We start from the raw sequence: 72,089 nt of genomic DNA on the forward strand, positions 1-72,089 counted from the left end.
ATAGGAATTATTTTCTAGGACATTAATTTTTTCCTTCAGTGTAAATAAGAAGGATCTACTTGTTTTTAAGACAGTAGTTAGGTTTGCCGAATTAGGTAACATCTTAAACTGGAATTGTGTTGCCAGCCGAATCTGAGAGCCCTTCTTTTAACTCCTGAACGGATATTTCTGGGGGAACATTATAAACTACTATTTTTGTTGGTGATTGTTTTGGGTTCCATTTAGATGCATTAATTGGAGTTTTCAGAAGGGATTTTAGGTTAATTATTGTGTCTGCTGATTTCTGATCTTGGACAGATATTAGCAGATATCCATCACGGTTAATATTAAGAGAGAACATTGATTTTAGCAATTTGAAAAATGCAACTCTTATTGCAGCAATCTTTTTTATTTCAAAGGGGGTGGTAGGGGTAATTTTAAGGTAAATTCCTAAGTTTTTGGAGGGAGGATCTTGGGCAGGGAGAGGGGAAATGCTTTTGGTTGGGGATATTTTTTTCTTTTTTTAGAGCTTCTAGAAAGGACCTCTTGAAACCAATTATCATCATTTATGGTGACATTAGCCCCTACACTTATCATTGTCCTATTCTCGGAATTGGAGCTATCATTTGAACTTTGAGATAATGTGCTTGACCAGCCAAGATGGGTATCACATTCACTGGCATTTGAGGTGGGATTTGGGGGGACTTTTTGTTTTGGACGACTTCTAATCATTGCCTATTGGAAAGAGCTTTAAACAAAAACAAAACTAAAACAAGAAGGGATAATAGAATGATATCAAACCGTCTGCACTATACTATGGGGAGGAGAAACACCACAGTATAGCCCTAAGGATGAATTGAGCAGGATTGGTTCGGTACAACTTCATGCCGGTCTTAAGTGTTCATATTTTGATTTTGGCCCATCGCCACTGCTCTTTAAAAAAAAGTTTTAAAAAGACGGACATGAACGCTCTCTATAAAACAACTTATTAGGTGGCAATTTGTAGGGGCAATTTAAAAAGACTTAAGCAACCTGGTACTTTTAGCGTGGGTTTTGGAAACTTTTTCTTTTAAGCTTGAAAAAGAAGGATATTTAGAGGAAAGACTTGATGATAAAGGTTCTCCCGTTGGATAATATAAGAACTAGGATCATTATACATATTTTAAAGTAAGAATTGTTTTCTTAACATGTCTCCTTATCAGTTGACAGAAGGCTAAATAAATACCGTACATTGCTGAACTTCTATAAGTGACAAGAAGGAGTCTCTTACAGAAAAACTGTCTTCTCGATCAACACTATTAAGATGGCAAACATCTATAGCCAGGCTCTTTTTGTTACTCAATTCTGTGCTTTCATCAACAATTACCGAGAATGTCTGCTTCATGATGATTTCACACAGATCTTCGAAACTGAATTCCCCAATACCGTTGCTTAGGAGATATGAACGACATTAAAATTTGGATTGTACCAAACAATTTTAAAATATACCGCATTGTACCAGGACCTATAAATTGTACCAAAAACGTAACAATTGTACCGCGTTGGCAACGCTCCCGGTAGTAGTTTTTGCCATCAAAAGCAGGGTTGCCATCGTCAGCAGGATTTTACTAGATCTAGTAAAAAAAAAATCTAGTAAATTTAGAAGATCTAGTAAATTTCCCGAAATCTAGTAAAAAGTCATGATTTAGAGTAAACAAAACTTTATAAAGCAACTATCACCCCTTCCACTCCCACCATTTCCCTAAACACATCCAATAAAAATTTTAAGATAGCCTTTTTGTTAAACGTAGTTGAAAGTTCTGGGAATTAGGTCTTTGAGGATGATAAACCCCCTCAAAGCCCTCGAGGCAAGGGTTATAAGTTATACCCTGGGGGCATATAAGGTTTTTATTGAAAGCTTTGTCGTAGAAACTTGAAAAAGGGCTCATTCAATTGGAAATTTTCCCCAAACACATAGAATCAAAATTTTTAGATAGCCATTTTGTTCAACGTAGTTAAAAGTTTTAGAAATTAGGTCTTTAAGGATGATACCCCCTCCCACAGTCCTCAGGGCAAGGGTTTTAAGTTATGCCCTGGGGGCATATAAGGTTTTTATATAAAGTGTTGTCGCAGAAACTTCAAAAAGGGCTCCTTCCATTGGAAATTGAAATGGCTAGTGGTCTTTTTAATAGTCAAAAGTAATTGGAGGACAACTAACCCCCCTTTCACCATTTTCCCAGACACATACAAGCAAAATTTTTAGATAGCCATTTTTTTGAACGTAGTGGTAAGTTCTGGAAATTATGTCTTTGACGATAACAACCCCCCACAGCCCTTACGGCAAGGGTTTTATGTTAGCCCTGGGGGCATACGAGGTTTTCATAGAAAGTGTTGTCGTAAAACTTCAAAAAGGGCTCATTCGACTGAAAATTCAAAAGGCTAGTGACCTTTTTAATAGTTTAAAGTAATTGGAGGGCAACTAACCCCCTCTCACGCCCACCATTTCCCCAAACACATCCAATCAAAATTTGAGATAGTCATTTTGTTCAACGTTCACTGACGTTGCTAAATATGTCACTGAGTTATATATTTCTGTATTTAACTTATACAGGCCTAGTCAGTGAGTTACACATATTTATAAGTAGTAGGTTAAATATGTCACTCAGTTATATATTTCTGTATATAACTTAGATATGCCTAGGGTGAAGTTCTACTTTGGCTGCTTCTGGCTGTCTTGGGGGGGGGGGTTTGGTTGGGAGAGTGGAATTTTCGGGGATGGGTCTGCAAGATGGGGTGTGTCCCGGGGGGGAGGGTGTTTTGGGGGGCCTGCCTCCGCTCCTCCTCCCTCTAGAGGCTCCTGACCTTTGATGACCTTTAAAATCCGTGTGTTATAAAACTGAAACCTCGTAAAATAGATCTTCTGCTTAAAATGAAGTCCAACAAAATTGTTTTCAGTTTCACAACTTTGCTAAATCCTGATACATAAAGTTTTAAAGATATACAAATATATTTCCGAAATATTTACAATTAACATTGATATGGCTTAAACTACTTCTCAAAGAACAGGAATTGCATTTTCGGCACTAAAGCCATATAAAAAGAAACTTATAGCCTAAAAGAAAATTATTGTTAAATTTTTTTTTGTAAAAATTTAAATAGTTATAGACCTGTCATGTAGGCATTTTTCAGGTTCCGCGGGTGGGTGAGGGCGAGGGGGGGGGTGCTTCGGGGTGCCTTCCCGGGACATATTTTGGCCTGTGGACCCGTCCCTGAGGGTTTTGGTTTCCTAACCTCACCCCTTTCCGGTATGGGTGGAGGTGGCTAGAGTAGAATTTTACCAGGCCTAGTCAGTGAGTTACACATATTTATAAGTAGTAGGCTAAATATGTCACTGAGTTATATATTTCTGTATATAACTTATATAGGCCTAGTCAGTGAGTTACACATATTTTAAGTAGTAGGCTAAATATATCACTGAGTTATATATTTCTGTATATAACTTATATGCCTAGTCAGTCAGTTACACATATTTATAAGTGGTAGGCTAAATATGTCACTCAGTTATATATTTCTGTATATAACTTATATAGGCCTACTCAGTGAGTTACACATATTTATAAGTAGTAGGCTAAATATGTCACTGAGTTATATATTTCTGTATATAACTTATATAGGCCTAGTCAGTGAGTTATGTATATTTATAAGTAGTAGGTTAAATATGTCACTGAGTTATGGCCTTTGCAAAACAAAAGTGATCCGTTTATCTGCCCCCCCCCCAGGTCATTCAGCGTGTCCCCAGGTGGCGATAGGGGAACGCTCTACAGATATGTAGGGTACCTCCATAGGAGGCACGGACCAAGGGGGGACCTTGTCCATAGGGGTCCATAATAGAATCTGGGACACCCTTGCCCGGGGTCATAAATACAGGCGGAGGAGGAAGAAGGCCCCTCAAATGTTCACTCAAAAGGGCACACTGGTTTATCCACAAGTTCCTTGAGTTGCAAACCTTCTCCCAGCAATGGGTTAAATTGCATGGTGATGCAGAACACCATCGCGGGAGGATCCTCTATAGGAGGACAACTGTGACAGGGCGTAAGATCCAGATCTATGGACAACGGCCTCTGCAAAGGGCTGCCTCGACCGTTTCGGTTTGGCAACAAATTTGAAAATTGAAAAGACGTGGTTATCAGATCAGATCAGAATTTGAGGTTTTCTGGCATAACCAGCAACACTTTAAGCCTCCTGAAGTACTGGTTCTGCCTGCCTACCAGTGGGTAAAGGCAGGCACACATAGCAGCCCCCACCCCTGGGGTGTAAGAGGGGACTCATCAGGTGAGACCTATGCCAATTTTAACTTGTAATTTGACTACAGTAACCAATCCTTGGGTTTATGCCACTGCTACTGTTGATGCTTGATGTTTTGTGCTGATTGCTTTCTATTCTTCAAATTTCACAATCCCCTTCTTTGGTATTTGAAATTTGTTTCTTGATTGTGGAGTATATCCTGCCTTATACCCAAACTGTCTTATACCACTGCTTATTCTGTTCCTGTTTTGTTGTTTACTTCAGATAAGAAATGAAAAGTCAACTCAAGCCACCTCGTGAACTAAGGTCTGACAGCTCAATCCAATTCTCTGGATCAGAATCTGTTTCAGAGCAACTACTCATGCTCACTAACCACGTAAATAGCATAAAAATCAAACATAAAATGCTAGCAGATTCACTACAACCTGACAACCTTAAATCTTCAGTGAAAGGGTTACTTGATGACCTTGTATTGGCTAAGATCTCTTCCCAGGTAGATGAGGCAGTGGTTAAAATGAAAGAGGAACAGACATTCATGCAACATAATGTCACTATCTCTTCAGATAAGCTGAATGCAATCAAGCAGGAGGTGTATGCTGGCCTCAACCTAGATCTTAATAATCTAGTGGATAAAACTCTTGAAAGCTATAACAGACGCATATTTTCTGTTGAATCTACATTGGCTACTTATAGTCATCCTTGATAGACCTGAAAAACTCTTTCCAGCCTATCCAGTCCAACCTGGCAAGATTAAATGACCGTTTTGAACAGCAGGCTTTGAGCAACCAAATTATTGTCTTTGGGGTGAAAGAGGAGACCTCCATTGAAAACACTGAAAGTCAATTCCTGTCACTATGTGCTGGGAGGTTTCCTGGCATACCAATTATTTTAGTCTGATGTTGTATCAGCCAAAAGAATTGGTAAACCATCTGCAAAACCCAGACCCATAGTTGTTGAATTTTGCAACTTACGAGTTCGTCAACTGCTTCTCAGACAAAAGAAGGATTTGAAAGGATCAGGGATTCTATTTTCTGAGACACTTACAAAACCACGCTTACAACTTCTTTCATATGCCAAGTCAAAGCTTGGCTTACGTAATGTTTGAGCCAGTAAAGGTGATATCCTGTATAAAACCCAATCTGGAAGAGTGGTTAAGTTTAATAATCAGAGTGAAATTGATTTATGTGCTGCAAATGTAGAAAAACTAAAGTGATGGATTTAGATTTATTTTCTTATAATATATTGCATTGTTTCTGTAGGGATTTACTTGCTGTTCTTAAAATATTCCTCTATTATTCTTTACTGTCCTCACATAATTTAGACTGGTACCATATTACACTTTGTGCCAATAGTTTGGATGATATGTCCCTTCCCACTAATATTTCTTTATGTTTGCTTGTGATTCTGTCCCCTTCAAGTTGTCTGATTTACATTATATTCTTGTCGTGTCATTATACTTGTAACCTCCTTAATATCAACTGGTCACACATTATAGTTTGTGCTAATACTTATAATAAAATGTGCCTTCCCATTGATTTTTCTTTATGTTTGCTTATGATCCTTTCACCATCATGTAGCTTGGCTTCTATAATACTTTTGTCATGTCAGCACACTTGCAGCTCATATATTTTTCACTGGTCCAAAATTGCATTTTGGGTAAATAATATTAATCATATAGGTTATCCCACTGTTATTTTTTTTTTTTATGTTTGTTTGTGATCATATCACCTTTATGCAGGCTGATTTCTTTCATATTTTTTTCATTTAAGCATAATTGAAGCTCATATAATCTTGACTGGTTCCACATTATACTTGGGGCCAATATTTTGATGAATATGTGCCATGCCACTATTATTTCTTTATCTGGGTTGGTGATCCTATCGCCTTCCTGTAACCTGAATTCTATCATATTTTTCTCATGTCAGCACACATGCAACTTGCATAATTTTGACTGGTCCCATATTATATTTTTGGTCAATATTTTGAATAATATATGCCATCTCATTTATATTTCTTTATCTTATTATTGATGCTATCACCCTTGTGTACCCTGAATTCTATCATATTTTTGTCATGTAAGTATATATGCAGCTCTCATAATTTTTTACTACCCATAGTATACTTTGGGCTAATATTTGGAATAATATGTGTCATTCCATTGATATTCATTTATATTTGTCTGTAATCCTATCACCTTCAGGTAGGCTGACAACTATTATATATATATATATATTTTTTTTTTTTTTTTCATGTCAGTTACAGCTTACATAATTTTCTGGTCCCACATTATAAATTGGGCCAATACTTTGATTCTACTTTCATTCTACTGATATCTCTTTATGGTTTTTGTGATCCTCTCACCTTCATGTAGCCTAACTTCTATTATTTTTTTGTCAGTCCAGCACACTTGCAGCTTATGTAATAGTAACTGGTGTCACATTATACTTTGGTCCAATACTTTGGATAATTTGTGCCATCCCAATTATATTTCTATGTGTACATTTATTCTGTGTGATAATTATGGGTGAATTCTCATTTCTTTTGAATTCTTCTATTCTTAATTCAGTTATATTTGATCAACCAATTAGGGCTGGTAAACAAGAGACTCACACGCTTCACCCTCTCCTTGAATCTATGGTTAATTCTAGCTGTAATTATCACACTACCATTGATTATTGTGATAAAATTATACCCTCACTGTCTTTAAATAGTAGCTTTAATGTATTTTGTTTGAATGTGCGTGGGATAAGAGATAAGTGGGATAGTCTGAAATCGTATTTGTTGTCTGATAATTCTTGCCCTTTTGATGTATTGGGTTTAACAGAAACATGGTTATCTGAAGGTGAAAATTTTATAACCTATGATATGCATCGTTATGTTGCTGTCCATATCCCCAGAATGGTAACAAAGTGCTCAGGGGGTATTTCTTTATTTATAAAGTCTGATATTGAGTTTAGAAGGTCTGACCTTGAATCCTTGTTTACATCAGTAGTGTCAAATAGTAGGACAGTTTATTCTCTTGTTATTTATCTGGAAAGCCAGTTTGCATGTGACACTGTTTGTTTGTTTTATAAGCCCCCTCCTTTTCCAACACATTTGTTCTGTGATTTGCTTGATCAACTTTCTTGAGTGGGGTCTTACTCTAAAAAACGTATTTGTGTTTTGGGAGATTTTAATTGTAATATGTTAAATATTGGATCAAGTGATGATTGTGACCATCTCTTTGATGTGCTTTCTTCTGCTGGTCTACTTCCTTCAATTTTATAGACAATATTTTCATTTCTCATTCTTCTAATTTGAAGTTTACTTCTGGTCTTGTTTTCACTGATCTTTTTGATCATTTCTCCATTTATGTTTCACTTTTTGTGCCTCAAGCTGAGATTGCTGTGGATGAGCAGGGTGAGTCTTCTTTTAGAACTTCCACAGATAAAGAAATTTCTAATTTAATACATAGTCTTCAGAGTAATGATTGGTCTAGCGTTCTTGAAGCTAATGACGTTGATTGTGCAACAAATTTATTTTTGTGTCGTATGGGAGCTCTGTTGGATAAGCATTTTCCTCTTAGAAAGAGACCAAGGAATTCCATACATAAATGTCCATGGACGTCTAGAGGTCTGATCAATGCTACGCATATGAAGGCGTCTCTGTTCAAGGCTGCATGTAAAAGTAAGACACAGGATGATCTTTTGAAGTATAAACTTTATAAAAATGTGCTTACTTCTTCAGTACGTGCAGCCAAAAAGCTATATTTTTCGCTTTAAATTCATGAGTGTAAGGGGAATTTGCGAAAGGTTTGGACTGTAGTTAATGAAGCTCTTTCCCGCAAGAAACTCAAACAGTCCCCCCCCTTGTCGCTACAGGAAAGCTGATGGATCTTTCGTGGAAAAAAATTCTTCAGCAAGCGCCTTCAATTCGTATTTCACCTCACTTCCTTCAGTTCCTAATCCACCCTACAGCAGAGTAAGTAGTTTTCCCTTAGCAGAAAAGTCATTTTTCCTTTTTCCATGCAGTGATACCGAAATTTCTAGCATTATTTCTCAGCTTTCAAGTAGCCGTTCAGTTGATGGTTTTGGTTTGAGCTGTAATGTTCTTAAAAAATTGGTCAGTTTGTTTCTAACCCCATCTCACACATAACTAACCTCTCTCTTTCTTCTAGCGTTTTTGTTCATTTATTTCAGGTTGCTAGTGTTGTACCTTTGTTTAAAAAAGGTGGTTCATCTTTAATTTCAGACTATATACCTATTTATCTCCTTCATGTAATATTTAAGGTTGCTGAAAAAGTGGTGTATTGTAGACTCTCTTAATTTGTATTTATTACTAATACAACTGCATGTAATTCTCTCATAACTAACCATCAGTATGGCTATCGTCCCAGTTTTTCTACCTTGCATGCACTGTCAGATGCAACAGAGATTGTGCGTGTTAACCTTGACAAGGGCTTGTGTGTTTTGGGTCTATCTCTTTACTTTTCAAAAGCATTTGATATGGTTGTTCACTCTGTCCCTTTCTCTAAATTATCTTTATTTGGAGTGCATGGAGTCCCTCTTGAATGGTTTAGGTCTTAGCTCTCAGGAAGATATCAGTATGTTTTGGTTAATGGTACTTCTTCCTCTTCCTTGTCTATTGTGAAAGGTGTCCCACAGGGCTCTGTGCTTGGACCACTTTTTTTTTTAATTTATATTAATGATCTTGTTGATGGTCTTCATCTCCTTGTGCACCCTATTCTTTTTGCTGATCACAGTAACTTTTTCATTGCTGCAGTGGACCTGCCATCTGCCATTTTCCTAGCTCAAGGTCTTCTTGATAAAGTAAAAGATTGGTGCTGGTCAAATGGTATGACTCTTAACAGCCAAAAAAGTGCCATTGTACACTTTAGAACCCCTTATCGTATGAGAGACGCAAGGGAACCAACCATCCTGACTTATGGGAATGATATTATACCGCAAGCTACTATAGTGAAATTTCTTGGTGTGTATCTTGACTGTTTTTTTTCTTTTAAACCCCATATTACTCATACACGTTCCCTTGTCCTCCGCCAATCTTCAATGTTATACAGGGTTAACTCATTTCTTCCCCCAGATGTTATGCTTTCTCTTTATTATGCTGTTATTTTTCCTTACCTCTCTTATTGCTGTTCTGTCTGGGATAGTACTAATAAATCTCTTCTCTGCTCACTTCAAAGAGCCCAAAATAGGGCAGTAAAGGCTACTTTTCTTCTACCTCGTTTTTACCCTTCCTCTGATCTTTATAATGATACTGGAATAGCTCCGCTGGATCGTATTGTGGGTAAAAGTTACCTTTATTTAGCACATTCTGCTTTTCTAGGTAGCCTACACTTCCACCATCTCTGCAGCAGTTTTTCTTTCCGTCAGGCTCAGGTAGGTACTCTTCTTTTTTACGTAGCTCTTATCGCAGGTTCATTTTACCTAAGTGATCATCGACAGCAGGCCAGAGGTCTCCTGTTTATCAATATATTTTACTATGGAAATCCATCCCTCCTGATGTCCCTCCCTCTCTTTCTGCAAAGGCACTTTCTCACTGGGTATTTCCAGTATAGTCTTTTCCCCCTTTTTCTTCTTTTTTTTTGCATTTCATCCACATATATATGTCTTTTTTTCATTCAATATATTTCTCTGATTATTTAATTTTTTTTTTCCAATCTCTTCTTCTTTTATGTGCTTTATAATAGTGTCTTATTTGTTTTGTTGGCCCTTTAAAAGCTTATATTATTGGGCGTTTATAAATTTTAAGTTTGTAATTGTTTTTTTTTTTTTTTAGTATTAATAAATTTTTTTATTGATTGATTGATTGATTGACTTGAGGAGTGGTGCCCCTGGAGGAAATTATAGCCTAGTAAACGACACAGCATTCGCACGGGATTCTGACTAATGGACAATTTTTCTGGGATTGGTACGTTTTGATGGGCGTCTTTGGGCTGAAAAACCTCTTCCTAGATAATTTATCTGTTACAGGTTGCCTCCCCGTAGTAGCATTATATTTGTAGGCATGAATATATAATGAGTCGGAGGTAATAGGCTTGATACTGTCTGTGCTGGATTTCGACTCTTGTTGATAGAAGAGCATCGCCAAGTGCTGAAAACCATGTTGTGACCAATATGGGCCCAGGATCGCACAAAGCCTCCATTCATGGAGGTCCCAGGGACATCTTGCTGTTCGGTTCTAAGCCGGCTTAAGCACTTCGGTGTAGACTTGAGAAGATGTGTGATCTCTGTCCTGCACTGGTATCCGAGATCATTGCTTTTCCTGAGGTGAAAAAAATTTCAATGATTTAAAGAACATAACAATTAGAACTTCGAATGTTACGACGTTGAAAAATGACCATTATATCGAAGTTTTGACTGACGAACTGAGACGACTCGTACTGAACTTAATTGGAATTTCAGAAACTCATACCCCAGGGATAGGAATAATGAAATTCTATGATATATAATTTATTTACTTAGTCAGGAATGATTAGTCACCTGAAAAGGAGTAGGACTTATGATGAACAAGAAAACTGCTGAATCTTGTTTAGGATGGAAAGGTACAAATAATAGAATACTAATTGCTCATTTTATGACTAGAAAGTTCAGGGCATCAGTTATAGTAGTATACGCCCCTGTAGAACCGACTGACGGAGATACTAGTGACTCAGATGAATTTTACTTGCAGTTACAGGAGCAAATAGACAAGGTCCCAGGTAGAAATATGATGTTATTCCTGGGATGTTTTAACGCCCAGGTTTATAGAAATAAGGACAGATGGTATCCCAGCTTAGGGAAATTTGGTTTAGGAAAAGAAAACAGTAATGGATAAAGACTTTTGCGATTTTGTAGGCATAACAATCTAGTTATAACCAATACGGTGTTTGGTCATAAAATGGCTCATAAGATAACATGGTATTCACGTGATGGTAAGAAAGCAAACCTTATTTATTATGTTATAGTAAACCGAAGACTGGCAGGATCAATACAAGATACTAGGGTATATAGGAGTGCTGTTATTGATGTTAAAAGTAAAGATCACCATCTAGTAGTGTCAAGGGTTAATTTAAAGCTGAAATATCGGAAGGGTAATTACCTCCCGGGAAGTTGTGATGTTAGTAGACTCCAGGATGAGAATTTGAGAGAAACTTTCCTGGAACAGTTGAATACTAAACTTGAGAGTTTAAATTTTGATAATGTGGAAGATGGTTGCAATAATTTAGAAGAATAATTTGTGAAGTTTCTGAAGGTGTATTAGGGAAGAAAGCTAGAATTGCAGCTAAGAATATTAGTGAAAAAGCTTTATGTTTAATAGAAAAGATAAAGGACTTGTATAAGAATTATCTGAGTGATAGATCGCATGAAAACAAAAGAAATGTAAAGAAAGTGGAGAAAGCATTGAAATATGAACTAAGGAGGTGTGAAGGGGAGGCCATGGATAAAATTGCCGAGGATTTAGAAGATGCAGCTAGACGGCATAATAGTAAAATATTGTACTGGCACGTTAACAAATTGAGAGGTAGTAGTCAATCCGGACTTGTCCCAGTTAAAGATAGGAATGGGGTGGCAATTAGCGATAAGGAAAAAGCTAAAGCGAGATGGGCCGAACATTTTGATAACTTGATAAACCGAGATAGATTTTCAGGAAAAAATATAGAGGAAAATGAAAAAGTTTGTGATACCTTGGATGTGAACGAAGATTTGTTTTGTGAGGAGGAATTAGCAACAGTACTAAAATGATTAAAAAATAATAAGGCTTCAGGTGCTGATAGGGTAGTAAATGAGTTTCTTAAATATGGTGGCTCTGAGGTTAGAAATAAGTTATCGAAGATTATGAATATGATTTTCGAAAAAGGGGAAGTACCTAACGATTTTAGGAAAACCTTAATTAAACCACTTTATAAGAAAGGTGATAAAAGTGAGTGTGGTAATTATCGAGGCATTAGTCTGGTCTCTGTAGGTAGCAAATTGCTTAGTAATATGATACTTTTTAGACTGACAGATGCCGTAGACAAAGTTTTAAGAGAAGAGCAGTGCGGTTTTAGAAAAGGTAGAGGATGTGTTGACCAAATTTTCACTCTTAGGTTAATAATTGAGAAGTGCCTAAGTTTTCAAACACCTTTGGTCCTCAGTTTTATAGATTACGAGCAAGCGTTCGATTCTGTTGATAGAGGAGCTTTAGTAAAGGTTTTATCCTTGTATGGTATACCAGACAAATACATTAAAGTGATTAGTGCTATGTACGAGAATAACACTGCTGCGGTTAAGGTAGGAAATGAGGTTAGCAGCTGGTTTTGTATTAAATCAGGAGTTAAGCAGGGTTGTGTTCTATCCCCCTTTATATGGATTATTTTGATGGACTTTGTTTTAAGGAGCACAGGAAAGGCTATGGGAGACCACGGAATCAAATGGGGAGGAAAAAGTCTCCTTGACTTGGATTATGCTGATGATTTAAGCATCCTAGATGAAAGCGTGAGCAAAATGAATGAAGTTTTAGAGGTTTTGCGAGTTCAGGGTCCTAGTATTGGTTTGAAAATTAATGTTAGAAAGACCAAGTCATTAAGGCTAGGCATAAGTGAAGATGAAAAGGTGAAGTTGGCTAATGAAAAGATTGATCAGGTGGGAAGCTTCACTTACCTTGGTAGTATTATTAGTAAACATGATGCGAGCAGTGACGATGTTAAAAATAAAAGAGCCAAGGCACGGGGTGTTTTTTCACAGTTAAAAAGTCTGGAAGAATATAAAAATAAGTCTGCAAACCAAGATTAGAATATTAAAAGCAACAGTGATGACAGTGGTCAAATATGGGTCTGAAGCATGGACACTCCCAAAAGAAGATGAAGATTTGCTAGCTGTTTTCCTGAGAAATTGCCTAAGGATTGTTCTGGGTATCAGGCTGACTGACCTTATTTCAAACAATAGGCTATACGAAAAATGTGGTTCAATACTGCTTTCTAGGTCTATAATGAAAGAATGGTTGAGGTGGTTAAGGCATGTTGTTCGGATGAAGGATGACAGATTGCCGAAGATTGTTCTTTTAGGCCAACCATCTAGGGCTAAAAGGAAATCAGGTCGTCCCCGTCTGGTTTGTGAGGACGTCATAAAGAAAGATTTAAATGAAATAGGAACTTCGTGGGCGGGTGTAAAAAGGGAGGCTTTGAATCGATTGGGGTGGAGGAGGAGCGTGCGTAGCTGTGTTGGCCTCAGGCGGCTTGGTGCTGCGATGAGTTGTTAGTAGTAGTTATGACAATTTACAATTTTTGCTTGTCTGTCTCAGAGACAGACAAGCAGTCACCTATTTTCATAAACAGACACTTGGCTTCCGGCGTCAAAAGGTCGACAAAATCAACTTTCTGTATATTAAATCTTACCAACTAAAAATGAAGCTACAATGACACTTGGATTTGTGATGATTGGGAATCTATTGGAATCAAAACAAAAGTCAACCACCCAAGGTGATTAGGCGAATCTTCTCAGTTGGAAAATTTTTATTGAGGAAAAAGGAGCCCGCTGAGAGAAATTAAAAGTAAGTAGAAATGTAACATTATATATATATATATATATATATATATATATATATATATATATATATATATATATATATATATATATATATATATATATATCCAAAAGAAGGATTTTTGAACTTGTAGGTTTCCGGAATTTTCAATCATACCATGAAAACGAAAGAAAAGAGGAAAAGAGAAAAAAAAGAAGAAAAAAGAAAAAAGATTGTGAAAATCGTATTGATTATCCTCTTATAGTAAAAATCGATGCTTGATGGTGCGCGTGCAAAATTTTTTTTAGCATTTAGTAAAAACAGATGCGATCTAGTAAATTTTTCCTCTCCGATTTAGTATATTCTTCCGGGTCAGGGTGGCAACCCTGATCTAAAGTAAAAATTTGTACTGATACCCCTAAGGTCGTTCTGACCGTATAGAAAAAAGAGAGACTGAAAAGGATGGAAGATATTCAACTTGACACAAGTATTAGGATATGGGTGTTCTTACCAATTGTCCTAATTACTTTCCTTGTTGGTGTTATCAGACATTATGTTTCATTGCTAATATCTTCGCCCAAAAAGGTAGATCTGCAACAAATCCAAGATAGGTAAGTTTTTTTGCCTGCAAAAAATGATCTGTTTTGTCCAACCCATAGGGTAGGCCTATTCAATTATTTCTATCAATTTTCTCACAGCTTATAAAAGGAGTATTATATATATTTAGTTAGGAATTTTCTGTATAATCATCACAAGGGAGGGGGTGGCTTTTCTGTAGCCTATAGGCTAATTATTTTGTTTTGTCTCCCTTAATTTTTAGCTAAAAGATGGGTAGATTATTCAATTTGGATATAATTTTAGTCCCAATTTACAATTGCTTCTCCTTAGAAGGAAATACTAGCCTAATTTTCTGAAAACAGCTTAGAAAATGTTAGGCCTAGATTAAAGTACTTAGGCATCTTGAATCATTCCTTAAAGTACTTCATTTTTCTTTACCCCCTCATGCAAATATATAGCCCAAATGATATATTTCCCATGTATTTTTCATTTCTTAATTTTTTTGGTGTTGCCTCCTTAGATAAATCTATTTGAAGAACAGAGGGTAAAGAAAAGGTTCAGTTGTCCTAATATATGAATTCTTTGTTAAAATTAGCATTTATTCTTTCTAGTTGATGAAGCAGCAAGTTAAACAAGCCAAGATTAGTCAAGTCAAGATTTCAATTTCAAGGAAATTAGAGAATGATCTTGAGGTGATAAGAATAAATAATGAAAGTAGGAGAGATAATAACCCCAGCACACAGACAAGCATTTGGATTAAATCTTCCACAAATATGAATAGTAGGCTTCTAATCTTTGATATAATTAAGACATTTAGGACTGCCTGATGGCTAGGACTAGGCTAGTTTTGATGAGCCTAGCTTACTACAATGTAGAAAATCTTTCTGTTTTAAAATTTAAGCTAAAACCAAAGTTACCCCTACATCCTAGCCTGTTCAAATGCAATTATTCTGCTGGACAACACTTGCCTTAGATTGAAATTATTACTAGTTCACAATCACTCCTCCTTAGATAAAGACACTGTAAAATTCTGAAAATGACTTTACAAATTTTTTAAATCCTTAGATCATTCCAAAAAGTGCTTGATTTTACTTTAAACCTCTCCCCCAATGGTTAAATATATGACTTAAATTATATATTCTCTATGTCTTTCCATTTCTTGATTTTGTTGATGTTGCTTCTTTGCCATAAAATCTGTTTGAAGAAGAGAGTAACATATGAAAGAATAAATAGAGATTATATAATTTGAGCTATATATTTAACCATTAGATGTCATCACAGAGCATTACAAGGATGGAAAATCCTTAAATTCACTCCAAGCTGTGATTTAAGGTAAATTATCAGGTGAAAGTAAAGTGAGTATAGAATAGATAATAGAGTGCTCTGGTTTCGTATTGGTTTACATAATTTTGCAAAATTTAACCTCTTGTCAGAATGATGGATTGTGTTTAGTTAAAAAATAAAAATATTTTTAAATTCCCAAGTTAAATAACTAATGTTATTGAATCCCATAGACAAAAATTTTATAATACTAGTGTTGAACAGGTCTGTCCTGAAATGTTAAAAATGGTGTCAGGTTTAAAGCTATTCATGATGTTTGATTCCTAACATGACCAGTAATTTAGTTTGGGACAAGGTTCAGTGGCATGACTCTATAAACTCAGCCAGAGTCAACCCAGCTCTAAAATGGGTACATTTAGAAATCTGGGGAAGCAGGAAGGGTGTACAAAAGTGCAGGATGGCTGGCCCCAACCTCCCATTGCACTTCCTGGCTGAAGCTCCACAAAACTGAGATCAGCACCAGCAGTTTGGACCTTGAGGGTCTAGTGCTGTTGCACTTATTTGCTTACTTACTTACTTATTCATGGTGATGCTGATGAATGTCTAGAGACAGTGTTACCCTGTTTATTGAACAATCAGTTTATTTAATTGATTAATTATTGTTTATTAAACAATATTTTTTTAACACCCATGGTTTAAAGCTCACTAATCACAAAAGAATTCATGATCATTTTGTAAGTTACATTTAGAATTCCTTTTCCAAAGACCAACAGTTCTAAAAAAGCTTCTTTTTAAAAGACAAAATTCCTGGTCATTTTTGCAAGGAAATGAAGACAGACAAGCACGGGCATCAAAGTTAATGGCAACACATAATTGCTTAATTGATCATCTGTACCTTTTGTCTGTGAGAATGGAAGTTTAAAACCACCATTAGGGTTGAATATTGTATTTTTTCTTGTCTGCTGGTCATATACATTTGTTTGATAAGAAGCAATATTGTTGAAAGATACAACAAAATTTAGTCCCTAATATCTTATTTTATTTTTCAATAAAGGTCTGCTTTTACCTTCTCTATTGAAACTTAATTTCTGTTAGCCTACAGGAGAAGAATTTCTAACTAAGTGAAATTTGGTAAAACACATTAATTGAGATAGACATTTAGAAACAGTGTATCCAAACAATTTACAAGAGATGAAGGAACATTTCCAGGATTTTTGTGTTGGTTGTTATATAGCTGTGTTGAAGGATAGGATAGGGGAACAATATATAGAAACAAAATATGTGCTTATAGCAGGGCCAGATCTTTTCCACCTTACCCGGCCAGTAAAATCAAATGTTCCATGGGAATTTATGTAATCATAAGCTCCAAAGACTTAATAATCAACCATGCAGCCAAGTAATGCCTTAATGATACAAACACCAACACTTTGACATATTCTTGATGAACATTGATTACAAAGGCAAGCTGTTATTGACAACCTGCATTGGTCTATTCTGTTTATTACTAATTCATTTCTTTTATCTCACTTGAATAGAATGGCTTACTAGTCAAAATGTGTTCTACAAAATTTGTGGTAACATTAATCAAGACAAAAATTTTAGTATAAAACATCCATAGAGAATGCCAGGAATTCTTCCAAGATGACAAGGCAAGGAAGTACTACCAGGATTTTATTGTGTAGATTTTTCAACACAGCTGCATACTAAAGGGATGATCAAGTATGCATGCATAGAATGCAGTAATGCTACAAATCCTGATGCTTTAGATATATTTTTGATACTTATCAATTGAAAAGACAACACTGCAACTTCAATGAGACCTACTGGTCACAGGAAATATAATACCATCCATAGATGTGCTGGCTATGCAATTTTTCAATTTATTATTATTTAAAATCTTTATTTTTATACATATTTTACCCAAAATATTATGAGTATATTTTAAGGATAAAGCTCATATGTAGTACAATTGTCATGTGTAATTACTTCTATTAACCAGGCAAGTTATTTGAAAATGTTTTTCCAAAATTATTCACATGAAGAAGCAAAGCAGTTTGGTTTCAAAAGTAGTGATAACCCAAAATTATGTCATGTGTTTTGAGTCACTGAAGGTGGCCTTAACATCAGATTCAGTGTCTTTTTTCTTTTGTACTGTCAATTTTCTCTCTCAAAACAGGAGAGAGAGAGAAAAGATTGGAGATTGAAGTTGTCTTCAATTTGCTGAATTTTTTCTTATTTCTTGGATGAGTTGATGTCAGTTGGGCCTTGAGAGCCTTACTCATGCAGTTATGTTTCTTCTTGTTGTTAAGTGTATAAATGGCTACATTATTGAATTTTTTACAACATGGTACTCATGGCTTAAAATCTGTCTGTTTTTCCAAAATCTAGGAGCCATTAACCTGGGATAGAAGAATTTCTGTCTGACATGGCTCTCATTAAAGTGCAGTTTCTTCTACTATTGTGTGTAATGACTATGCTGTTGAGTTCCTACACCATTTCCTGTCTTCTTACATCCCAAATGAAATCAGTATCCTCTCTTGTTTCATATGCTGACAATATTTTTATTACAAGTTGGGCTATTGATTGACTTTCAAAATCGTCCAAGTTCCAACATTTATAATTGAGACCCAGTCTTGAGCTTAATGCTGGGAATTACAATGACTGTAATTGCAATTACTCACTACTGCAACTACAATTAGTTGTGGCTCTTACTAATTGTAATTGTAATTACACACAGCTTTGACTACAACTACTTATGACTGTGATTACAAATATTTGCAACTATGACTACTTGCGACTGCAAGTACCTGTGACTGGGACTGTGACTACATTTGGAAAATGCTTAGAGCAGTATTGAATGAATCAAACATATGAAAAAGGGTATCAGCAATATCTCAGGAACAGCTGAGCATATAAAGTTGAAACATCCAGAGAATGTTTAGCAGGGTGTCAGAAAGTGAACAAAGAGCAGTCGAACCTCACCTACCCTTTTAAACTGTCTCTTTGTAATTCTAATAGCCATTCTGTTCAAAATGATCAAGAGACCTAATAATCACCCTAAGCTGAAAGTGCTTAGAGCAATATTGAATGAGTCAAAACATATTATATGAAAACTGGTTGTCCAAAAGAGGTATCAGCAATATCTCAGGGACAGCTGAGCATATAAAGTTGAAACATCCAAAGAACATTTAGCAGGGTGTCAGAAAGTGAACAAAGGGCAGCCAAAGCTTGCCTACCCTTTTAAACTGTCTCATCAAAATTTTCAAATAGCTATTTTGTTCAAAATGATCAAGAGGCCTAATAGCTGAAAATGCTTAGAGTGATATGAACAAATCTAAACGTACTATATGAAAACTAGTTATCCAAAAGGGGTATCAGCAATATTTCAGGGATAGCTGAACGTATAAAGTTGAAACATCCAAAGAACATTTAGCAGGGTGTCATAAAGTGAACAGGGGAACCAAACCTTGCCTACTCTTTTTGACTGTGTCATCAAAATTTTCAGATAGCCATTTTGTTTAAAATGATCAAGAGCCCTAATAGCTGGAGATGCTTAGAACAATATTGAATGGATCAAAACATATCATATGAAAACTGGTTGTCCAAAAGGGTTATCAGCAATAGCTCAGGGACAGCTGAGCATATAAAGTTGAAACATCCAGAGAACATTTAGCGGGGTGTCAGAAAAGGAACAAAGGGCAGCTAAACCTTGCCTACCCTTTTAAACTGTCTCTTGATAATTTTAAAATAGCCATTTTGTTCAAAATGATCAAGAGGCCTAATAGCTGGAGATGCTTAGAACGATATTGAACGAGGCAAAACATATTATATGAAAACTGGTTGTCCATAAGGGTTATCAGCAATATCAGCTGAGAGTATGAAGTTGAAACATCCAGAGAACATTTAGTGGGGTCAGAAAGTGAACAAAAGCAGCCAAACCTTGCCTATCCTTTTAAACTGTCTCTTCAAAATTTTCAAATAGCCATTTTGTTCAAAATGATCAAGAGGCCTAATAGCTGGAGATGCTTAGAACAATATTGAATGGATCAAAACATATCATATGAAAACTGGTTGTCCAAAAGGGTTATCAGCAATATCTCAGGGACAGCTGAGCATATAAAGTTGAAACATCCAGAGAACATTTAGCAGGGCATCAGAAAAGGAACAAAGGGCAGTTAAACCTTGCCTACCCTTTTAAACTGTCTCTTCATAATTTTCAAATAGCCATTTTGTTCAAATGATCAAGAGGCCTAATAGCTGGAGATGCTTAGAATGATTATTGAACAAGACAAAACATATCATATAAAAACTGGTTGTCCATAAGGGTTATCAGCAATATCTCAGGGACAGCTGAGCGTATAAAGTTGAAACATCCAGAGAACATTTAGCAGGGTCAGAAAGTGAACAAAAAGCAGCCAAAGCTTGCCTGTCCTTTTAAACATGTCTCATTGAAATTTTCAAATAGCCATTTTGTTCAAAATGATCAAGAGGCCTAATAGCCGGATATGCTTAGAACAATATTGAACAAGTCAAAACATATTATATGACAACTGGTTGTCCAAAAGGGTTATCAGAAATATCTCAGGGACAGCTGAGCATATAAAGTTGAAACATCCAGAAAACGTTTAGCGGGGAGTCAGAAAGTGAACAAAGGGCAGCCAAACCTTGCCTATCCTTTCAAACTGTCCCATTGAAATTTTCAAATAGCCATTTTGTTCAAATTGATCAAGAGGCTTAATAGCTGGAGATGCTTAGAACAATATTGAATGAATCAAAATATATCATATGAAAACTGGTTGTCCAAAAGGGTTATCAGCAATATCTCCAGGACAGCTGAGAGTATAAAGTTGAAACATCCAGAGAATGTTTAGCAGGGTTTCAGAAAGTGAACAAAGGGTGGCCAAACCTTGCCTATCCTTTTTGACTGTCTCGTCGAAATTTTCAAATAGTCATTTTATTCAAAATGATCAAGAGGCCTAATGGCTGGAGATGCTTAGAACGATATTGAACAAATCAAAACATATCGTATGAAAACTGGTTGGCCAAAAGGGTTATCAGCAATATCTCAGGGACAGCTGAGCATATAAAGTTGAAACATCCAGAGAACGTTTAGCGGGGTGTCAGAAAGTAAACAAAGGGCAGCCAAACCTTGCTTACCCTTTTAAACTGTCTCATCGAAATTTTCAAAAAGCCATTTTGTTCAAAATGATCAAGAGGCCTAATAGCTGGAAATGCTTAGAACCAGAACGAATGAAAACATATATGATAACTGGTTGTCCAAAAGAAATATCAGCAATATCTCAGGGACAACTGAACATATAAAGTTGAGACATCCAAAGAATGTTTAGAGGGGTGTCAGAAACTGAATAAAGGGCAGCCAAACCTTGCCTATCCTTTTAAACTGTCTCATCAAAATTTTCAAACAGCCATTTTGTTCATAATGATCAAGAGGCCTAATAGCTGAAAATGCTTAGAGCAATGTTGAACTAATCAAACCATATTATATGAAAACTGGTTGTCCATAAGGGTTATCAGCAATATCTCAGGGACAGCTGAGGGCATTCAGTGGAAACTTCCAGGGAACGTTTATAGGGGTGTTGGAAAGTGAACGGAGGACAGCCAACCCCTGCCTACCCTTTGTAACTCTCTCATTGAAGTTTTAAAATAGCCATTTTGTTCAAAATGATCAAGAGGCATAATAGCTGAAAATGCTTGGAGCAATATTGAATGAATCAAACATATCATATGAAAACTGGTCGTTTCAAAGGGGTATTAGCAATATTTTAGGGACAGCTGAGCATATATATTCTAAACATCTAGAGAACGTTTAGCGGGGTGTCAGAAAGTGAACAAAGGGCAGCCAAACTTTGCTTACCCTTTTTGACTGTCTCATCAAAAATTTCAAGTTGAAACATCCAGAGAACGTTTAGCGGGGTGACAGAAAGTGAACAAAGGGCAGCCAAACCTTACCCCTTTAAACTGTCTCTTTGTTATTTTCAAATAGCCATTTTATTCAAAATTATCAAGAGGCTTAATACCTGGACATGCTTAGAACGATATTGAACGAATTAAAACATATCATATGAAAACCGGTTGTCCAAAAGTGTTATCAGGAATATCTCAGGGACAGCTGAGCTTATAAAGTTGAAACATCCAGAGAACGTTTAGCAGGGTGTCAGAAAGTGAACAAAGGGCAGCCAAACCTTGCCTACCCTTTTAAAGTGTCTCTTTGTAATTTTCAAATAGCCATTTTGTTCAAAATGATCAAGAGGTAATAGCTGGAGATGCTTAGAACAATATTGAACAAGTCAAAACATATTCTATGAAAACTGGTTGTCCATAAGGGGTATCAGCAATATTTCAGGGACAGCTGAGTGTATAAAGTTGAACCATCTAGAGAGCGTTTAGCGGGTTGTCAGAAAGTGAACAAAGGGTGGCCAAACGTTGCCTACCCTTTTTGACTGTCTCATGAAAATTTTCAAATAGCCATTTTGTTCAAAATGATCAAGAGGCCTAATAGCTGGTGATGCTTAGAACGATATTGAACGAATCAAAGCATATCATATGAAAACTGGTTGTCCAAAAGAGTTATCAGCAATATCTCAGGGACTGCTGAGTGTATAAAGTTGAAACATCCAGAGAACGTTTAGCGGGGTGTCAGAAAGTGAACAAAGGGCAGCCAAGCCTTGCCTACCCTTTTAAACTGTCTCTTCGTAATTTTCAAATAGGCATTTTGTTCAAAATGATCAAGAGGCCTAATAGCTGGAGATGCTTAGAACGATATTGAACGAGGCAAAACATATTATATGAAAACTGGTTGTCCATAAGAGGTATCAGCAATATTTCAGGGACAGCTGAGCATATAAAGTTGAAACATACAGAGAACGTTTAGCGGGTTGTCATAAAGTGAACAAAGGGCGGCCAAACGTTGCCTACCCTTTTTGACTGAATCTCATTGAAATTTTCAAATAGCCATTTTGTTCAAAATGATTGAGAGGCCTAATAGCTGGAGGTACTTAGAACGATATGGAACGGATCAAAACTTATCATATGAGATCTGGTTGTTCAAAAGGGTTACCAGCAATATCTCAGGGACAGCTGAGCATATAAAGTTGAAACATCCAGAGAACGCTTAGCGGGGTATCAGAAAGTGAACAAAGGGCAGCCAAACCTTGTCAACCCTTTTAAACTGTCCCGTCAAAATTTTCAAATAGCCATTTTGTTCAATATGATCAAGAGACCTAATAGCTGAAAGTGCTTTGAGTGATATTGAACAAATCAAAACATATTATATGAAAACTGGTTGTCGAAAAGGGTTATCGGCAATGGTGACCAGCGGTACCCCCCCCCCCCCCGCGGAAAATACCACCCCGTTAACTACCCCCCCCCCCCCCCACGTGGAAAATAAAGCTTTCCAAATTTGAGAATTTTATTTGAGTTTAATTTTTTTTTTCGCAGGGGGAAGGAACTTTGTTACTTGTGTATTATGCACCACTCAGTCAAGTTTACTCTGTGTAAAATTCGAGATTTCGCCAGTTTTTTCGTTATTTTCTTCGTTACTTTAGAAATAGTTTTTTTTAATTTCCTCTTTTTTCAAGTGATGCTTCAGGTGTAATCCTCATCTTGTTTAAAAGGAAATCAAGATGAGCCTTTATCATTTATATAGGACAATTCGGGACCTTAAAAAATGGCATAGATATGATTTGGTTACCATCACTAATCAGACTTTGATATTTGCAAGCTTCGTGTTTTTTTTACTACCACTTAACTTTTTTAACTACACTTAACTACAATTCTTATACTGTGCTCCTTTTTGTATATATCAATCATAAATATTGGTACTCTAAACCAAAGAGCGTTTCCACACTTTCAAAATGCACTATTAAAGTCATAAGAGTTAACCAGTGGGCTTTTAACGACTGGTTACTTCCCCAGAGATATATCTACGTCGGATGAAATAAGGGAAACTGTATTACCAGTAAAAACCAATCAATTCAAAACTTTATGATTCATTTTCACTAAAGATTTTGGTACTTATGTATTATACCAAACACGCTCAAGAAGTGAAGCTAGGTTAATCATAATGAAATATACCAAACATGATGAAAATATAATATTTTTGTTTATATAATAATATAATTTGGGCTATATATTTGCACATTAGGGAGAGGGGGGGTAAAGTAACCTTACCCACCCACCCCCCTAGTGTGTAAGTATATTGCCCAAATTATACAAGTCCAATGCATTCTGTTATCTGTCATTTGTCTTTGTGGCTATGAAACCAGTTTTCTCAGATCTTAGATTCAGCAATCTTCTCGACTGTGTTTGGTATAATATATAAGTACCAAAATTTCATTTTTGCAGCCAGGTTATGATCAGAGCACGTATGTTACGAGAGAATGGAAAATTTCTACCAAAGAATGGATTTTTCATGAGGAAAAATTACTTTAATAATGAAAACACTGGGTATTTCAAAACACAGAATAGACAAGCGCCGAGTCAGAATCCAATGATGGACCCTGGAGCAATGACAGAAATGATGAAAGGAAATATGACAAACGTCCTTCCCATGATAGTTATCGGTGGCTGGATCAATTGGACATTTTCCGGATTTATTACAAGTATGTTTTTTATGCACCTCTCTTGTATTAATATATGAACAATGCCATTTGAATTAATATATAATTTGTCCAGAACCTGAATTCGTTAATGCAACTCCTTAAAATCTTGAGATTTTAGCCTCAAGGCTTAAAGTTGTCCAAGTTTCACAACTGAATCCAAAAAGACGCACAATTTAAAAATTATCAACAATCACTTAACTGTCATTAAAGTCTATTGAATCTTACTTACGTATGTTCTCGAAAAATAAGGACCAATTAGGTTATGCAAAAAAAAAATTTCATCAGCTAATTTAACTAGATAAATTTAAAGTACATGTAAATACTCTTTGTTCATTGTATAAATATTGATTGATGTTTCTCACCAAGGGTTTGGTACAATATATGCGTTGAGGTTCTAAGTATCATAGGCTCAGATCATTCTCCAGTGGAGGTTAAACTAAGCATTATAACGGGAATAGTGGGAAAAACAAATGTAGCAAAGAAGAGTAACGGTGATTCGGAAAAAAATGATTTTTATATGAAGCCTTTAAAGACCGAGTGGAGTGGTGAGGAGCTGGAGTTGTTGAGAAATGAACTTTTTAGGCCCGAGGTAATTGAAAAACTTGAAATTATGTTTAAATCGTCAATGGATGTTGATATGACTGAGTGAATTGGGTTCAATTATTTTAAATGTGCTCAAAAGTCGGAAAGGTTAAATAAGAAAATAAATGTAAATTCCTTTGACAATGAGTGTAAATTTATGAAAAATTATTTAGAAGATGTACTAGAGGCATTCAAAATTACTCTTCATCTGAGGAATTTCCTGAATTATTGTTAAGGTTTAAAGAAAAAAGAAGAGAATATAAAAGGTTGATTAACAGAAAAAAGCAGCAAAAGCTTAGAGAAGAACAGAAGGAACTGGAGTAAAATTTTAATCTAGGTAATACAAAAGATTTCTGGTCAAAAATGAAATCAAATGATAATAAAAGAAAGGCCCTATCAGATATCCCACCGGCCGATACTTGGTCAAGCTATTTAGAGAGTTTAGAAGGGGAATGTATAGAATTAAGTAAGGAAAATTGGAGTGATTTTGTGTTGTTTCCTATGAGAGAAAAGGATTATGATTTGGTAAGAGATGTCTCGTCAGAATAAATTAGGAAAGTTGTCAGGAATATGAAAGGAAGGACCAGGAACAAATGGAATACCCGCAATTCTGATAAAGAGGTCACTTAGTGTGATATTGCCCGTGTTGGTTTACATATTTAATAGAATTATTTTTAATGGAGTATGGCGTTCTACAAGGAGGACATCGATAACGGTACCTATATTTAAGGGGGGAGTCCTAGGGATCATGAGAATTATAGGCTGATAGCTTTAGCTCCAATATTTAGCAAAATTTTAGATAGCCGGTTAAAGGATTGGCGAGAGAGTTTTGGAGTGATGAATGAAGAGCAGGGAGGTTTTAGAAAAGGTTACAGTACTACGGATAGAGTGTTTATTTTAAGTGGATTATTTGAAAAGTATGGATCAAGAAAAAATAAGTTATACGTTGCATTTTCGGGCTTAAAAAAGCGTTTGATAATGTTAATAGAGTTCAGCTTAAAAAAAGCCTTGAGGATGTGGGGCTACCTTCCTGTTTCATTCGTTTGGTTTTAAATATGTATTTTGAAACTAGTGCAATAGTAAGAGTACGTGGGTCGGGTTTTTCAAGGCCTTCTAAAGTTAAGAAAGGAGTAAAGCAGGGAGAAAGAAAGGAGTCGACTTCTAAGTCTTTTTATTAATGCCAGGGTTGAATTTTTAGCAAAAATGGGCTCCAACAGTGAGGTAATAAAAACTTCTCAGTGTTGTTGTTTGGTGATGACACTGCTTTAGTGGTGAATTCGGCACACGATTTACGGGAGCTTCTGGATTTAACAGATGATCATCTAAAGATGAAGTGCCTTCAGGTAAATTTTCAGAAATCAAAAGTGGTCATGTCTAACAAGAGGAATGATCAATGTGAAAGTAAATTTTGGTTTGAGGGGGAGGAGATACAAGTTGTGGATAAAATTAAGTATCTTGGATATATTTTTCAAAGTAATGGAAGATGGAACTCACATATAAAGGAAATGTTAAACAGGGGAAGAGCAGTAATGTTTACAATTTTCCGGAATAATGTAATGGGAATAAAAAAAACTTGTCGTAACATAAAAGGGTCTTTTTATCGAGAATAATGCCCATTTTACATTAGGGAGCAGAGATTTGGGGACATGAGAAAGCGGCTCAGCTAGAGAGTATTCAATTAGGGTACTTGAAGAGATTGTTTGGGCTAAATAGAACAACTCATTCCCAGTTTTAAAATGGAGATCTAGGTATATGGCCGCTAAAAAATTACAGACTAGTCTCAATGATTAAATTTTGGTTGAGTCTTCCAATTACCGAGTGACAGATTACTTAAGGCAGTCTTTGAAGATTTACTCTCGCAGAGAAAAAAAGATCCTGATCGTTAAAGATGAACATTTGTTTTAAACAAAACAGGATTTCCTTTGTTTGGAATGGAAATAGAGGACTTATAAATGAAGATATAAATCAAGAGGATGAGATTAAGATAGTACTAAAGAATGAAATGATTAAGATATGAAGCGAGGAGATAAAAAAAAAATCAGGAATATTTAAGTCTTATAAAGATGTTAAGATGGTTTATGGGAAGGAGTTCTACCTTAAGCTGAATCTACCAGCTAGATACTTGACATTGTGGATGCAACTCAGGGCTAACTGCCTGCCAATTAACGCAAGATTTAAAAGATATGCTAAAAAAAGATGTCCCAGTAAAGTCAGATATAAACGCAAAAGAGGGTCATAACCAGAAATACAATTCAAAGTCCTCACACATTTTCATTAAGACCAGTCATGTGAGATGGTAAATTCTGTTTGTATTTTTAGCTAAAGTCCCTTTCCCACTCACTTTACGATTCAAACCAATGCTGCAAAGAGGTATTGAATTGGCTTCATTGGATGCTTCCTGGGTTTCTTCAGCATCATGGTATTTTCTGAACGTGTTTGGACTTCGAAGCATTTATACTCTGGTCCTTGGAGAAAATAATGGTAAATAATCACTTTTAAAATATTGCCTCCATTTTCCAAATGCCATTTTTATACTCAAAGAAAAGCCGACATATTAAGCTCGTTTTTCAAAATAAGACACATAATTACCATAACGGATAGCTTTATAAGAAATTGTCTTGTGATAAATTTTTCTCCCTGACGTTAATTTAGAAACTTTGACCGCCCTGGTCCAATATTATTGCATTTTGGAATATGGCGCAGAAATTATCAAAGGTTCGAAAAGAGTCCCCTCCCTACCCTTAAAATTCGGCGTCAGATGGATAGAAAGACTGTTCGCTTCTGAGATGAAAGACGATGAAAGAGAAAGACGAAAGACGTCTTTCGTGAAAGAGATGAAAGACGGTTTTTGACTGCGAATCATCAGTCAAAAACTTTTAGCCGAAGATTTACAGTGTCCCATCTCGAAAATCGAAGATACCTTTTGTTAAGGTAAAATCAAAGTTTTTTCTTTATCAAGAGGCAAAATTTTATTTCAATCAAGGAAACGTATTTCCTTTTCAAAGATAAAATGTGTCCTGGATACATTACTGAGTGTTTCAAAAATGACGTCTAAACTTTGGTGTCAAAAGTTCAGGTGTGAATTTCGCGTTATTTTGTTAATGATTATTTTTGTTCAGTTCTGGTAGATTTTACGTAATTTTTAAGCCAAATAAAAACAAAACAATATAAACTTGGAAATAAAGTCGATTTTTTTTTGTAAACCTCTGGTATTTCATTTCTATACGCAGTAAATAGACAAAAATTTTGTAAAAAAAAAAAAAACGACTCCAGGTTTTATATTTGGATTGAAAAACCAAATAAATTTTCTAACATATTTATAGCGTCTTGGTATCTTATATTTTTAATATTTTGTATCTCAGAAAATGTCAGTGAATTTCGTGCTCCAACAAAAAACAAATGACGCCTTTTTTTTCCTCTTTTATTGGCCAATTTCGGTGAAGGTTCACCTACTTAAAACCAAAAATTCATCAAAAGTAGCTGAGATCTGTAAACAATATAATCAGAAACCCAAGCCCAATCAATAAGTATAAAAATCAATGTTTACTAAATTATCACCAAAAGCCCAGCAGAACAAGTTGTCAAGTTAATCTAGTTGTCAAATTTAGTACATTAATTTGGTACTAAACATCCTATCCTTTTTTACCAAAGAAAAAGATGTTTTCCTTCTATGAAACATTTCCGCCTTGGAAATTAAACGTGCACCTTTTAAAAACTGTTTTGTGCGAGAGCGTGGAGGATCCTGCTGAGGTATAAAAATGACGTTTTGAAGTTCTTTATACCATGCAATACTGCGTATAGTTTCTGACGGTCTGTAAGTACTTGAAGTAATTTCTGTAGTAAGTGGATTTCTATATCCGCCATAGAAAAGCATGCTGCAACGAAAAACTTGAAATCAGTTGTGTTACTCTCAATTCTTCTAGGTATATGTCGGCCGTGGTAATTCAAAGGGCAATCTGAACCCATATCTTTCGCGAACTATTTTGTCCAAGAGCGAGGACGGTCTTGGCGAGATTTTGAAATAGCATTTTGAAATTCTTTGTACCATGCAACAGTAGGGGTAATCTCTAACGGATTTGTGAGTGCTTGAAGTAATTTCTGTATTAAGTTGATTGTATGCCGCCAAAGAAAAGAATACTGCTACGAAAAAGTTGAAACCAGTATTGTTACTGTCAGTTATTCTAAGAACACCTTGGCGATAATAGTATCTGAATATAATAAAGTACGAATTTTATTATAACGGTGTTCAGAAAGAGGGGATTAAGTAGATTGGCACCAGTTTACGTTGTGAAGAGAAGGAAAGTTAACTTTCTGAACCAGTTTATGTTCTGAAGAGAAAGAGATAATATCTACATCTGAGTAAGTTCCGAGAAAAACGCAAAAATATTGTTTTGCTCTATGAATTTTTACCGTCTTTATTTAAACAATGAAGTGAGGATGCTCATTGTATGGTGCTGCTCATTGTTTTCACTGATAAACTGTAATTTGTCAGATACTCGATTTTGGCGTAAATGTCGATTTCTAGTATGTACATACTAGGTACGACATGAAAACAATGGTGAGCTCCTCTGTAGATACTAGGTAATATCAACAAAACTAAGCATTGGAGAATAATTTCGTTTGCACCATTGGATTCCCCGTGGTCTAATTAAGCAGGAACCACTCTTAACTAAAATTCGAATTTTTTTAGATACTAGGTTTTGTCAGAGGACAGCCGATATGTTCCCACTAGCGCCGCGATAATTTTACGGGCAGTCATGGCAAATGAGAGCAAAAAAAAGGTTAAGGGAGACGAAATTTTCCGTTTTTATTAGCTAAAATTTGGCTTGACAATTAAGGGTGATATTAGTTCAAAATGAGATGCGAAGCCTAATGTAAATAATTTCTTAGATCACACTACCTTCTTATCTAAATTTAAAGTGAAATGATAATGCAACAAAGGGTAAAACTTTTAATTAAGACAGTGAAAAATGAGAGGACAAAAACAGCAACCTTAGTGTATCAAATAATCTCATACAAAAAGATACTTTACGGACCTTCTTAATAGTATAGAATATGTATCACAATACCAGATTTGTTTAAAAACAAAAACTTTAGTTTATCAAAAGTCAGTTTTATTTAATTTTTCTTCTTCCTGTATAGTGTTTTTTTTTTGTATTTAATTTTCTGGCTGGTGATATCTGCTTAATTTAGCTCGTTTTTTCTCGTTGATGTATTCTAAAAAAAACTATGTGGAGTGTATGGAAAACATTGGCTGAATCTGGAATACATTGATATTTCAGGGACACGGATCATGTACATATATATATATATATATATATATAATGTGGAATACATTGATATTTAAGAGACACAGATCATGTTGTCTATATATATATATATATATATATATATATATATATATATATATATATATATATATATATATATACATCTTAAATATCAATGTATTCCACGTTATATATGTATACATATGTATATACATATAGAAGACTGTTTCAATCATTAGACTGGTATCACTTGTAATATTTTTCAGCTGCTGATCAGGCCAAGGCCATGCAAGATCAAATGACTGGCTCTGCAATGGCAGTGCCACCTGACCCAAAAGCCGCATTCAAGGCTGAGTGGGAAGGCCTAGAAGTGTGTGACCATCAATGGGCCCTAAAAAATGTAGCCCAAGAACTGATGAATCTTTATCCTGAGCCACAAGATGTCCCAGATTTATAAGTTCTAGTGTTTTAGGCAATAGTCTCTATAAATAAAAATTGAAAAGTCGAAATGAAGAAGTACTTTTATAAATCTACATCTATTCTTTTTTAAAATGATAATAAGACATAAGCTCCTTGTAAGTTTTATTGATCTCTGAATGTATGTTTTTAGTCATGTATACAACTGTTTGTGGCAAACCTTATGCGTATTTATTTTTACCAGGAATGTCGATAATTGAACCATTCTGAAGTCATATTGATTTAAGTCATCAAAAGAAACAATTGAGGAAATGGTTTTATTTTAATGTATGATTTATATGGTAGACAAAGAGTTCAAAATTTTATGGCATTTAGTTAGGTTTTTAATCAATTATGTTTTCAAGTGCGGAGAATGTTTTTAACCCTTTTAGTTTTTAATTTAAACAAGTAGAATAATTGTGAAGACAAAAGTTTTTAAGACTAAGTATGACATAAACATATTAGATTCGAATGCTTACCCGCACAGAAGGGGGGGGCATCCAATATAAAAACTGTTTGAAGAAGTTATTTCGAAAACGATGAACCTGAAATCCATTATTGGCATTTCTGCCCTCCCCCAAGGAATACTTTCAGAGGTTATTTTTTCTTCGTTTTGAAAACATTGTTCTACGAAGACTTGACTTAAATTTAAAAGACCGAGTCCAAGGAAGGGGAGTGGTAGCTCCCCTCATATTCAACCTACTCAAACTACTACTACTACTAATGAAAGGTTACTGCAGCCCAAAGTCGCCCGAGGCCGACACAGCTACGCGCACTTCTCGTCAACCTCAATCTATTCAAAGGCTTCGCTCTTTACCCTTTCCCATGAAGTTCGAATTTCCTTTAAATCCTTCCTTATGGCCTCTTCCCACCGCATTGGGGGATGACCCGTTTTTCATTTGGCCTCAAATGGATGGCCAACAAGGACAATCTGTCATCCTTCATCCGTTAAAGGTGTCCTAGATGTCTCAACCTTTCTTTCATTATAGCCCTAGAAAATGAGACAGAACATCATTTTTCCTTTAGCTTGTTATTTGACATACTGCCAGTCCAACAGGTACCTAATACTGTCCATAGACAAATTCTCTGAAAGCATTCAGAATCATATTTGAATACTGTTATTAATGTAGTTTCCAATATTCTAATCTTGGTTCGTAGACTTATCTTCCTATTCTTCAAAACTTCGTTCAACTGTGAAAAATCACCCTGGGCCATGGCTATTCTACTTTTAACATCTTCATGGCGCGCACCGCCTTTACTAACACTAACAAGGTAAGGGGAGCTATCTACTTGATCGACCTTCTCGTTACCCAGCATCAACGTCTTCACCTTCATTTACATCCGTCTAGGCGACTTAGTCTTCTTAACATTAATTTTCAAACCTATTCCTGCACCCCCAAGAACTCTAAGAACCTCCAAGAATTTAATTTGACATCAGTGTTTGGCAAACCAAAGGCTAATTAATCATTGACGTTTATTAATTAGATTCATTATTAATAATAATGTGAAAGAAACAATACAAAACAGGAAACTTTATTTTAAGATAGCCGCTTTGTTGCGTTCTAAATATTTGTATCTAGTTCTTGCTATTTTTTCTCCATCAATGTATCGTATTCATTTTTTTTTTTTTTTATAGCGAACTAGGACATAGGTAGTTAACAAAAGCCATGGGTGTAGCTAGGGAAGGGCGAGAGGAGTAGTACCCTACTCCCCCTCCCTGCCACATAGAAACCCCAATCAAATACAAGTGAAAGGATAGATTATAACAAAGGGCAGACAACTCCCACCCCTTCTAGATTGCTTCGTAAATTAAAAAAAATCTATCGAGATAGAGCATAATTTTGCCTTTCTCGAAACTTTTCTGGAGCTGAAGGCCTTGAGCAATTTTTAAGTTTTCAGGCTGCACATCCTTTAACTCCTTTTTACATTCTACTGATGAAGAGCTTTTTACGCTACTGATGGGAAGAATAGTTGCAAGGAGTGTCTTGAAAGCGAAAGCACAAAATAACTCCGATGCTTGTAACAATTAACCTGAATTGTGATGCTAATCCGATTCAATAAATCGGAACAAATACTGAAATCGAAAAGCATGTCTGAAAAATATCAAAATAAAGGATATTATCTAAGTAGCTCTTCAATACTTTACTTTCAGTAAAAAAATTGCTTGAAATGAGCAAAAAATTTTCTTCAATTAGAAGACATATAAGAAATTCATTTTTGTCAGTTCACTCAAACGGTCAAGTCACGAATTTCGTAAAAAGAAATAATAATAATAATAAAAAAAAACTACTGGTCTGCTTCTTGCATGAAATTAACCCTGGGATGTGATTCCTTTTATAAGGGCACATTGACGAAAAAAATGTAAGGTAAAACATATATTTTTCAAAATAAGCAAATTCAAGCATATTTTACGTGGATCCCCAAGATTCTAAATGAAAAAAAAACAACGCAACACAAAGCCGCTTAAGGGCACAACCAGGGCAAAGCTGTGTCAGATCCATGGTTGTTTTTACCTCAAGAATGACCAATCCTCGAGTGGCGATTCGATAGATATTTCGGAAATTTTATTTCGAAACCCGAATACACTAAATGAGCTCATTTTTCCGAAGCGCTGTTCTACAATAGTTGAACTTTGATTTAAAGAACGAGGTTTGAGGGACCTTTAGCCTTCCTCATATTTAGGGCAACCCTGGAATATCGTATTGAAACAAAAGAAATTAAATAAAATAAAACATTTTTTTTCAAATGAAAGTGAAGAGCGACATTAAAACTTGAATTAATCCGTATATGAAGGAGACTGCTCCCTTGTGAACTCCTCGCTCTTAAAGCTAAAATTGGACTTTTTCTCAAAATGTTTTAAGAGTGACTGCTCATCTACAGGGGCAATTGGAATGGGATAAGCAAAGTATTTTTCACAATACATCAAGCATGAAAGAACCCAGTGATGCGTCTTTGTTTTACATAACAACATTTTCGGTTTAAATATTTTAAAAGACAATCTCTTGCTATAAAGTACTATAAAACTTTAGCTTAAGGAATGGGTATTAAGGGGGAGGGGTTATCTCCTTATATATGGAATAATTTCTGTTCGGTTTAAGTTTTGATATCGCTCTTTACTTTCATTTGAAAGAAAAATGTGTTTTTTCATTTAATTACCTGAAGATGGGAATAAAAACAAACTGCTGCACGTTATTTATGGTAAAATAGATCATTCAACAATATTTTTTAAACAAATGTATTGTTTTAATTCCAATCAATGCTAAGAAAATAATAAAAAAAGGAAAAAAAGAAGCCGGTAAACACAGTTTCGCAAAGAAAAAGCTGCACATGGAATTCCTATTCCTTAAAGTAAAATGAATTTACCGGTTTATAGAACAAGCTTTTGAATATATCTTTCATCACAAAGTCTTGATATGTCAAAGGTCTCTCGTTATTCTCCGTCACTTTATCGACAATATCAGAAGTCCCTGATGAGAGAGTACTCAAGCTGTTTGATTCTTCTGAAACCTAGAAAACGGTTTTTTTTACGAGATTAACAACAAAATAAAGTTAAAAAGTTAGTAACATAATTAATAGAAGAAACTAATCGATAATAGCTATATTTAACAGTTTCTCTGTATATGTTTTATTGAAAAGTAGGCAGTAAAAAATAGAAGCGAACAAAGGACCAGCTCCCCCCCCCCCCCAAAAAAAAATATCAGGAGTTTAAGAATCCTCACATGACTTGCCATATTTTTCAAACAGTTCACTTTTACGCATTGTAACAATTTGAAAAGAAGAGTTACTGTCCCAAATTCGTGAATGTTGCAATTCACCGGTGGATGTCCGAAATACTTTTTTTCTCCTTGAATTTAGTCAGCATTGCAAGTCATCTTTTTCAATTTTATGCAAGGTTTGGATGATGACAGATTAGGTTAGCTTAGGTTTTTAACCCATTTCTGATATTTATTACCAAATTTAACCTAATCTAACCTAACATGATATAATCTAATTTTAACTTTTACCATCATAGCTTACATAAGACTGTAAAAGCTGATTCGCAAAGCTACTTGAATCCAAGCAGATTCATTCACCAGTGAATGTCGACATTAACCAGATTTCGGACAATCACGGTAACATATTTTATCACCAGAATCAAGGTCTGGGCATTTATTACTGTTAGCAGTTTTTTCTCTATCTGGATAAGGTCTGGATATTAGCAAATCTGAAAATTCCATGAAAAATTCTGATTGGTTGACCTTAACTAAGTAAATCTATTGAAATTTCAGTTTTGGCTCGATGGGCGCCAGCTAAATCTCTATTGTGAACGGATCTGGTTTTAACTGATTCCTAAAATTAACGCTAGCAAATACTACTTACATCCAGTGGTAGCACATCGTCATCATCTCTACTCTTAGGATCAGAGCCTTCCGTTGGCAGCAAGCAATCTTTCTCTGAAGGCTCATAAACTTCAGCTGAATCTAAGTGGAAACTCATCAATGGCCTAGCAAAAATGACAGACTCTGATTCAACATCTTTCTGCTGTGAATGACGCTTTTGAAGAAGCTTTCTCTCAAAGTTCGATTCAGATTTAAACTTTTTCTTGGGCGATGTGAACTCATCTAGACTCCCACCATCACCGTTCAATGGGACAGGTCGTAAAATATTTTCCTCGTCTTCGTCCATTTGCAAGTCATCTTCCCGAGTCTCCTTTAACTTATATGGACTACAGACTTGGGCTTCTTTCATTGCTTTCGATAATGCAGAAATATCGTTCAAAGGCACGGTCGTGTCGACACTTTCATTTCGGCTCGACTGCGTTGCTTCAATTTCTGATGAATCTGAAGAACTTTGTACAAATCTGACAGTGTCTGAGAAAGCCACTCTTTTTACATTGCATCTTTCATTTCGTGGAATGTTTTGATCTACTGGCAATAATGGCTCACAGGTAACCGGATTTTCCTCTTTATTGATAACCTCTTCTTGAGCAATATCTTTCTAAAAAGCAAAACAAATATATCTATTTTTCAATTAAACTTTAACTAACGTAAAATTAAGTTGTTCTTTTTAAATATACCGTTCTTTTTTTTTCTATTTTGTCTGGTCAAAATAAATCTAAGATATGGTCAAAAACTCCAAGATGCTTAAGATTTAAGGGAGGGAGCTTTTGTTTTGATCTTAAAGTGTAATGATATTCCCTGGATGTGGTTCGTGATGTTGAAGATAGGACCTTCTGTAGTCTAATTGCTAAGTAGCACAGATAGATAGGATATTATATCCCAAAGATAATCTATTTTGTCCAAAGTCAGCTAAGAGCTAACACAAATCTAAGGGACATGCACCACCTTGAAATTGTAAAATACCTTCGATTTCTGCTTTGCAGTCTGATTTTTGCTTCTCTTTCTTTTATGATTTACTATATTTTACTTTTATCCTTTGATTTTTTTTTCCACTTTTCAAGAAACAAAGCTAGAAAAGCAACAAAAAAAAGTTGAGACAGTAATATAAAATTAACAAAAATCGGCTTTTTGAGCCCAGTCGGTTTGGTGGACAGGATACATTGCGTCGCTCGAACGGCCCTCAGGCCTTGGCTCTCCTTTTCTGCCGAGCAAGAACTTGGTCCTAACGTCCCTTAAAAACGGCCTTTGTTTTGCTCATGAAATCATTATTGTCCAGTAATTAAAAATTGGATGCTGAATATGCAGCGAAACTAAGTCATTCCAAGCGGAATTTTTGTTTTCCACTTCTTTTTCCAGTAGTTATTCTTCAGACTTGGACAGCTTAATTTTTTCGTGATTGACCGTGAGAAACTCAAAATTTTGAGTTTCTAGCTTGAATATTTCAGCAATTTATTCAGTCTATGTGCAATTCGATTTACCGATACTTTAACCTATATTAATAAATGACAAAGAACGTTCAGACGAATAATAAAAAAAAAATATCTTAATAAAAATAAATATAGAAAATAGAACCGTCAGCGGTACTGAGGGACCAACTTTTCATAGAAGAGAAAGAACTACTTTTCTAAATCTATAAATTATTTCCTTATGCGATCTGTTTCAATGACTAATCCTGCTAATAATCGCAGTGCAGGCAAACCAAATAGTAAAAACGTAATGGCATAAATACATACACATATCTGAGCCTTAGATGAACACCGAGTATAGGAAATAGGGTTTAGGGGTAAGGACGCCTGCATGTTATGTTTTTAGGCCCGTGACTTCTTAGAGAGTGTTTTAACATCTGTCCTGGCATGCTTAGTGGGATTAGTCGTGTACTGTGGCCCAAAATCTTTTGTTTACTTTCAGAGGGTTAACAACCCTTTCTGCTGTTTCGCATATCGCCTTCACATCTAACGCAAAAGCTCAGAACTTCTTTTTCGTTTTTGAAATTACCTTCCATTCAAAAACACGTTTAGATAGTTCCTCTCGAAAGCATCTGACATGTCTTCCTGAGCTTTTTGAAGCACCCTCGTTTCAGACCATATTCCAAAACTACCATTACAAATAATTTGAACTCGGAAGTTGTGTTTAAAGTAAATTCTATTTTTAAATCAACTTTAATTAATTTATGTTAAAACAACTTAAAAGTAATGCATGTCGATAAAAATGAAAAAAAATTTTAATGCTTGTGTGCTGTTAGTAGGACATGATTTGTATGCAAAACAGCAAAATATGATGCTATGAAAGAGAAAGACTGCATTTTTTTTTACATCCTTCCTGATTATACGGAAATGGCAAGAAACCTCTGGAAGAAAAAAACTTTCGGAGCCAAACAGTCGTCTTCTTGAGTCAATAATAAAATGTATGTAATTTCTGGTGCTAATGATAACAAACATGAACTAAAGTTGGTATTTCTAACCTTGAATATAGCCAATCAGAGATGAAAAAATGGGTCACGATATGTAAAAGGTTGAGGAGCCACAGCTACATTATATAGATTTAAATTGTTGGAAATACCGGTTTATTGCTTAGGGACAAGGGTATAAATACTATCTTTTCCCTAAACAAACTTCAAACATTTTTTTTTGAATGCAAATACTTGCCTTTAGTAGGGTTTTACAGAACAATTTGCTCCAAAAATATTCTCAAAATAGCAAAATAGGTGAATGGTATGAAAATAAACTGGATATTTAGAAGAGGACGGATCTGAAACCCAACTCGCCTGCATGAAACAAAAAATGGGACAATTTGCGAGTGAGATCATCATTGAAAGAGTAATTGCAAACCTCTCGCAAACCTTCGTGACGCCGACAGTGGGCAAGAGGCTGGAGGCACCTAGCAGTAGTCTTGGTCAGTGGCAACAGTTTACGATAATGTCAGAGGGCGGGAGGGAGGGGGGGGGGTGAATTTACCTTTGAAAATCTAAGAGGGTGAATTTTGTTGTTTTCTCGATTTTTCCAATGACAATACGAAGGAGATATTTTCCAAAATCTAGGGAAGCGGGCAATTGCCCCCCCCCCCATCCACACACCGGAATTGGGTCAAATTTGAACCGGATAGGCAACTATTTCCGCCATTTTAACACAAAACAACAGGAACAATTCTGCTAATTGCTTTGTTTTCACAAGCTAACTAAACACTATTACCCTGTATTAATGATGAAAGTCTCAAACGATTTGAAACGTTGTCGAAAAAATTACTAGTGGATTTTGACCACAAAATTAAAAACAATTGAAGGATAAAAATATGACTTTAATGTTTTAGAGCTTTGTTTTGTGAGATACTTATGAGATAATGTTTTATAGCATGTTAAGAATTGAGAGGGACTAGTCAATCTGGACTGTCCCAGTTAAAGACAGGAATGGGGTTGCAATGAGTGATAGTCATCAAACACCGTCCACAAAGTATTCAACAAAGTGCAGGAGTCATCAAACACCTTTGGTCCTCAGTTTTATAGATTATGAGTAAGGTTTCGATTCAGCTGACAGAAGAGTTTTAGCGAAGGTCTTATTCTTGTACGGTATACCAGACAAATACGTTAAAGTGATTAGAGCTATGTACGAGAATAACACTGCTGCGGTTAAGGTAGGAAATGAGGTTAGTAGCTGGTTTCGTATTAAATCAAGAGTTAAGCAGGGTTGTGTTTTATCTCCGTTTACATGGATCATTTTGATGACTTCGTCTTAAGGGGCACAGGAAAGGCGATGGGAGAATACAGAATCAAATGGGGAAGAAACTCTCCTGGACTTAGATTATGCTGACGATTTAACCATCCTATATGAAAGAGTCTGCAAAGTGAATGAACTTTTAGAGGTTTGCGAATTCAGGGTGCTATAATAGAATTGAAAATTAATGTTAAGAAGGCTAAGTCGCTAAGGCTAGGAATAAGTGAAAATGAAAAGGTGACGTTGGGTAACGAAAAGATCGATCAAGTGGACAGTCTCTCACCTTGGTAGTATTATTAGTAGAGACGGTGGGAGCAGTGAAGCTGTTAATAGTAGAATAGCCAAAGCTCGGGGTGTTATCTTTACAGTTGAACAAAGTTTGGAAGAATAGGAAGACAAGTCTGCGAATCAAGATTACAATATAGGAAGCTATAGTAATGACATTAGTCAAATATGGTTCTGAAGCATGGGCGCTCCGAAAAACAGAAGAAGATTTGCTAGATGTGTTACAGAGAAATTGCCGACAAATTGTTTCAGGTACCCGGCTGACTGGCCATATTTCAAACAGTAGGTTGTACAAAAAGTGCAGTTCAATCTCACTTTCTAGGGCTATAATGAGAGAAAGGTTGAGATGGCTAGGGCACGTTCTGAGGAAGAAGGTTGACAGATTGCCAAAGATTGTCCTTATAAGCCAACCATCTAGGACTAAACGAAAAGTAGGTTTTCCGCGGTTGGGGTGGGAGGATAATGTAATGAAAGATTTAAGGGAAATGGGAACTTCTTGGGAGGGTGTAAAGAGGGATGCTTTGAATAGATTAGGAAAGAGGAGGAGCGTGAGTAGCTGTGCTGTTCTAAGGCGACTTGGTGCTGCGGTGAGTTGTTAGTAGTAGTAGTATTTTGAAGCTTAAAATGCTGTTATAAATGTTTGTTTTCATTTGAGGATCCCCTTTATAAATTAAGTAACAACGCAAATTGCTGGTAACAACTGAAACAGCAGAAATAGGTCTTTATTAAACTAACTCATCAGTCGATCATACGAAACACTATTTAGGAAGAAGGTACTTTTCTTCATTTTTGGGGTATCTATCTCACACATTTACTAGAACAAGCTTCGTTCTCGTCGAAAGTCAGTAACCAAATCTATTGCTTGCATCAGAAAACCATAAATATTAGCACTATTATCACCATCGAATAGGCTAGAATTGGTTGTTGCTTAAGATCCCTCACGCTTCAGTGTCCTACTCACAGTTCTCTTAAGTTCAACAAAGTTCCTCGAAAGATGAATAAAATGCTTTATAAATTCTTATGACAACTAACTTAAAATGATACTATTAATTTGAGTGAAGAACTTGCTGTATTCAATAGATTAATCCGGTAAACCCAATAAGGAAATGCACCATCACTTTCTTAATTCTTACTGGAGCTTTATTTAATCAACTCGTTTGATGAAAAAAAAAATTCAGCGAAAGCAAAGAACAACAATAAAAATACCATATCTATCTACGATTAACCTACAATGAAACAAACAGAAATTACTCTATATCTATCATATTAAATGACCAATTATTCCCCCTTTCTTCATGATTCCGTCTTCTTTAATATTTATGCTGTGGTAGTAACTGAAGCTATTACTGTGACGCAAAGGGAAACTTCCCTTTGTTCGCTCTGCGATGTGTATTTCTGAACCAAATTGTTGCTACTGTTTAACATTTATGTTATGGTTGTTTCAGAGATTTTAGAGAAACGCATTTCCGTTTGATAGCTGTGAAGTGAGTAGGCACTGCGGAAAAAAAAAAAAGAAAAAAAAAACCAGCAATAATTGATATACTAGGGGACCAAGCTTCGCTCGGTGATTACTGCTCGTTTAATAAAGTATTTGTTCGTAATACGATAATTATTTGTTTTCCAGTGTGAAACAATGATCTAGACAGGTCATAACTTTGGGAGAATTCATTTAGGGATTTAACTAATCTCGAACAATATTTTTTTTATACAACTGATGTCACAAATGCTCAGACGTCCATTACCCTAATGGTTTTACTTTCTACAGCGACTGAAACAAAGTGAAATTAAAGTTGTTTTGCAAAAGAGATGACAAAAAAGCTGTCTTTCTTTTCATCGAGTGAAGCTCGCTCCCCTTGTATTATCATATAATGGGATTTTTATCCCCTATCTCACATTTACGTTATGCTAAGGTTTAAAACGTATAAAAAATTTCAATAAAACAAGACTTGAACTTTAGCGTAAACAACATATGAATTTAGGGGCCTTATACGTATAAGGCGTATATTTACGTATATACAAATGTATATACAAACGTGTAAATAAATATATATACAAACGTGTATACAAATGTATATACAAATGTATATACAAACGTATTTACAAATGTATATAGAATAATCTTGGTCGTTTCTAAGTTCATTGTCATTCTTTCTTTTGATTTAAAAGTAAAACTTGTTTTTCAACTTATATACATTAAAAATTATTTGTACATACCAATAGGAATATATTCTATGTACTCTACTAAAAGTATGTTTACAATAAGAGCACATATCATTAGATAAAAAAAATAAAATCTCTCCTCTTTCCAAAATAATTCACTTATTAAATTTTTCCATTGAAATTACTCATTTTCATAAGTTAGGGTTATGCTGTATACCCGTTAGATCCTGAGTTTAACAATATATAAAAAACCTGCATTCCTTTCAAAATTAATTTATGGGTCCTTCTGCTTAAAATGAGAAATTCTTAATAGCTTTTGGGCTTTATGGTTTAGAGTTTATTGGCTTACGGTTACGTTCTGGGTATACGGTTATTTTTGGGCTTCTACGGTATATAGCCCCGGGGGCTCGATGGTTTGGACTGCCTTCAAATTCATATCTTTTTTATATCTCCAAAGCTGAAATTTCGTAACACCATTTTTGGCTATGATGGAGCGCAGGGATGAGAAATGGTGCGGGGGGGGGGGGGTTGGCTACTTATCCTTGGCTCACTTTTGGTGATCAAGAAGGGCACTAGAACTTATGAACTCAGTTTGACTTAGCCTTTTCGTTAAAAAACACCACGAGGTCACGAAAAAATATGATATTTTGTATTTTATAAGAGGCTTGAAAATTCTCTTGGGAATTATTGAGCATTCAAATTTGATGGTGCAATTTTAAACTGGACCGGACAACATCTTGATGATGTTTCTCTCCTTTTCTGAAACAATGCAAATGCACGTACGCTAATAACTTTTGATGGATACCTTTACACTAGATAATTTTTATATTTTTCGAATCATTATAAAATAAAAATTATTTTTATAGATTGCTCCAAAACTTCTCTTTCTTTTTAAGATGTAATTACTTTTCGAAACTAGCAAATTTTAGACCCTACTCTTTACAAAAGGAACCCTAGATTTTATATAATGGACCTCAACTTGGATTTCTTATTTACTTGATTTTGAATACCATTACAAAGGCTCAAAAATATCAAAATATCAGCATAATCATGCTTAGTACTTAAAATAGGGACTTATATCAAGCTCATAAAACAAGCTCTTATTTCTAATAATACTAACAATGTATTTCTGACCCGACAACACAAGTGGAGTAAAATAACAAAAGCAAAAAAAAAAAAAAAGCGAGAATGGCACAACGAAAATCGCACTTTCTAGTAGAACAGACGGAATAAATTGTGGAAATGGCCTAAGAAAAAACCGCATTTTCTTTGAGCTTGGTACTTGAAGACTCAAAAGATGAAAATATATAAATTCCACCATATCTTTGGACAATGGCGGTCTTACAATACCATCTTGGAAGGTAAAGCTAAAATTTACAATATAGGGGAAAGTTCTATTACCTTTTCAAAAAGTATGTCTGGCAATGGCAATTTTACAGCAATATCGATGTTAGTCGAAACGGGATCACAATCCATCTGCACAAAGGCAGAAGCAGAGCTTTTCACGCCATACGTATAGTAAATAAGCTCGGCCATAGAGCTATTTAAAAAGGATGGCCCTTCATTTTTTGGCGGCAGCTGAACATCTGGATTTAGCAGCTTCAAAGACCTATAGAATGAATTTATTACTCAACTCAACATGGTACAACATACTAACAAGATAATATACTCCCAAGGGAGAGTTGAGCTCGTGATTGTTGGGCGTAACAAACATAAGAGATTAACTTTTCAACATGAACAGAAAATTAAAAGAATGGATAAAAACAAAACCATAAAACTGGAAAAGGAAAAAACTGTAAAAGAAAACCAATGCTGGATGAGCAGCGGACGGCTGGAGAATACAAAATATGCATATGTTCCATTGTTGAAGCTCAGTAAGTAATAGTTAACATTTTATTTTTGAAATTATACTACTACTAGGACTACTAAAAACTCACCACAGCACCAAGCCACCTGAGACCATCACAACTACGCACGCTCCTCTTCCATCCTAATTCATTCCAAACCTCCCTCTTTACACCCTCCAGGAAGTTCCCAACCTGCTTTCCGTTTAGCCCAAGACGGTTGGCTGAAAAGGGCAATCTTTTTTTAAATTATAATGGTTATGTCCAAATGACTCAGTTGGGTATCTAAATGAGATTAGCGGTATATAAGATGCTATTTAGCAACACAAATACAAGAATGCATAACTATACTAAGGGGGCATAAGGACAAAAATTGAGGGAAACATACTAAAAAGTTAAAAGATTTGGACTGTATACCAAAAGTAGATAAAAAAGATGTATTTCAAAGTCTAGGGAGGGAGAAGGGGTGGCAGTGATTTTTCGGTTTATTTGATGGAAATACCAAAAAGATGTTTTTTAAGCCTAAGAAGAGAGGGCATTGCCACCAACCCCTGTCGCCTCACACAATTACTGACCGTGCACACAGACGAAATAAAATATGAGATTCCGCATGTACTTGGACATTTGCACCAAAACCTGCTTTTCTTAAGCATCCTACCCTTTGCTACGAAAAACTGCTGCTCATCCATAACATCTAGTCACGAGCATCTAAGATTACATTCAAAAATGCAAAGTAGGTTAGACCTTTAAGGGGAAGGACACTGTGGCTTTTTGTGGGAGGGGTAAATACCAAGTAATACATTTTAGGCTACTATTATTCATTTTTATGGGAAAAAGATTCCTTTGAAAAAATGGGGAGGCTTGTCACATAGATAATATACCTTGAACTTTACCAACCAAAAATTTGAAGTTTCGTCCCAATTTAGACCTTTGCAGTTTACATTTATCAAAAATATACAATCTTACTGTACTATCCAGGTTATGCCTGAACCATCGCCTTCTCTCTCTCTCCTTGTTATTCAAGACAAGGTATTTCTATTTATGACATGAATGTGGCCTTGTTGCTATTAAAAGAATCAAGTTAAATAAAACAAAACTGAAAACTGGATCTTACGAGTTAAGCTTATCCTGCGAATTGTCTTCATTGTTCTTTGAAAATTTACTGAAAAATTCCTGCTGTCTCCGTTCTTCTTCCTTCTTTGCTGCTTTCCTACCAGGTCTATGAAGCCAGTTCATGGTTCAACTATGAAGGCTATATCAATCAATCAATCATTTTGTTCATACTAAAGTACTATTACAAGCGTGAAACGATTATTTGGCACAAGAATCTTGGCTTGTTTTGGGCCACATATAATAAAATATAATAAAAATATAATATAATAAAAAAAGATTGAAAGAACCATATACAATATGTTAAACTACATAATACATACAAATAACGATAGAGGAATATATACTAGCACTAGAGTAAAAAAAAGTAAGAACTTTAACAGTTAGGAAGGTTCCTGAAAATAAAGGACATGTTCAACTGATGAAGGATAAAATGAAAAAAAAAATACCAACAACTATTTTCTTGGATATGAGGCAACAGGTCTGAAATAAATAAGCACTTGAAGAAATACTTACTAGTTGGATGAAAGGAATAAAATCATCTCTCAATAAGTATATATGATTATTCATGAAAAATAGAAGGTAAACATATTGAAAAGCATAAACGCATCAAATGAGCCGCTTTTGAAGTTTCTCCAACATTGCTATCGTATAAAAACCTTATATGCCCCCAGGTCATAATTTACAATCCTTGCCCTGAGAACTCTGAGAAGGTTATCACCCTCAAAGTCCTAATTTCTAAAACTTTTAACTATGTTGAATAAAATGGCTATCTAAAAATTTGGATTGGATGTGTTTGGGAAAAGGTCGGCATGAGAGGGGGTTAGTTGCCCTACAATCACTTTTGACTATTAAAAAGGGCACTAGCCCTTTGAATTTCCAATCAAATGAGCCCTTTTTCAAGTTTCTATGACAAAGCTTTCAATAAAAACCTTGTATACCCCAGGCCATAACTTACAACCCTTACCCTGAGGGCTGTGGGGGGAGTGTCATCCTCAAAAATAAAATTCCCAGACCTTTCAACTATTTTGAATAAAATGGTTATCTCAAAATTTTGATTGGATGTGTTTGGATAAATAATAGGCTTGGGAGGGGTGTTAGTTGCCTTCCATCACTTTTGACTATTAAAAAGGGCATTAGACATTTCAATTTCCAATCAAATGAGCCCTTTTTGAAGTTTCTACAACAACGCTTTCTATAAAAACCTTATATGCCCCCAAGGCATAACTTATAACCTTTGCCCTGAGGGCTATGGTAGGGGGGGTTGTCATCCTCTCAAAAATATGCTAAAAAATAGTTTCCAGACCTTTCCACTATCTTGAACAAAATGGTTGTCTCAAAATTTTGATTGGATGTGTTTGGGAAAATGGTGGGCATGGAAGAGATGTTAGTTGCCTTCCAATCACTTCTGACTATTATAAAGGGCACTACCCATTCCAATTTCCAATTGAAAGAGCTGTTTTCAAAGTTTCCTGGTATGGGAAAAAAATAATTTGATACTAAGTCCCCAAAAATATTTGGGGGAATGCTGAGTGTGAGAGGGGGGTTAGTGGCCTTCCAATTACTTTCAACTACTAAAAAGGGCACAATCCCTTTGAATTTCCAGTCGAACGAGCGTTTTTCAAGTTTTTATGACAATGCTTTCTATAAAAAACCTTATTTGCCCCCAGGGCATAACTTACAACCCTTGCCCTGAAGACTGTGGAGAGAATGTCCAGCTCAGATATAATTTCCGGACCTTTCAACTGCATTGAACATAATGGCTATCTCAAAATTTAGCCTGGATGTGTTTGGAGAAATGATGGGCATGGAAGGGGTATTAGTTGCCCTCTAATCATTTTCAACTATTAAAAAGGACACTAGCCATTTCAATTTCCAATCAAATGAGCCCTTTTCGAAGTATCTACAACAAAACTTTATATAAAAATCTTATATGCCCCCAGGGCATAACTTACAACCCTTGCCCTGGGGGGGGGGGGCTGTCATCCTCAAAGACCTAATTTCCAGAACTTTCAACTGCGTGAACAAAATGGGCATCTCAAAATTTTGATTGGGTATGCATGGGGGAAAGGTGGGTGTGAGAGGGGGGTTAGTGGTCCTGCAATCACTTTTAACTATTAAAAAGGACCCTAGCTCTTTGAATTTCTAATCAAATGAGCCTTTTTTGAAGTTTCTACAACAATGGCTTCTATACAAATCTTATTTGCCCCCAGGGCATAACTTCAAACCCTCGCCCTGAGGGCTGAGGGGGAGTATCCTCCTCAAAACATATTTTCTATATGGAAATCAACTACGCTGAAGAAAATGGCTATCTCGAATTTTGGATTGGATGTGTGTGGGAAAATGGGAGGTGTGAAAGGGGTGTTAGTTGCCTTTCAATCACCTTCAACTATTAAAAAGGGCACAAGCCACTCCAATTTCCAATCAAATGAGCCCTTTTCAAAGTTTCTATGACAACTCCTTTGATACAAAGTGCCCTGGTCTAAAGAAAAAAAATACATTGTGCCAACATTGTTCTTTACTTATGCAGTGCAATTGCACTGCCTATGATATTGCTGAGTCATGTCAAGTCAAATGCTAGTAACAAAGCTTATGCAGCTTTCAACCTGATCAAATGTTATCACAATAAGTATGAAATAAGACTTGCCAGAAACTAAAAAAAAAGGGATGGAAAGACCAAGGGAGTGACAATTCTTGGCTAAAAATGTGAGAGATATCTTAAAAATGTAGGATCTAGACCTAGACAAATAAATAAAAGAAATTTAATAAAACAAATAAATAAAAGAAAGAAAAAAAACAAATAAATAAATAAAGAAAATATATAAAAAACAAGAAAATAAATAAAATGTAAAGGGGAGAGATTTTATTGCTATGCATCACTTCCATTTGAATATACAGCAAAAAATTGCAAGGGACTACTGAGAACAAGACACTAAATTCTTAAACAAATTCTTTGGAAATTTGGAGGGGGAGGGCTGGGCCCCCTAAATATGCCACCAGGAGGGACTGAGGTCAGTAGCTTTCACTTCTTGTACCCCTTACTTTCCTCTAAAGTTTAACTTATGCTTTCTCAAATAGTACATGATTTCAAATGTATATTTACTAGTGATGGGCCAAGGCAAAGCTAAGAATTTAATTTTTGGGGGGCTTCTGTATCTCATTTGAACAATAAAAAAGAAACAAAGAAAGCTACTACTTATTCAAAAACTTCCCGTTTGTTTCTATATTTGGTAAAATTCTAGATGGGGGGCTTTTGTCTATCTTGAACAGAAGTTGAACAAGGCAAACAAAACACTCATGCATGAATAGTTTCAATGATTCCCTGAGAAGGAATTTTTAAGTAACCTACAAACCTTCACCTTTTCCCTCTCCAAGGTGCACCAGCCTTTGATGACCTTTTGCAATCTTTGTGTGAAAAAAGTGAAACCTTGGGAAATATATGTACTGCTCAACTGAGGCATAAGAGAAGTGTTTTGAGCCTCACACCTCTGCTCAATCCTGTTTTATAAGGTTTTAAAAATTTGAAAATCTATTTCTATAAATTTGGTGAGAAAGCCTTGATATGGTTTAAAATCCTGCTGAGACAATAAGAATTACATTTTCAAAACTAGAGCAAATAGAACAGACTAAAGCAAAAATGTGTCCACTAATCCTCAGCCATGCTATTATACTACCACAACTACTACTAACAACTCACCACAGCGCCAAGCCACCTGAGTCCAACACAGCTAGATATGCTCCTCCTCCATCCCAATTTATTCAAAGTATCCTTCTTTACACCCTCTCAAGAAGTCCCCAATTCCTTAAATTTTTTCTTATGACACCCTTCCAACCCATCTGGGGACAACATGCATTTTGTTTGGCCCTAGATGATTGGCCAATAAAACCAATATTTGGCAATCTCTCATCCTTCATCTGCAGAACATGTCCTAGCCATCTGATCCTTTCTCTTGTAATAGCTCTAGAAAGTGGGATTGAACCAACTTCATTATACAGCTTACTACTTTAGAAACAGTCAGTTTTTTGGGTACCCAAAGGCAATTTAGAATTAAATAGATAGCAAAATCTGGCATCTATTCATTTTCTTTCTTTTTGGCATCAGACACACATGTAGGATTCCTCCCACTGCCCAGGCAAGGTGGACAACCTAAAAGTAAGTGCCTTGATTTTGTATTAATATAGAACAAATATAATCATAAGAAAGTCATGAGATTACAGACATCTAAGAGAGAGGTCTTATCTTAAAATGCCCAGATTCATGAAAAGGTGTAATTTATACAGCCTAGCAACATTACAAATATCCAATTTTCTAAAAAATATAGCCTACTAATTATTCTGTATTCTATTTCTGTCTGTGCCAGAAACCTATAGATGATCACTTAAGGTATACATGTCTTAAGAAAATATTGTTTTCTTTAATATGTAGACTATAAGTTATATAGTAAATATAGATTTCTGGAATTCAATAAGATGCAATTGCAGGGTGCTTCCTGTTTATGAAACAGGACCTAAGAGCTTGCCATAATCAAGGTGTGGAGCCAAACAGGGCAATATATTCTCTTGACTTGCAAGGTGGACATATTTGATAAGTAACTGGACAAAATTTCAATGCATCATGTCTAGAAGATTTTTCTCTTGACATATATACACTAATAAAAATATTAATATAAATAATAATATACTCAAATAAAAAATATAAATACATTTTTGCTTTAGATAATAGAAATTAAGTAATTTAATTGATATTTTTGGAGTCAGAAGAAAATAAGCATTCTAATGATATGTGTATTAACTTGAAAAACTATATGAATATGTGTAACAGAACAAGATAACTGGTCTTTCCAAAAAGATATTCTTGTTTGGTAAGTTAATTAATTGGTATCAGTTTAGTATTATCACTCTCCAGAAGGAAACATCACAAAATTCTGGAAACCACTTTATAAAATTATAATATTTGCTTTCATCATTCCTAAATGTAGACCATTAAATTTTACCCCCCACCCTCCTAATGGGCAAATATATGGTCTAAATTATATTCACTCAGTAAATTTTCAATAGCAAAAATCTTTTTTTCCCATTAATCTAACAGCAAACAGTATACAAGCAGAAGGTAGAAATGAGTTATGCTATTGAAAATTCATTGAATATATGGTACAGAATTTTAAGGGTTCAAACTGGAATTTACAAAAGTGATTCTTGAATTTGAAAGAACATATCAAGGGATATATCCAACATTTTTTGGCAAATTTTTGGCAGTTCATATTATTGACTTACAAATAAAGTGAACATACAACTTGATGCCTTTTTTATGCTTCTGCTATATACTGTATCAGGAAACAATAAGGAAACTAGTCAAACAGGTATTCACAATAAAGAAATGGATCACAAAACATGGTTTCTCAATGCATTTACAATATTTAAACTACTGTTTTTGTGGGTTTTAGGGGGGGGGTACCTAGGTTAGGTAAGGGGGTGGATAAACTTGAATTTCCAATAGAAGTTTCTTATATTCATAGAGAGAATAAAAAAGATGGTAAATTTTTGCAAATCATATTATTGACTTACAAATAAAGTAAACATACCACTTGATGTCTTTTTTTATGCTCTTTCCAAATATAATAATCATTTTTGTCAGAAATGAATTTTACTCTCACCACTGTATATACCAATTCAGGGTAGAGTCTATATATTTGCACATTAGGGGGGTGGGGGTAAATTATATTTCTGATGTAAATGGGAGGTAGGCTAAGTTTAAACTTTACCTCTACCCCCCTAATGTGCAAATAGGCCTATATACCCTGAATTGGTATATATAAAGGTGGGGGTAGAATTCATTTTTGACAAAAAAAGATTATTATATTTGGAGAGCATAAAAAAGGCATCAAGTGGTAGGCTATGTTTACTTTATTTGTAAGTCAATAATAGCCTATGATTTGCAAAAAAAAATTACAAAAAAGACATTGAATAGTATTGTCACTTTATTTGGAATTAAATAATATGAAGAGCCAAAAATTTACCCATTTTTCTAGCTAAATTATAAAAATATGTGGGTTATAGCCTATATTTACCCAGAATTTGAGTCAGTCAATCACTGGCCTTTTACTATAGGCCTAGACATACAAAATCCAATGCCTTATTTTCTCCTATAAAATCTATCTATAGTCTAAATAATTTGCAAGAGCATAAATTATCACTCTTTCCCCAGGGGGGTGACAGCATTGCAAAAGGCATATTTACTGTAGCCTACTATTTCGAACAACATGGCTGACACAAACTAGCCTATTGATTAAATTAGCCTATCATGTTCGGTTACTAGGTGTTGGCTAGCTTTATTTTACCTAAATATGTAAAATCTTTGTCAGCCTAGTTCCAACATTTTCAGAGATTAACAAGTGCGCATGTAATTAATTTTAAATTTTGTATTTCAATTTTCGACATCTATAAAAAAATTTTTTTTTGGAGATTCAAACAGATTGTGGTAATGAACAGTATGTAAGGAGTGGCTCCTGTTAATTGTAACCAAAACTCTCAAAATAGGAGTTGATGATAGTATATATATATATATATATATATATATATATATATATATATATATATATATATATATATATATATATATATATATATATATATATATATATATATATATATATATATATATATATATATATATATATATATATATATATATATATATATATATATTTATATCGGCGTGTACAAACAGCTCCTCTCATTTGATCTGCCATCAGCGGTCCAATTACCCTGGAACACGTATTTTGGCAGAAACTTTCTCAAAATGCCTTTGAAACCAACTTGAGACTTCGAAACCTATTTTTAATTCTTAAAAACATCTAATAATACCATTGCACTACTAATTACCGATTTTCATGTATGTATTGGAATAAATTAATTTAAAATTAGTTTCTTCAAAATTAGTGTTCCGACGTTGAAGCCAAGTTTCGTGTTCAAGAGAAATCTGACTTGACTACCCGTGAAAAGATCTAATGCCGCTTATGTTTTTACGTTCTTCGGAGCACTTGCACCTCAGTCCGGGTTTTTATAATGGGTGAAATAGGGATTGATCATACTGCTAATTCTATAAACTGTTTTCTACAATTGGAAGATTATTTGAGTTTATTTCTGCTCTTTTTTGACTTGTTGAGTGGAGCTCTTTACTGTTCTTTGAAAGGCTTGTTTTATGTAAACAAACTTTAAGTTAATTTCTGGCTTGCTATTTGTATGTTGGAGATTCTTTTTCAACAATTTTTAATCCTGAAACAAATAATACTGTTAAATTTAAGTTTATTGGTAGATATTAAATATTTATAGTTATTCGAAATTTACAGTTAGATAGATATTAGATATTGGTTTTACATTAGTTTTGCAAACTAATGCTGAAGTGAATCAATAAATTAGGCTAGATATTAGGTTTACATTAGTTTTGCAAGCTATATCAATAAATTAGGCTAGATATTAGTTTTGCAAGCTAATGTTAAAGTGAATCACTAAATTAGGCTACATATTGGTTTTACATTAGTTTTGCAAGCTATGTTGAAGTGAATAAATAGATTAGGCTAGATACTAGTTTTACATTACTTTTGCAAGCTAATGTTGAAGTGAATCAATAAATCTAGCTTAGATATTAGTTTTACATTACTTTTACAAGCTAATGTTGAAGTAAATCAATAAATTAGGCTAGATCTTAGTTTTACATTAGTTTTGCAAGCTAATGTTGGAGTGAATCAATAAATTAGGCTAGATATTAATTTTACATTAGTTTTACCAGCTAATGTTGAAGTGAATCAATAAATTAGGCTAGATATTAGTTGGACTCCCCCAGGCAATTCAGCGTGTCCCCAGGTGGCGATAGGGAAACATCCTACAGATATGTAGGGTATCTCTAGAGAAGGCATGGACCAAGGGGGAACCTTGTCCCTGGGGGTCCATAATAGTAACTGGGGCACCCTCGCTCGGAGTCATAAATACAGGCGGAGGAGGAAGAAGGCCCCTCAAATATACACTCAAAGGGTCCACTTGTTTGTCCACAAGTCCCAGGAGTTACAAACATTCTCCCAGTAAAGGGTTAAATCGCATGGTGATGCAGAACACCATCGCGGGAGGATCCTCTATAGGAGGATAACTGCGACAGGGCGTAAGATCCAGGTCTATATGACAACGGCCTCTGCAAAGGGCTGCCTCGACCCTTCCGGGGTACCTGCAAGACTGGGGACCTTGCGGTCAATTCTATTCCTACTTGAGGAGTGGTGCCCTTCGAGGAAATTATAGCCTTGTAAACGACAGAGCATTCGCATGGGATTCTGACTAATGGATAATTCTTCTGGGCTTGGTATGTTTTGACGGGCGTTTTCGGGCTGAAAAACCTCTTCCTAGCTAATTTATTTATTATGGGCTGCCTCCCACTAGTAGCATAATATTTGTAGGCATGAATGAGTCGGAGGTAATAGGCTTGAGATTGTCTGTGCAGGATTTCCACTCTTGTTGATAGAAGAGCATCGCCAAGTGCTGAAAACCATGTTGTGACCAAGATGGGCCCAGGATTGCACAAAGCCCCCATTCATGTAGGTCCCAGGGACTTCTTGCTGTCCGGTTCTAAGCCGGCTTAAGAACTTCGGTGTAGATTTAAGAACATACGCGATCCCCGTCCTGCGCTGTTATCCGGGATCATTGCTTTTCCTGAGGCAAAAATAATTTCAATCATTTAAGGAACATGAAAATTGGAACTTGGAATGTTACGACGTTAAAAAATGACTATCGTATCGACATTTTGACTGACAAATTCAGACGATTTGAACTGGATTTATTAGGAGTTTCAGAAACTCATATTCCAGGGGTAGGAAGTATGAAATTAGGTAATATAGAATTTGTTTACTCAGGTAGGAAGGATGGGGTACAAAGACAGGGAGTAGGGCTCATGATGAATAAAGAAGCTGCTAAATCTTGTTTAGGCTGCGAAAGTATTAATAATAGAATACTAATTGCTCATTTTATGACTAAAAAGTTCAGAGTATCAGTTATAGTTGTATATGCCCCTGTAGAACCGACTGACGGAGATACTAGTGATCAAATGAATTTTACTTACAGTTACAGGAGCAAATAGACAGGGTCCCAGGTAGAAATAGATGTTTTTACTGGGAGATTTTAACGCGCATGTTGGTAGAAATAGGGATAGATGGTACCCTAGCCTTGGTAAATTTGGTATAGGAAAAGAAAACAGTAATGGATACAGACTTTTGCAATTTTGTAGGTATAACAATCTATTGATAACCAATACGGTGTTTGGTCATAAAATCGCCATAAGTTAACATGGTATTCACGTGATGGTAAGAGAGCAAACCTTATTGATTATGTTATTGTAAACCGAAGACTGGCAGGATCAATACAAGATACTAGGGTATATAGGAGTGCCGTTATTGATGTTAAGAGTAAAGATCACCATCTAATAGTGTCAAGGGTTAATTTATAGCTGAAATATCGGAAGGGTAACTACCTCCCGGGAAGGTATGATGCATTACCTTAATGATAGATCATATGAAAATAAAAGGAATGTAAAGAAAGTGGAGAAGACATTAAAATATGAACTAATGAGGTGTGAAATAGATGCCATGGATAAAATTGCAGAGGATCTTGAAAATGCAGCTAAAAAGCCTAATAGTAAAATATTGTACTGGCAAGTTAACAAATCGAGAGGGAGTAGTCAATGCAGACTTGGGCCAGTTAAAGATGGGAATAGGGCCGCAACTAGCGATAAGGAAAAAACTAAAGAGAGATGGGCCAAACATTTTGAAAATTTGCTTAACCGAGATAGAGTTGAAGGAAGAGATATAGAGGAAAACGAAAAAGTTTGTGATACCATGGATGTGAAGGAAGATTTGTTTTGTGAGGAGGAATTAGCAACAGTACTAAAAGGACTAAAAATAATAAGGCTCCAGGTGCTGATAGGATGGTTAATGAGTTTCTTAAATATGGTGGCTCTGAGGTTAGAAATAAGTTACTGAAGATTATGAATATGATTTTTGAAAAAGGGGAAGTACCTAACGATTTTAAGAAAATTTTAATTAAGCCACTTTGTAAGAAAGGTGATAAAAGTGAGTGTGGTAATTATCGAGGCATTAGTCTGGTCTCTGTAGGTAGTAAATTCCTTAGTAATATTATACTTTTTAGACTGAGAGATGCCGTAGACAAAGTTTTAAGAGAACAACAGTGCGGTTTTAGAAAAGGTAGAGGATGTGTCGATCCAAGTTTCACTCTTAGGTAAATAATTGAGAAGTGCCTGAGTTTTCAAACGCCTTTGGTCATCAGTTTTATAGATTATGAGCAAGCGTTGGATTCTATTGATAGAAGAGCTTTAGTAAAGGTTTTATCCTTGTATATTATACTAGACAAATACATTAAAGTGATGAGTGTGCTATGTACGAGAATAACACTGCTGCGGTTAAGGTTAACATCTTCCTCAACATTCCATGAGAGTTTTAAGCTAGTACCTTTAGCCGTTCCTGAGATATCGCAAATATGTCCTTTTGACAACCTCGATGCATATTGTGTCCTCTGACTTAGTTCAAGATGCCCTAAAAATCTTTCACTTAATACCTTAATTCTCTAATCTACTCTGCCCAACGTCCTAATGACAATTAGTGTGAACAATCAGTAATCTGCATAGCTTACATTACTTGCCCCAAGGGCAGAGGGGGATCAGGTCATTTAGCTATTGAATATTCTGACTATTTTGAACAAAATGAGCTATCTCAAAATTTTTATCAGATGTCTTTGGGGGAGGGTAGCTAAAAGAGCTGCCCTTTTTTAAAATCAAATGAGCCCCCTTTCAAAGCTTCTGCGACAATTTCCATACGAAGTGGCCTGGAAAAAAGCCCCTTTGAAGTAATACATTGAAGTTATATATTAATAAGTTGAATAGCTTATTCCGTAAAGCTAAGGTAGAATCCCTGAGCGATCGTTTCAGAAAAGAAGAAAGTAACCCTCGCAAGACTTGGAAAGTTATCTGTGATTGTTGTGAATAATCATGGTAATGTTCTTATTTTCGATGAGATGATGAAGAGTTTCTTCGAACAGCTTATCGAATTTGTGATCGTTTTGTAGTATAGGCTACGTATCAGCGTCGTCCGTTGCACAACATGCTAGTTCACCCAAACTTTACCTGAAAATAGCGATGCATCAATGTATTTCCGACCGGTTACTAAAAAAGAATTGAACGATGTGGTAAAAAGAATACGAAATAGCGCTACAGGGTCCTATTTTATGTCAATGAAGGTATTTAAAGCAATTTTTGTTTTTCATATCACACCCAAATTTTGTACCGGATTAATGAAAGTCTTAGAAATGGTATACATCTTGAGTGCCTTAAAGGCGCTAGGGTAATCCCTTTATTTAAATGAAATAAGAATAATATAAATGATTATAGGCTGATATCCCTTCTTTCTGTTGTATTTAGATTATTTTAGAAACGTACAAACATTAGAGTTTCCAAGTTTTTGCAAAATAGATCGTTTTTTATTGTAATCAATTTGGCTTTCTGTAAAGTGATGTCAAAGGAACAGACAGTTTGAATGTTGACTACTTTTGTAAATGCTGCTCCAGCTCAGGGTTTATAAGTGATGTCTATTTTCTTAAATATTGTGAAATCGTTCGCGACACTGCTGGCCATGTAATTTTAATGTGGGAGCTAGAAAATAGTGGAATTAGAGGAAAAGCATTGAAGCTAATCGAATCCTTTCAGACGGGTAGTACCCAGCATTTATAAATGTCTGATGCTAAGTTGAGGGAAAAGAGTAGTTGAATTTGGTCATTTGGTGTCCCCTAGGGATCTGTCTGCTTTTATGGTTAGTATACATTAATGACTTAAGCTTTTCTTTTATGAGTTTGATATATAGTGCTCGAGGTTTATATTCTAATTTTAAGGTAATCCTTTCTAGTTTGCCGATGATACCTATTTTACTATGGCAGTGACGACTTCAGCTGATCGCAGGCAGCGCAATAGCACTGCGTAAGTAAAGAACGATGTTGCCACAATGCATTTTTTTTCTCCATACCCGGGCACTTCGTATCGAAGGAGTCGTCGTAGAAACTTCAAAAAGTGCTCATTCGATTGGAAATTGGAGTGGCTAGTGCCCTTTTTAATAGTCTAAAGTAATTGGAGGGCAACAACCCCCCCCCGCGCCCATCATTCCCCCAAGCACATCCAATCAAAATTTTGAGATAGCCATTTTGTTCAGCGTAGTTGATTTCCAGACAGAAAATATGTTTTTGAGGAGGACACTCCCCCACGACCCACAGGGCAAGGTTTTTAAGTTATGCCCTGAGGACATATAAGAACGATGTTGGCACAATGTACTATTTATTATTTATTTTACTTTAGAGCGGGGCACTTCGTATCGAAGAACTTGTTGTAGAAACTTCGAAAAGGGCTCATTCAATCGGAAATTGGAGTGGCTTTTGCCCTTTTTAATAGTAGAATATGATTGGAAGGCAACTAACACCCCTTCCACGCCCATCATTTCCCGAAACACATCCAATTTTGTTCAGCGTAGTTGATTTCCAGATAGAAATTACGTTTTTGAGGAGGATACTCCCCCACAGTCTTCAGGGCAAGGGTTGTAAGTTATGCCCTGGGAACATAAAGGTTTTTATAGAAGGCGTTGTCGTAGAAACTTCAAAACAGGCTCATTCGATTGGAAATTCAAAGGGCTAGTGACTTTTTTAATATTCGAAATTGATTGGAGGGCAACTAGCCCCCCCGCCCATCATTCCCCCAAATATATCCAATCAAAATTCTGATATAGCCATTTTATTTAGCGTAGTTGATTTCCAGATAGAAAATATGTTTTTGAGGAGGACACTCCCTCACAACCCTCGGGGCAAGGATTTTAAGTTATGCCCTGAGGGTAAGTAAAAACTATGTTGGCACAATGTATCATTTATTATTTTTTTTCATTTAGATCAGGGCACTTCGTATCGAAGAAGTTGTCGTAGAGACTTCAAAAAGGGCTCATTCAATTCAAATTTGGAGTTGCTTGTGCCCTTTTTAATAGTCAAAAGTTATTGGCAGGCAACTAGTACCCCGTCCACGCCCAATATGTTCCCAAACATGTTCACTAAAGATTAGGTGATGGCCAATTTATCATGCACTGTTTATTTAAAGATATAAAGCATGTTTTGAGAAGCACACTTCTCCAATGCCCTCAAGGCAAGGGTTGTAAGCTATGCCCCGGAGGTATATAAGGTTTTTATAGAAGGTATTGTCGTAGAAACTTCAAAAAAGTCTCATTCGATTGTAAATTCAAAGGGCTAGTGCCCTTTTTAAGAGTCGAAAGTGGTTGTAGGGCAACTAGCCCCCCCCCACGCCCATCATTCCCCCAAACACATCCAATCAAAATTTTGAGATAGCCAATTTGTTCACGCCCAATCGTAGTTGATTTCCAGGTAGTAAATATGTTTTTGAGGAGGACACTCCCCCACAACCTTCGGGGCAAGGATTTTAAATTATGCCCTGAGGGCATATAAGAACGACGTTGGCAAAATGTATTTTTTTTTCCTTTAAGCAGGGCACTTCGTATCGAAGAAATTGTCGTAGAAACTTTGAAAAGAAATCATTCAATTGGAAATTGGAGTGGCTTGTGCCCTTTTTAATGTTCGAAACTGATTGGAAGGCAACTAACACTCCTTCCAGGCCCACCATTTCCCGAAACACATCCAATCAAAATTTTGAGATAGCCATTTTATTCAGCGTAGTTGATTTCCAGACAGAAAATATGTTTTTGAGGAGGACACTCCCCTTCAACCCACGGGGCAAGGGTTTTAAGTTATGCCCTGAGGGCATATAAGAACGATGTTGGCACAATGTACTATTTATTATTTATTTTACTTTAGAGCAGGGCACTTCGTATCGAAGAACTTGTTGTAGAAACTTCGAAAAGGGCTCATTCAATCGGAAACTGGAGTGGCTTTTGCCCTTTTTAATAGTCGAATGTGATTGGAAGGCAACTAACACCCCTTCCACACCCATCATTTCCCCAAACACATCCAATTTTGTTCAGCGTAGTTGATTTCCAGATAGAAATTACGTTTTTGAGGAGGATACTCCCCCACAGCCTTCAGGGCAAGGGTTGTAAGTTATGCCCTGGGGGCGTAAAGGTTTTTAAAGAAGGCGTTGTCGTAGAAACTTCAAAACAGGCTCATTCGATTGGAAATTCAAAGGGCTAGTGCCTTTTTTAATATTTGAAATTGATTGGAGGGCAAATAGCCCCCCCCCCACGCCCATCATTCCCCCAAATATATCCAATCAAAATTCTGAGATAGCCATTTTGTTCAGCGTAGTTGATTTCCAGATAGAAAATATGTTTTTGAGGAGGACATTCCCCCACAACCCTCGGGGCAAGGATTTTAAGTTATGCCCTGAGGGTATATAAAAACGATGTTGGCACAATGTATCATTTATTATTTTCTTCATTTAGAGTAAGGCACTTCGTATCGAAGAAGTTGTCGTAGAAACTTCAAAAAGGGCTCATTCAATTCAAAATTGGAGTTGCTTGTGCCCTTTTTAATAGTCGAAAATGATTGGAAGGCAACTAACACCTTTTCCATGCCTACCATTTCACGAAACACATCCAATCAAAATTTGGAGATAGCCATTTTTTTCAGCATATTTGGATTCCAGATAGAAATTATGTTTTTGAAGAGGACACTACCCCACAGCCTTCAGGACAAGGGTTGTAAGCTATGCCCTGGGGCATATAAGGCTTATATAGAACGCGTTGTTATAAAAGCTTCAAAAGAGGCTCATTGGATTGGAAATTCAAATGGCTAGTGCCCTTTTTAAGAGTCGAAAGTAATTGGAGGGCAACTAGCCCCCCACGCCCATCATTCCCCCAAACACATCCAATCAAAATTTTGAGATAGCCAATTTGTTCACGCCCAATCGTAGTTGATTTACAGATAGTAAATATGTTTTTGAGGAGGACACTCCCCCACAACCTTCGGGGCAAGGATTTTAAATTATGCCCTGAGGGCATATAAGAACAACGTTGGCACAATGTATTTTTATCATTTTAGCAGGGCACTTCGTGTCGAACAAATTGTCATAGAAATTTTGAAAAGAAATCAGTCAATTGGAAATTGGAGTGGCTTGTGCCCTGTTTAATGTTCGAAACTGATTGTAAGGCAACTAACAATCCTTCCAGGCCCACCAATTCCCGAAACACATCCAAACAAAATTTTGAGATAGCCATTTTGTTCAGCGTAGTTGATTTCCAGATAGAAATTATGTTTTTGAGGAGGACACTCCCTCACAACCCTCGGGGCAAGGATTTTAAGTTATGCCCTGAGGGTATGTAAAAACTATGTTGGCACAATGTATCATTTATTATTTTTTTTCATTTAGAGCAGGGCACTTCGTATCGAAGAAGTTGTCGTAGAGACTTCAAAAAGGGCTCATTCAATTCAAATTTGGAGTTGCTTGTGCCCTTTTTAATAGTCAAAAGTTATTGGAAGGCAACTAACACCCCTTCTACGCCCACCATTTCCCGAAACACATCCAATCAAAATTTTTAGATAGCCATTTTGTTCAGCATATTTGATTTCAAGATAGAAATTATGTTTTGAGAAGGACACTCCCCCACAGCCTTCAGGGCACGGGTTGTATGTTATGCCCTGGGGGCATATAAGATTTTTCTAGAATGTGTTGTCATAGAAACTTCAAAAAAGTCTCATTCGATTGTAAATTCAAAGGGCTAGTGCCCTTTTTAAGAGTCGAAAGTGGTTGTAGGGCAACTAGCCCCCCCCCACGCCCATCAGTCCCCCCAACACCTCCAATCAAAATTTTGAGATAGCCAATTTGTTCACGCCCAATCGTAGTTGATTTCCAGGTAGTAATTATGTTTTTGAGGAGGACACTCCCCCACAACCTTCGGGGCAAGGATTTTAAATTATGCCCTGAGGGCATATAAGAACGACGTTGGCAAAATGTATTTTTTTTTTCCTTTAAGCAGGGCACTTCGTATCGAAGAAATTGTCGTAGAAACTTTGAAAAGAAATCATTCAATTGGAAATTGGAGTGGCTTGTGCCCTTTTTAATGTTCGAAACTGATTGGAAGGCAACTAACACTCCTTCCAGGCCCACCATTTCCCGAAACACATCCAATCAAAATTTTGAGATAGCCATTTTATTCAGCGTAGTTGATTTCCAGACAGAAAATATGTTTTTGAGGAGGACACTCCCCTTCAACCCACGGGGCAAGGGTTTTAAGTTATGCCCTGAGGGCATATAAGAACGATGTTGGCACAATGTACTATTTATTATTTATTTTACTTTAGAGCAGGGCACTTCGTATCGAAGAACTTGTTGTAGAAACTTCGAAAAGGGCTCATTCAATCGGAAACTGGAGTGGCTTTTGCCCTTTTTAATAGTCGAATGTGATTGGAAGGCAACTAAAACCCCATCCACACCCATCATTTACCGAAACACATCCAATTTTTTTCAGTGTAGTTGATTTCCAGATAGAAATTACGTTTTTGAGGAGGACACTCTCCCAGAGCCTTCAGGGCAAGGGTTGTAAGTTATGCCGTGGGGGGCGTATAAGGTTTTTATAGAAGGTGTTGTCGTAGAAACTTCAAAACAGGCTCATTCGATTGGAAATTCAAAGGGCTAGTGCCTTTTTTAATATTCGAAATTGTTTGGTGGGCAAATAGCCCCCCCCCCCACGCCCATCATTCCCCCAAATACATCCAATCAAAATTCTGAGATAGCCTTTTTGTTCAACGTAGTTGATTTCCAGATAGAAAATATGTTTTTGAGGAGGACATTCCCCCACAACCCTCGGGGCAAGGATTTTAAGTTATGCCCTGAGGGTATATAAAAACGATGTTGGCACAATGTATCATTTATTATTTTCTTCATGTAGAGTAGGGCACTTCGTATCGAAGAAGTTGTCGTAGAAACTTCAAAAAGGGCTCATTCAATTCAAAATTGGAGTTGCTTGTGCCCTTTTTAATAGTCGAAAGTGATTGGAAGGCAACTAACACCTTTTCCATGCCTACTACTTCACAAAACATGTCCTATCTACATTTTGATAGAGTTATTTTTTTCACTATAGTGAAATTCCACACAGAGACTATTATTTGGAAGAGTACAATACTCCGCAGCCCTTAAGACAACGGTAGTGAATTATGCCCTGAGGGCATACAAGGTTCTTATAGAAGGTTTTGTCGCATAAACTTTAAATATGGCTCATTCGCTTGCAATTTTAAATGGCTAATGCGCTTTTTATGAGTCGAAAGTGATTGGAGGGCAACTAGCCCCCCACGCCCATCATTCCCCCAAACACATCCAATCAAAATTTTGAGATAGCCAATTTGTTCACGCCCAATCGTAGTTGATTTACAGATAGTAAATATGTTTTTGAGGAGGACACTCCCCCACAACCTTCGGGGCAAGGATTTTAAATTATGCCCTGAGGGCATATAAGAACGACGTTGGCACAATGTATTTTTATCCTTTTAGCAGGGCACTTCGTGTCGAACAAATTGTCGTAGAAACTTTGAAAAGAAATCAGTCAATTGGAAATTGGAGTGGCTTGTGCCCTTTTTAATTTTCAAAAGTGATTGGAAGGCAACTAACACCCCTTCAAGGCCCACCATTTCCCGAAACACATCCAATCAAAATTTTGAGATAGCCATTTTGTTCAGCGTAGTTGATTTCCAGATAGAAAATATGTTTTTGAGGAGGACACTCCCTCACAACCCTCGGGGCAAGGATTTTAAGTTATGCTCTGAGGGTATGTAAAAACTATGTTGGCACAATGTATCATTTATTATTTTTTTTCATTTAGAGCAGGGCACTTCGTATCGAAGAAGTTGTCGTAGAGACTTCAAAAAGGGCTCATTCAATTCAAATTTGGAGTTGCTTGTGCCCTTTTTAATAGTCGAAAGTTATTGGAAGGCAACTAACATCCCTTCCACGCCCATCATTTCCAAAAACACATCCAATGAAAACTTTTAGATGGCCATTTTGTTCGGCATATTTGATTTCCAGATAGAAATTTTGTTTTTGAGAAGGACACTCCCCCACAGGCATCAGGGCAAGGGCTGTATATTATGCCCTGGGGGCATATAAGGTTTTTATAGAAGGTATTGTCGTAGAAACTTCAAAAAAGTCTCATTCGATTGTAAATTCAAAGGGCTAGTGCCCTTTTTAAGAGTCGAAAGTGGTTGTAGGGCAACTAGCCCCCCCCCCACGCCGAACATTCCCCCAAACACATCCAATCAAAATTTTGAGATAGCCAATTTGTTCACGCCCAATCGTAGTTGATTTCCAGGTAGTAAATATGTTTTTGAGGAGGACACTCCCCCACAACCTTCGGGGCAAGGATTTTAAATTATGCCCTGAGGGCATAAAAGAACGACGTTGGCAAAATGTATTTTTTTTTCCTTTAAGCAGGGCACTTCGTATCGAAGAAATTGTCGTAGAAACTTTGAAAAGAAATCATTCAATTGGAAATTGGAGTGGCTTGTGCCCTTTTTAATGTTCGAAACTGATTGGAAGGCAACTAACACTTCTTCCAGGCCCACCATTTCCCGAAACACATCCAATCAAAATTTTGAGATAGCCATTTTATTCAGCGTAGTTGATTTCCAGACAGAAAATATGTTTTTGAGGAGGACACTCCCCTTCAACCCACGGGGCAAGGGTTTTAAGTTATGCCCTGAGGGCATATAAGAACGATGTTGGCACAATGTACTATTTATTATTTATTTTACTTTAGAGCAGGGCACTTCGTATCGAAGAACTTGCTGTAGAAACTTCGAAAAGGGCTCATTTAATCGGAAACTGGAGTGGCTTTTGCCCTTTTTAATAGTCGAATGTGATTGGAAGGCAACTAACACCCCATCCACACCCATCATTTACCCAAACACATCCAATTTTGTTCAGTGTAGTTGATTTCCAGATAGAAATTACGTTTTTGAGGAGGATACTCCCCCACAGCCTTCAGGGCAAGGGTTGTAAGTTATGCCCTGGGGGCGTAAAGGTTTTTAAAGAAGGCGTTGTCGTAGAAACTTCAAAACAGGCTCATTCGATTGGAAATTCAAAGGGCTAGTGCCTTTTTTAATATTCGAAATTGATTGGAGGGCACATAGCCCCCCCACGCCCATCATTCCCCCCAACATATCCAATCAAAATTCTGAGATAGCCATTTTGTTCAGCGTAATTGATTTCCAGATAGAAAATATGTTTTTGAGGAGGACATTCCCCCACAACCCTCGGGGCAAGGGTTTTAAGTTATGCCCTGAGGGCATATAAGAACGATGTTGGCAAAATGTATCATTTATTATTTTCTTCATTTAGAGTAAGGCACTTCGTATCGAAGAAGTTGTCGTAGAAACTTCAAAAAGGGCTCATTCAATTCAAAATTGGAGTGGCTTGTGCCATTTTTAATAGTCGAAAGTGATTGGAAGGCAACTAACACCCCTTCAAAACCCACCATTTCCAGAAAAACATCGAATCAAAATTTTGAGAGATCCATTTTGTTCAGCGTATTTGATTTCCAGATAGAAATTATGCTTTTGAGGAGGACACTCCTCCACAGCCTTCAGTGCAAGGGTTGTAAGTTATGCCCAGGGGGCATATAAGATTTACATAGAAGGTGTTGTCGTAGAAACTTCAAAAAAGGCTCATTCGATTGGAAATTCAAATGGCTAGTGCCCTTTTTAAGAGTCGAAAGTAATTGGAGGGCAACTAGCCCCCCACGCCCATCATTCCCCCAAACACATCCAATCAAAATTTTGAGATAGCCAATTTGTTCACGCCCAATCGTAGTTGATTTACAGATAGTAAATATGTTTTTGAGGAGGACACTCCCCCACAACCTTCGGGGCAAGGATTTTAAATTATGCCCTGAGGGCATATAAGAACAACGTTGGCACAATGTATTTTTATCCTTTTAGCAGGGCACTTCGTGTCGAACAAATTGTCGTAGAAACTTTGAAAAGAAATCATTCAATTGGAAATTGGAGTGGCTTGTGCCCTTTTTAATGTTCAAAAGTGATTGTAAGGCAACTAACACTCCTTCCAGGCCCACCATTTCCCGAAACACATCCAATCAAAATTTTGAGATAGCCATTTTGTTCAGCGTAGTTGATTTCCAGATAGAAATTATGTTTTTGAGGAGGACAGTCCCTCACAACCCTCGGGGCAAGGATTTTAAGTTATGCTCTGAGGGTATGTAAAAACTATGTTGGCACAATGTATCATTTATTATTTTTTTTCATTTAGAGCAGGGCACTTCGTATCGAAGAAGTTGTCGTAGAGACTTCAAAAAGGGCTCATTCAATTCAAATTTGGAGTTGCTTGTGCCCTTTTTAATAGTCGAAAGTTATTGGAAGGCAACTAACACCCCTTCTACGCCCACCATTTCCAAAAACACATCCAATCAAAACTTTTAGATAGCCATTTTGTTCAGCATTTTTGATTTCCAGATAGAAATTTTTTTTTTGAGGAGGACACTCCCCCACAGCCCTCAGGGCAAGGGTTGTAAGTTATGCCATGGGGGAATATAAGGTTCTTATCGAAAGTATTGCCGTAAAAACTTTAAAAAAGGCTCAGTCGATTTGAAATTCAAAGGGCTAGAGTCCTTTTTAATAGTCAGAAGTAATTGGAGGGCAACTAGCCACCCCCCCACGCCCATCATTTCCCCACACACATCCAATCAAAATTGTGAGATAGCCATTTTGTTCACGCCCAATCGTAGTTGATTTCCAGGTAGTAAATATGTTTTTGAGGAGGACACTCCCCCACAACCTTCGGGGCAAGGATTTTAAATTATGCCCTGAGGGCATAAAAGAACGACGTTGGCAAAATGTATTTTTTTTTCCTTTAAGCAGGGCACTTCGTATCGAAGAAATTGTCGTATAAACTTTGAAAAGAAATCATTCAATTGGAAATTGGAGTGGCTTGTGCCCTTTTTAATGTTCGAAACTGATTGGAAGGCAACTAACAATTCTTCCAGGCCCACCATATCCCGAAACACATCCAATCAAAATTTGAGATAGCCATTTTATTCAGCGTAGTTGATTTCCAGACAGAAAATATATTTTTGAGGAGGACACTCCCCTTCAACCCACGGGGCAAGGGTTTTAAGTTATGCCCTGAGGGCATATAAGAACGATGTTGGCACAATGTACTATTTATTATTTATTTTACTTTAGAGCAGGGCACTTCGTATCGAAGAACTTGCTGTAGAAACTTCGAAAAGGGCTCATTTAATCGGAAACTGGAGTGGCTTTTGCCCTTTTTAATAGTCGAATGTGATTGGAAGGCAACTAACACCCCTTCCACGCCCATCATTTCCCGAAACACATCCAATTTTGTTCAGCGTAGTTGATTTCCAGATAGAAATTACGTTTTTGAGGAGGATACTCCCCCACAGCCTTCAGGGCAAGGGTTGTAAGTTATGCCCTGGGGGCATAAAGGTTTTTAAAGAAGGCGTTGTCGTAGAAACTTCAAAACAGGCTCATTCGATTGGAAATTCAAAGGGCTAGTGCCTTTTTTAATATTCGAAATTGATTGGAGGGCAAATAACCCCCCCCCACGCCCATCATTCCCCCAAATATATCCAATCAAAATATAAGGTTTTTATAGAAGGCGTTGTCGTAGAAACTTCAAAAAAGGCTCATTCGATTGGAAATTCAAATGGCTAGTGCCCTTTTTAAGAGTCGAAAGTAATTGGAGGGCAACTAGCCCCCCACGCCCATCATTCCCCCAAACACATCCAATCAAAATTTTGAGATAGCCAATTTGTTCACGCCCAATCGTAGTTGATTTACAGATAGTAAATATGTTTTTGAGGAGGACACTCCCCCACAACCTTCGGGGCAAGGATTTTAAATTATGCCCTGAGGGCATATAAGAACGAAGTTGGCACAATGTATTTTTTTCCTTTTAGCAGGGCACTTCGTATCGAACAAATTGTCATAGAAACTTTGAAAAGAAATCATTCAATTGGAAATTGGAGTGGCTTGTGCCCTGTTTAATGTTCAAAAGTGATTGTAAGGCAACTAACACTCCTTCCATGCCCACCATTCCCCCAAACACGTCTAATCAAATTTTTGAGGTATTCATTTCGTTCAACGTAGTTCAATTACAGATATAAATCAGGTTTTTGAGGAGGAAATTCCCCCAGAGCCTTCAGGGCAAGGGTTGTAAGTTATGCCCTGGGGGCATATAAGGTTTTTATAGAAAGCGTTGTCGTAAAAACTCAGAAAAGGCTCATTTGATTGGAAGTTCAAACGGCTAGTGCCCTTTTTTTATACTCGAAAGTGATTGGAGGGCAACTAACCCCCCTCTCACGCCCACCTTTTCCCCAAACACATCCAATCAAACTTTTGAAATAGCCATTTTATTCAAGGTAGTTTTAAGTTCTGTAAATTAGGTCTTTGAGGGTGAAAACCCCCTCAAAGCCCTCAGGACAAGGGCTGTAAGTTATGACCTGGGGGAATATAAAGTTTTTACATAACGCGTTGTCGTATAAACTTCAAAAAGGGTTCTTTCAAATGGATATTGAAATGGCTAGTGCCCTTTTTAATAGTCGAAAGTAATTGGAAGGCAACTAACACCCCTTCCACGCCCACCATTTCCCCAAACACATCCAATTAAAATTTTGAGTTAGCCATTTTGTTCCACGTCGTTTAAAGTTCAGGAAATTATACCTTTGAGCAGGACACTTCCTCCACAGTCTTCAGGGCAAGGGTTATAAGTTATGCTCTGGGGCATATAAGTTTCTATTGACATCTTTGTCGTAGAAACTTGAAAAAGGGCTCATTCGACTGGAAATTCAAAGGTCTAGTGCCTTATTTAATAGTCGAAAGTGATTTGAGGTTAACTAACCCCCTCTCTCGCCCACCTTTTCCCCAAACACATCCAATCATAATTTTTAGATATTCATTTTGTTCAGCGCTGTTGATTCTGTATAGAAAATACATTTTTGAGGAAGAAGTTCCCCTAGCGCCTTCGGGGTAAGGGTTTTAATTTATGCCCTGGGGGCATATAATATTTTTACAGAAAGTATTATCGTAGAAATTTAAAGAACGGCTAGTTCAATTGAAAATTCAAAGGGCTAGTGCTCTTCTTAATAGTTGAAAGTAATTGGACGACAACTAGCCCCCCACGCCCATCATTCCCCCAAACACATCCAATCAAAATTTTGAGATAGCCAATTTGTTCACGCCCAATCGTAGTTGATTTCCAGATAGTAAATATTTTTTTGAGGAGGACACTCTCCCACAACCTTCGCGGCAAGGATTTTAAATTATGCCCTGAGGGCATATAAGAACGACGTTGGCACAATGTATTTTTTTCCTTTAAGCAGGCACTTCGTATCGAACAAATTGTCGTAGAAACTTTGAAAAGAAATCATTCAATTGGAAATTGGAGTGGCTTGTGCCCTTTTTAATGTTCAAAAGTGATTGGAAGGCAACTAACACTCCTTCCAGGCCCACCATTTCCCAACACACACCCCATTAAAATTTTGGGATATTCAGTTTGTTCAGCAGAGTTCGTATACTGATAGATATTATGTTTTTGAGGAGGACACTCCCCCAGAGCCTTCAGGGCAAGGGTTGTAAGTTATGCCCTGGGGGCATATAAGGTTTTTATAGAAAGATTTGTCGTAGAAACTTCAGAAATGGCTCATTTGATTGGAAGTTCAAACGGCTAGTGCCTTTTTTTTATACTCGAAAGTGATTGGAGGGCAACTAACCCCCCTCTCACACCCACCTTTTCCCCAAACACATTCAATCAAAATTTTGAGATATCCATTTTATTCAACGTAGTTTTAAGTTTTTTAAATTAGGTCTTTGAGGACGAAAACCCCCTCACAGCTCTAAGGGCAAGGGTTGTAAGTTATGCCCTGGGGGCATATAAGGTTTTTATAGAGCGTGTTGTCGTAGAAACTTCAAAAAGGGCACAGTCGATTGGAAATTGAAATGGCTAGTGCCCTTTTTAATAGTCGAAAGTGATTGGAAGGCAACTAACACCCCTTCCACGCCAACCATTTCCCCAAACACATCTAATCAAAATTTTGAGATAGCCACTTTGTTCCACGTCGTTTAAAGTTCAGGAAATTATACCTTTGAGCAGGACACTTCCTCCACAGTCTTCAGGGCAAGGGTTATAAGTTATGCTCTGGGGCATATAAGTTTCTATTGACATCTTTGTCGTAGAAACTTGAAAAAGGGCTCATTCGACTGGAAATTCAAAGGTCTAGTACCCTATTTAATAGTCGAAAGTGATTTGAGGGTAACTAACCCCCTCTCTCACCCACCTTTTCCCCAAACACATCCAATCAAAATTTTTAGATATTCATTTTGTTGAGCGCTGTTGATTCTGTATAGAAATTATGTTTTTGAAGAGAACACTCCCCCACAGCCCTCAGGGCAAGGGTTGCAAGTTATGCCCTGGGGGCATATTAGGTTTTTTTAGTACGCATTGTCATAGAACTTCAAAAAGGGCTCACTCGATTGGAAATTGAAATGGCTAGTGCCATTTTTGAAAGTGATTGAAGGGCAACTAACCCCCTCTCACGCCCACCATATCCCCAAACACATCCAATCAAAATTTTGAGATATTCATTTCGTTCATCGTAGTTGAAAGTTATGGAAATTAGGTCTTTGAGGATGATAACCCTATCAGAACCCTCAGTGCAAGGGTTGTAAGTTATGCCCTGGGGGCATATAAGGTATATATAGAAAGTTGTTGCAGAAATTTCAAAAAGGGCTCATTTGATTGGAAATTGAAATTGCCCTTTTTAATAATCGAAAGTGAGTGGAGAGTAATTAACCCCCCTCTCACGCCCACCATTTCCCCAAACACATTCAATTACAGTTTAGAGATAGCCATTTTCTTCACTATAGTTGAAAAATCTGGAAATTATCTACTTAAGGATGACAAACCCCCCAGAGCCCTCTAGGCAAAGGTTGTAAGTTATGCCCTGGGGGCATATAGGGTTTTTATAGATATAGTTGTCGTAAAAACTTCAAAAGGGCCTCATTCAATTGGAAATTAAAAGGCATTGTGCCTTTTTTAATAGTTGCAAGTGATTGGAGGGCAATTAATCCCCCTCTCACGCCCACCATTTCCCCAAACACATCCAATTAAAATTTTCAGATAGCCATCTTGTTCAACGTTGCAGAAAGTTTTGGAAATTAGGTCTTTGAGGATGACACCCCCCAGCTCTCAAGGCAAGGGTGGTAAGTTATGCCCTGGGGGCATTTAAGGTTTTTATTAGAAGTGTTGTCGTAGAAACTTCAAAAGGGCTCATTTGATTGGAAATTGAAAGGGCTAGTGCCTTTTTTAATAGTTGAAAGATATTGGAGAGTGACTAACGCCCCTCTCACGCCCACCATTTTCCCAGACACATCCAATCAAAATTTTGAGATAACCATTTTGTTTAACGTAGTTGAAAGTTCTGGAAATTAGGTCTTTGAGGATGACAACTACCCTTACAGCTCTTGGGGTAAGGGTTGTAATTTATGCCCTGGGTGCATATAAAGTGTTTATAAAAAGCGTTGTCGTAGAAAACTCAAAAAGGGCTCATTCGATTGGAAATCGAAAGGCCTTGTGCCCTTTTAAACAGTCGAAAGTTAAGGGAAGGCTTGACATTTTTTCAGAGGCAACGCTGTAGCGTTGCCTATAGTAAAGGCCTTACGGCTCCAGTGTTTAAATTATTTTTTTCCCAGAGGCACTTCATATGGAAAGGGTCGTCGTAGAAACTTCAAAGGGGGTTCATTCGACTGGAAATCGGGAATTCTAGTGCCCTTCTTAATAGTCGAAAATGACTTTCAAACTTTCAAGATTGCCATTTTGTTCAGCATACTTGATTTCCAGATAGAAAATACATTTTTGAGGAGGACACTCCCCCATAACCCTCAGGTCAAGGGTTTTAAGTTATGCCCTGGGGGCATATAAGGCTTTTATAGAAGGCGTTGTCGTAGAAAATTCAAAACAGGCTCATTCGATTAAAAATTCAAAAGGGCTAGTGCCCTTTTTAATAATCAAAAGTGATTGGAGGGCAACTAGCCCCCCCCCCCCAACGCCCATCATTCCCCCGAACACATCCAATCACCATTTTGAGATAGCCATTTGGTTCAGCGTAGTTGATTTTCAGATAGAAATATGTTTTTGAGGAGGACACTCCCCCACGACCCTCAAGGCAAGGGTTTTAGTTATACCCTGGGGGCATATAAGGTTTTTATAGAAGGCGGTGTCGTAGAAACTTCAGAAAAGGCTCATTCGATTGGAAATTCAAAGGGCTGAGGGCAACTAACCCTCCTCTCACGCCCACCGTTTCGCCGAACATATCCAATCAAAATTTTGAGACAGCCATTTTATTAAACGTAGTTTTAAGTTCTGGAAATTAAGTCTTTGAGGATGACAATTCGCCCACAGCCGTCAGGGCAAGGGTTGTAATTTAAGGATTCTCCGAATCCTTCATATTATTCCTTATGGAAGGGATGCTCGTATAAACTTTAGAGAGGACTCATTTGATTGGAAATTGAAAGTTCTTGTTCACTTTTTAAGAGTCAAAAGAGATTGGTGGGCAACTAGCCCCCCTCCTTCACGCCCTAAATGCATCAGATAAAAATTCTGAGATCGACATTTTGTTAAAATAGTTCAAAGTTCTGATAACAAAAAACTCCTGTGTCGACACAGCCCACCAAGGCCCAGGGGTAGGCATTGTAAGTTATGCCCTGCGGGCATATAAACAATCAAACAATCATTAAATAAACAATCAATGCAAACAAACATACAATAGATATTTATGTAAATTAATATATAAATTTAGTGCTTATATTAATGTAAATTAATAAATACTTTTTTGCTGGGTGGAATTTAACGGGGAGGAATTATCGGGAGGAAAATAAAATGTTCTTTGAGGGGGAGGAACTTGCCAGGGGTGGGTTTTCCAAATGTGAATTATTCAGGGAGGGGACGACTAAACCCATTCGATAATATTCTAAATTTTACATCTGAAAGTAACGGGAATAAAGAATCAACGGAAATGTCAGAGATAGCGCTTCAGGTTCCTAGACGATTTTGTTCGTGTCTTTGGAAAAAGACATTTTCAAAAGACAGATTATTTTCAGTTGTATTACTTTCTCTATTACTGCTCAATTATGCATGTGAGGGGCGATACTTCCCCCCACCACTGTCTAGGCTAAGGTTTCAGTTTTTATCTCAAAGTTTAAAAATGAACACAATGCGATAAAACTATAACTCAAAATAACATATATAGAATAATATATGCACATAACACGGAACAATTAATCAAAATTGCATATTATGGATTGAGGCTCACCCAAATGATGGCCCAGGGGGCTCACCATTCCACAATCTATGAAATCAATCCTGCAATAACTGAAAATATAACGTATTTTTGAGTATTTTAACGTCTTCCACAACTCAAACGGTCCAACATTCTACAGCCCAATGATTCTGTCTGATCTCCTAAATCGGGAGCGGAGGAGATAGGTGACGTTCCGCCCCGTATTGGATGAGTCTCCAACATCACCCTTCCCCTCTCCTACTGTCTACGTTAAAGTTTCTTCTTTATGCCAAGTACGCCACCCCCACCCCAAAGACTTTAATAAGGTAAAGTTATGTGTGGGAAGAACACATAGTAAATCTACTATAATTATCCAATTATAAGGTTAAAATACATACTCTGTGATAGATACAAAATTGCTTTGGCACACAAATCCTATTAAGGTCAATTCCAAACAGTTGTGATCCCTTTAGGTCAGCAAGTGAAATGGTCTAAACCCCCTTATTGGAGCTATTTTTTCAATCCATTCATTGTTGTCAATCGCTGTCCACGAGTTATGCAAGCTGTCTATTGTTCATACATAAGGTTTTTATCAAAGAGATAATCGTATAGACTTTTAAAAAAGCCTCATTCGATTTAAATTGAAAGTTTTAGATCTGGTTTTTAAAGTCAAGAATAATCGGACAGTAAGCAACCCTCCCCCCCCCTATGCCATAAAAAACTTGAAACTTTTTCCAATCAAA

General features: G+C 36.4%; 2 protein-coding genes across 4 annotated transcripts; one reads left to right on the forward strand and one right to left on the reverse strand.

The window, feature by feature from the left end:
* The first annotated feature begins 14,124 nt into the window (after positions 1–14,124).
* On the forward strand, positions 14,125–30,693 carry EMC3 (ER membrane protein complex subunit 3). Its single transcript, XM_089093839.1, has 4 exons — positions 14,125–14,357; positions 23,950–24,206; positions 27,108–27,269; positions 30,325–30,693. Exons 1-4 carry the CDS (start codon positions 14,209–14,211, stop codon positions 30,513–30,515), a joined length of 759 nt encoding a protein of 252 aa, XP_088949965.1. The 5' UTR covers positions 14,125–14,208; the 3' UTR covers positions 30,516–30,693.
* Positions 30,694–33,766: 3,073 nt separating this feature from the next.
* Positions 33,767–50,435, reverse strand: LOC148948253 (uncharacterized). Of its 3 annotated transcripts, none has more exons than XM_089093840.1 (5): positions 50,338–50,435; positions 44,004–44,141; positions 42,447–42,654; positions 34,874–35,491; positions 33,767–34,021 (listed from the first exon to the last, which is right to left on the reverse strand). In XM_089093840.1, exons 2-5 carry the CDS (start codon positions 44,123–44,125, stop codon positions 33,851–33,853), a joined length of 1,119 nt encoding a protein of 372 aa, XP_088949966.1. In that variant the 5' UTR covers positions 44,126–44,141; positions 50,338–50,435; the 3' UTR covers positions 33,767–33,850. The 3 variants fall into 3 exon arrangements, with proteins under 3 accessions (XP_088949966.1, XP_088949967.1, XP_088949968.1); XM_089093841.1 differs by having other exon boundaries at positions 44,004–44,132; positions 50,338–50,418; XM_089093842.1 differs by lacking the exon at positions 44,004–44,141 and having other exon boundaries at positions 33,768–34,021; positions 50,338–50,433.
* Between the last annotated feature and the right edge of the window lie 21,654 nt (positions 50,436–72,089).

Source organism: Artemia sp. Qi Xiang Cuo, chromosome 9 (assembly GCF_049724085.1).
Source record: "Artemia sp. Qi Xiang Cuo chromosome 9, ASM4972408v1, whole genome shotgun sequence".
Lineage (NCBI taxonomy): Eukaryota > Metazoa > Arthropoda > Branchiopoda > Anostraca > Artemiidae > Artemia > Artemia sp. Qi Xiang Cuo.

Coding starts and splice junctions, on each gene's coding strand:
- EMC3 (XM_089093839.1), top strand. CDS start 14,209: ATGGAAGATATTCAACTTGACACAAGTATTAGGATATGGGTGTTCTTA. Junction 14,358..23,949: donor CTGCAACAAATCCAAGATAG/GTAAGTTTTTTT, acceptor TCATTTTTGCAG/CCAGGTTATGATCAGAGCAC. Junction 27,270..30,324: donor GGTCCTTGGAGAAAATAATG/GTAAATAATCAC, acceptor AATATTTTTCAG/CTGCTGATCAGGCCAAGGCC.
- LOC148948253 (XM_089093840.1), bottom strand. CDS start 44,125: ATGAACTGGCTTCATAGACCTGGTAGGAAAGCAGCAAAGAAGGAAGAA. Junction 42,655..44,003: donor TCGCAGGATAAGCTTAACTC/GTAAGATCCAGT, acceptor TTCATTCTATAG/GTCTTTGAAGCTGCTAAATC. Junction 34,022..34,873: donor ACGATGTGCTACCACTGGAT/GTAAGTAGTATT, acceptor ACCGTTTTCTAG/GTTTCAGAAGAATCAAACAG.